The following is a 72,089-nucleotide window of genomic DNA, read 5'->3' as shown; positions in this document are numbered from 1 at the left end:
TGTGCTCCAATGAATTAAAAAAGGATTCAGGCCCAGATTCTATTCTAACTCTAAAAAATGATGGGCACCGTTAGGGTGACAATATTTGGATATTAGGAAGCACTGAATCTGCAGCTGAATACAAAGGCTTTGACCTATGGCTTAGCAGAGCTGTTGATCACAAGGCAGAATGATAGCTAATGCAACCATTTGCTTATGCTAAGTAACCACTTTAACTGTGTCAACCATTTTCTGAGGGAAAAGCAGCAAATAAATCTGTGTGAATCTGTGTGCTGTGAACCAGTGACAGCGAGGAGCGAGACAAGGTACAGGGGCCCAAAAAAGGTGGAAGATGATACAACATGAGACAAAAAAACAGACTGGAATGTGAAAAACAACATATAATTGGTAACAGAATCTGAGATGAACATATGCAAAAAGGAGAATGATGATTGGTGAAGAAGCCTCCAGAAGCTTCCAGGTTTTGGTCAAAGTCTGCCCATTGCCTGAGAAAAGGAGTCACGATATTAGACATGCACTCATAGCACAAAGACATGTAGATGAGTAAAATGCATAGGCAATTCCATGCTAATGAAGCAAACAGTAAACAGAGGTGGAGCTTGAGATGGGAGTAGAAATGGGTGGAACATAGCAGGGGAAAATAAATGTTAAAGAGTATAAACCAAAGTGTATAAATATGGGAGAAAACTATTGTTCATTGCAGCTCCCCATATCCTATCAGTGAGCGAGCTGGCCTGAAACTGTCTCCATTCTGAATAAAGTTGTTGCGAGCAATACGTGATGGTGTTTGCTCCCTGTTGTGCTCTGGCTAATGAGCAACAGGATTCATTGGTAAATGGAACCATTGTCTCCCTAGTTGTTGGGCACTGCATGGAGTCAGGGTCTAACAGGCACCTATACACATGCAACGAGGCTGCTCCAACATGTTGTAATTACAGGGCATCAGAGAAGAGATGTGCTCCAGAGCAGACTTGATTACCGCATTATAGCAGACTCCAGTGTCACATCTATCAACCTCCCTGCACTGAAAAACAGTGGTAGGGGCAATTTAATTAAAGCTTGTCAAACAAGCTTTAGTTAAAGTGCTCCCACCACCATTTTTCAGTGTGGGAAAGCTGATAGATGTGATGCTCCAGGCATTCTAAAAAGAGTGACTCTTAGACCCTCTCTAATTATAGTGCCCCCCAACTTCTAGAGCACATGGATATATGCCCTTAAGCGTTACTTTTGTGGCCTTTAGGTGTCAAGGGTGGCATTTTGACAGGCAGCCAGGACAGATAAAAATTAACTTTCTAAAATTTTTAAGGGAACTGGGGGCCAGATGGAATGGCCTGGCAGGCCAAATCCACCTAAAGGGCAATATTTTGCCTGACCCTGATTTAGTTTCCACAGGTCAGCCATTATACTGGCCATTCTCCAGCATTTCTTTTAAAGCTGGACAGCTATGTGTGAAAATGGACTATACGTCGCTATTGTAGTGTTCAGAAAACTTTCTAGTGTAAGTCCTCATTGTAATCTTTGCCATGCAGACCTGAAACATTTGAAGATATTACTCAGAATTCTTGACAGGTGATAGGGCAGGAGATGGTTTCTTCTCTGTCTAAAAAGAAAATAATTCCTAGTAGATTATTAGTAGAAAAATAGAAGATTTCTACCTTCCTGTCAGAAAAAAAAACAAGCCCACATGTGTACACTATTTAGCTTTACAGGACATTGACAGATCTCCACTGCCAAATCTCTCCTGAAATTGCACTTTACACTGAAATCACACTGTGACATTTCTCTCTGCATCCACCTGACAAAGCAGGATGAAGCTGGCATACTAATTGCTGGTGATAAGTTTGTTTTTCAAGCTCCCTGTGCAATCCAACACAGAATTTCTTCCTCCTCAGACTGACACAACTCCATTGGGCCAGAGCAAGCCCTTTGGAATTAAGGTGTAAGCCAGAATAAAACCATTACTTAAAATGGCATGAATCCAGATGCATGTGACACATTTGGCATAAAAGAGTCATTAGGTTGAATGGATAAGCAGCCATCAGAGCAGGTGACCTCTACCAGGGTAGATCTCACTTTATTGAGCCACAGAGATGTGCAGTAGGCCTGTGCGAGTAAGCACATATTCAATCCGGCTTCAGATCCAGCCACTTTGGATGCCAGGGATCTGATCCGGAGCTCTGGACCGGGTTCCTCCTTTGATCTGGCCAAAGCGGCTTTGAAGCTTCGGAGCCGCCTCGGAGATCCAGCCATAGGCTATAATAGGGAATCAATGAAATATCTATAGCTTTATTTAAAGTTAACTCCCACCCCCCACCCCGCACTTATCTCCTTGACAGCTGTCAGGCTTCATGGCTGCAGCAGGGGCCACCACTCCTACAGTTTTCAGCCTGCTGCGCCTTAACACATACAGAGTCATCTGTCACAAGTTTTGTCCATCAGCAGCTTGAGGTGCAGTTCCCCCCAACCCCTGCACCAATTTTCTTGAAACTTGGCAGACTTCATGCTCCCAGCAGAGACTACCACTCTTGCAAGTTTCATCCAAATCAGACGAAAAACAACAATTATAGATATTTCATTGATACCCCATTATACCCTATGGCCAGATCTCCAAGGCAGCTCCGAAGCTTTTCTGAAGGAGTTTGGAAGCTCCGAACAGCTTTGGAGAGCCTAATGAAGCCAGTGCTTTGATCCAGACATGCTGCTTTAGATGCCAAAGCATCCGAAGCTTCTCCAGATCTGATGCATGGTCCGAAGCCTTGCACAGACCTAATGTGCAGATGGTGTGGTGCATCAGTGCACATACATATTTTTTCTCCAGGTAAAAAGAAACTGGAAGCTTTGCTAATATGCTAGGTACCTAGGGCTATATTATTATAACTTTATTGGAATGTGTATTAATTTGCTATAGCATACATTTTGTATTAAAAATAGAACATAATAGGCAAAAATAATAGAATAATAGAACAAAATAGGCAAACTAGGCAAAAATTATGTTTATCGAGTGCTGTATTTCTTATAAATAAATATACATCTCTTTCAAAATCATAAAATAAACTTAAGCCTTCATGAGCCAATGACTGTGCATCCAATACTTCACCTAGTTATTTCCTGAGTTAATTTTCACCTGTGTTAATGTTTTCAGCTAGAGCTAAAAACAATCTGCAGAGCCAGGAAATAGGAGCTACATTACCAGGAGGAACTAAGACTCAGCAAAAATGCAGAAGAATAGCTTGTTTAGTGGAACATTAATACTGGTGAAAAGGAGAGAGGGCTATTAACACCTGTGGAGTGAAGATATGAGAAAGAAGCAAGTAGATTATAATGAGTCACAAAGCCAAGTGACTCCCTCACTGCTGCTTGAATAGAAATGCTGCTGCTACTGTCAGCTAGTTCATTTAAAATTTTAAGTGGCACAGGAATCAAAGGAACCCCACCCCGAATTCACCACTGGTTCCATCCCTTTTAGCAACCTGGCACAGAAGAGCTGGATTTCTGCCCTCAGAGGCTGAGTGGCCCCAAAAGCCTAATCTGATCATTCTCAGCTATCTGGCTTCCAGAGCAAGAGAGCTTAGTTTACATTCAAGTCAATGCTGTTGTTTCTTAAGTTGCAGACACTGGTGCAAGTAGACATCTTTGCACTGTGATCCCAAATCCCTAAACACTCTTCGTCTTACACTGTTAGGATCAAATTAAATTCTGACAGGGTGGAATGATCCTCAAATAGGTTAAGACTGCCCATGGAGAATGGAGAGATAAGTGTCTCTGAACTACTAGGGTATGTCTGTAGGGGCACCTAAATGCTGTTGAAAAGAATTGAAGAACATTGAGCAGAAAAAGATATGCCTCTGACTTTTCTTTAAAAAAATAAGACTTACTCATTTCTACAGGTGAAAGAGGTTCACCTCCATACTCCTCATCATAGTAGCTTGGAACAAGCAGAAGATAAATTAATGATAAATCAGTGAAAAAGGATCTGGCCTTATTGTATTCCTCCATGGCATAATAAGATCCATGACATAATATGATCAGCTTTTGAGAGTGATGGCATCAGAGAAAAGGAAAAAGTGGGACTACTCTTTCTGCAGTATTTGCAGTACTTAGAACTGTGAAAATAGAATGAGCAAATTACTCAGCTCGAAAGTGCCATAATTTCAAGCCAACACATTTGTAAATTGTTTCATTCCTTCTACCTGTGCATGCTATGCAAACATTCCTCATCTCTGTGAGATAACAGAAGGAAATATATTATTCAACAGGAGTGAAGACAATTTTTGAAGGTGCCTCTTTATAAATGTGCCTTAATTGCAAGCATTTCTCCAGAAAATTAACAAGTTTCCTTATGTACTTCTTATCATTGCATAAAGCTTAAAATCTATTCAAAATTCTTGCTTCTTAGATAGATTCTTCATTAAGATGATAATATTGAGTGACTGAGCATTCACACTTTTAAGTATTTTTTTATTGACTTATAGCCATGATCTTTTTTAAAGGAAGCATTTGTAGTATAGTGTTTTTTCTTACATACAATCATAGATAATTTCTATTTTCAATAACTGCAATATTTTTTTCAGTTTGGGCATAGTGATTCTAGGATCTACATTTCTCAGTCATTCTGTCAGCTTGGCTTCAGCACATAATCTCACTTTTAAAAATGAGTACAATAATCAGAAGCAGCTTTCAGGCATAGACAAACTAGCTGGCTGCCAAGAGTACCAGATTCTATAGGTTCTTATTATTGCCATTGACATCTATTATGTTTTGCATGTGTGCAATCACTCAGGCCCTAATTCAGCAAGGTACTTTGGCAGGTGCCTAATTTTAAACACATGAGCAGACCCATTGACTTCAATGAGCAACTCATGTACTTGAATTTAGGCCTTTGAAGAAGGATATACAGTACTGAATTGTAACACTGAAGTAGAACTTCTGCAGCAGAGCAAGTGGAAACAGTCAATAGAGAAAAATGGTACTATGATATGATTAATTCTCATATATATTGGTCCTGTAACGGTCAAATCCTAGTCCCATATATCAAACGCAGGAGCAGAGCGGTGAAATTAAGAAAGTAGGAACTTAATGTTTAATATCCCTGTTACCTATGAATGATATCCAAAATAGCTGTTTCATTTGATTTTTTTTTTCTGAGCTCCCTTGCTACCACGAGTTTCAGGTGCATACCACTGTCCTTAAGAATGATGAACTACTTTTCTGCTGGCTGATTCAAGAATACTCTCTTCTGTAATCTAATTCTCACACTCTTCCTGACATGAACTTAACTGTGTAGTGCTCCCCATTTTGAAAAAGAACAGCATATTGCCTGATAATGTGATGACCATTCCATTCTATCTGAAGGGAAGGGGTGATAAGGGATAATGACTGATAATGAGCATGTGGCACTTGATTTGATTATACTACTGTGGGTGATATGACAAATGAGATTGGTGCTGAATGTAGAATAAAATTTCACTTGTGATGTGTCTGTTTTATATACATTATTGGAAATGCATCCTAGATTCAGCAATATACTATACAAAAGATCTTTTATTTGAATAGCAGACACAGAGGGATGCTTTTCATTTGAGAGGAATTTGGTCTTTAACTATAGGTCATTAGTGTCATGTGGGTAATAACACATTTTCAGTGCTCTGTATTCTGCATTAGAAAAATGCTTCACTGTAATGCATATAAAGACAATATTGACTCACAGCTCATTGAACTTATTGGTGTTTGTCCATGGGTTATTACTAGTATTGCCATTTACTTATAATATGATTGTTAAGTGCAGACATATAGTATGTTTAACATAAATGTATTGCCACATTTTAAAAGAAATGCAGTGAGATCACAAATTTAAGCAGCTCTTACTCTTAGCCTGACCCACTGTATCTAGGTATTTCAGAAGTGTTTTTGATAAGCAAAGTTAGTGCCTGCCTTGTTCTCAAAGGAAATGATAGCTGATATACCATATAGCATGACTAAATGGTATGGATGTATGTATGAGTAGTAGGTTCTAGGGAAAAGTCTCAGGAAAGACAAAGACTGAAATTCCCAGACTGACATTCCTGGCATTGTTTTGAAATTTTTATTTAATCATTATAAATTTATATAAACTGTTAGTCTGCAATTTAACCACTATGTAAAATTAATTGACAAAAATAATTGTTCAAAGCAAGCTTTCTATTGAATATCACTGAGATTATTAAGGTGAGATGATAGTGCCTCTAAAGTGAGAAGGAAGTATTTTGAGAATCAGTTCCCAGACCTTCTGCAGTCTGCCTTTCGAAACTTGGGTTATATAACACATAGGGTGAGATTATGATGCTGCAATTATTTTTAATAAGGTAAACAGGTAAACAAATACAAATCTTTTGTAGTTTATGTTAGCATTGTATGTTAATGAAACACCATGGTAAGCTATTTATGTTAATAGTGTTACCATTCATGTATATCTAGGAATATTTAAAATAATAAAAAATAAAAGTCTGTATACATTTAGAACTATGGTAACAAGCAGCTACTGAAGTGTAGCTAAAAAGTTAAAATACCCAATCCCTTAAATATGTGCACACACGAAATTTCACATTTCATAGCCCCTCTTCCTAAAGAAAAAAAATCTCTACACATAGAAGCCATTGATATCATAGCCTCCATTTATATAACACTGACAGATGTATACATTACTGACTACAAATAGAAAACAAATAATTCTCTAGAAATAAAAGGTCTGACCAAACTAAGATCACAAAAGTCAAAAGAAAGTAACTGATTTTCAGTGCTCTTTGGATCATGTATGTGTTTACTCTCTGAGGAAACATATGATGCTATTTTAGATCTCTGGCCTATGTAAGTGAAGTGGATTGGATGAATGTGGTTAAAGTGCAGTCAACAGCATTTCTGAGGTCTGAAGGACACCCCACAGCATGTCGTTAGATTTTTTTTTTGAACTTGAGAGCTGAGAAGATCTGTAGGCTGAAGGAGATACTCATTTTCTCTAATGTAGGCAAATAACTTGTATTTTCTCATCTATACCATGAAGGATGCTACATTGGATATGTAATTGATATCTGTAATTGCTAGGGCTGTGCAAAGCTTTGGTAGTCAATTTAACTTGGAGGAGATTTGGCCTGATTCAGCGGATGAATCTCTGAATCGAAATCGAATCGGGAGACCAATTAAAAGGTCTGAATCAAATTGGAAGCCTCCAAATTGATTTGGAAAAGATTCAGCTCCACTTTGGAGATTTGGCCATAGATTAAACAGGCAGCAGTCCTCACGACGCTGGACACAGCTGCCTCCAGCTGGTAATTCTGTTGTGGTGGGTGGAGAGGGGAGGGAAGCAATACCCCCACAGTGAGAGAGGGATTGGGGCTGGGGCTGGGACAAGCTGCCCAGTTGGGGCTGGGGGGGCATGGACTCAGGGAGGGGGTGAAGGAGCATGGGATGCAGTTGTAGCAGTGCTGCTGCTTGCCCAGCTGGGGGCATGGGCATGATGCAGGCATGGAAGGGGGCAAGCAGCAGTAAGGCATAGCTCCCACTCCCAGTGCTGCTGCACCTGCATCCCAAACTCTCCCTACCCTATCTGGGCAAGCAGTAGTAGGGCATAGCCCACCACTTTCCCAGCCAGGATGTGGGGGGTCTGGGATACAGGCATGGCAGAGTTGGAAGTGGGGGCTCTGCCCGACTGCCACTTGCTGGGTCAGGGTGGGGGTGATGCAGGCACAGCTCACGCAGGGTGGAAGGGAGCAAGCAGCAGCAGGGCAGAGCCACCACTCTCAGAGCTGCTGCACCTGCATCCCATGCCCCTTTGCCCCAGCTGGCCAAGCAGCAGGCTATACCCTGCTGCTGCTTGCTCAGCCAGGGTGGTGAAGTGTGGGATGTGGGCATGGCAGCATGGGGAGCAGGGGCTATGTTCTGCTGGCACTTGCTCAGCTGGGGTAGGGGGGTATGGGATGCAGGCATGGTAGTGCTGGGAGAAGGGGCTATGCCCTTCAGCTGCTTGCCCCTTTCTGCCCAGAGTGAGCCGTGCCTGCATCACACCTTTCCCCACCCCTACTGGGCAAGTGCCAGCAGGGCATAGCCCCTACTCCCAGTGCTGCCACGCCTGCATTTCATGCCCCTCACCCCACTTCCTGAATCCCATGCCCCTCCACCCCGGCTGGGCAGCTTGTCCCAGTCCCAATCCCTCCCTCCCCCTTGCCCCTTCCCTTCTCCCTCTGCCCACCCCAACACACTTATCAGCCGGAAGCAGCTGTGTCCAGCATGGTGAGGTTTGCTGCCTGTTTACTCTATGGCCAAGGTTTTCTGGTTTATGATTTAATGCTGGATGGGTATATATGAACTAATATTACGATTTTCTTGTCCTTTCTCTCAATGCAGGAAATGAGATATACTTGCATACAATAGTGCATTTGTGTATGTATGAATCTTTTCTTAACTATTCAAGTTCATACAATTAAATGTATAGGTTTCTAAAACAGTAACACTTCTTGATGCATATACAACATAAATGATATAGCTCCACTCAGGCCTATTGAATAAACTGGCCCATACATTATAAGAATAAATGTAACGTCTTGCTTAGGTTGACAGGGATTTCCCTGAAATTTTTCACTTTAAATAGATTTAGGGTTTGTGCTCTTTTAAAATGGAACAGTTTATGAGAATTAAAGAACAAGCTAGTAGAGCAAAGTCAATTCTAAGCATTTGACTATACAATCAAAAATAATGAAGTCAATATCTTTTTTCCTCACTTTCACCTTGTGTTATTATTATAGGGAATTGTGAAGTCAAAATATTACTTCTATGAATATTTTAGCTCTTGGTAATTTATTGCAGGAAGAGTATGAAAGAAAATATTGCAAAGACAGTTTGTGAAAGGGTAGATTCTCAAGCAAATCAAGGTCTTTTCCATTAACACAATACTAGATAAAAAAAATGTTTTCTGATAAATATTTCACCTTAGTGAGTATGTTTCCATTTCCCTTTTATTTTTGTTGTCTTAAAATTCCTATTTCCAGGCACATATTTTCAGAAATACAGGCTGAAGTTCTTCATGTAAATAGGTAAACAGGCCCATTCCTGCCTATAGTAACATGCATAATTTCCATGATTATGTAGACAGGTCAGATATTTATGTGCATAAATAGCTACTAGGATAGCTATTAATGGCTATTTTCATGCAAAAACACCCAATCTGTGCAGACAGGAATGGTAATTTCATTCCCAGTTGGAGGTCTAGAACTCTACATTCCCTTCCTATAAAAATGAGCCCTAAGTAAAGGTATTCTTCTGTAAAATATTTCACCCAAAGTGCTTTTAATGTTATCAAAGTTCACTTGTTTTATCCATTCATTGCACTAGTATTATTCAATACACGGGGAAAAAAAGGAAAAAAAAAAGATCCGTACTGGGTACATCTACATGTGATATTAATGTACCTGAATGAACTGACTCCCCAAGCCCCTTTCTCCCAGATGCAGTATCTTCACTTGAGTCCTGGAGTAATTCAAGACAGGGCTGTCACGGGCATGCATGAAGACACTGTGCCCAGGAGCAGGGGGCCTGGGGAGTTAGCTCCAGGCTCCAAGTGGTGGCCCCAGGTGGCAGAGGGATTGGCTGGGGCACAAAGGTGTTAGTGTGGGGTTAGGCAACTAAATTAATCAATTCTGCAGTAAAGCAGATATGTAGATGTGCCCGCTGTGTCCTTACCATGTTAACAAATCAAAATAGACGTAAAAGTCAAATTACTTTAAAATGGGCAATGTGCCCTTTGATAAGCACCCAGAGAAAACCTATCAGATGGGGTTGGAAGAACCTTAAATGTCAGTAGCGAAGCCAACTACCCTACATTAGTGACACCATTAGTATATCCGTATTAATGTTTGGATGAAATGTCACTGGAATCCTTTGTCAATGATCTAGCGTTTGGATCTGAGTACTTACTCCTAATTATTTCTGTGCCACTGCCTCCATATTCTAAATGCACATTTGTTATGCTTTCTTTATCATACCTAATTGACAGTAATATAATGATTTGGCTCAGTACAAAAATGGGGATCTCTCAGGGCATATCTGTTACAATTTGATCTTCATATGCTAAAACAATATAATATAAGCCACTTCCCTGGTTAAATATACATCAGTATGTAAATGCTCAGAATAATTATTACAAAGGGAAAGCGAAAGACTTTGGATACAATAGTCTTGAGCCTTAAAATGTTTCTCAAGCCAAATCTGAACTAAAATGTTTTTAAACAGGACATTTCTTTAAACAAGAAGAAAACTGGAAAAAAATCCTGATGGTGCCTATTGCTACACACTCTTCTAATCCATATCAAGTTCCATATGGCTCTGGAGTATATTGAACTATTCGTCTTACATTTACTTGATTGTAATGTGGGCACAATGTTTTTAGAAATGTTTTTACTGTTTTCTGAAGTCAGCATACTAATGGTATTTAATCAGGGAAACCTTAGACCATCTGGAATTTGATTGCAGTGATAGTGGAACCAGAAAAGGGGATACTAAAGCAGCTTAGCCCAACATCCAGTAATTTGAAAGAAGTTAGCACCCTTGAACAAGAATTTTTTTTTTCAGGTGTATTAGATTAATGTTCTGAGGCTGACATTTGAAGCATAGCTCAGGAGGTTTCTCATGTGGCAGAAGCTGGAAATCAGGATATCAAGTGCATTGATACTGGTGCATATATATTTTTCCCCGAGAACCACTTTCCCCACATTCAACCTCTCCTCTAGCTTCTCTTATCACAGAAACTGAACCTTGAGATCTATTTTAATTGTGCGATAAGTGAAGGTTGAAATATCTGGTCTGAAAAATTTTGACATCATACCATTTTATCACACCAGTGATTATCTAGTGAATTTAATATATGGGGTAACTGATATGGGTAATAGTTTGATTCAATCCGTAGAGATTATTTGTGGGCTACCAGTATTTAGCATATTAATTTTAATTGCTCTGTCTTTTATAACTTTATACCATTACTGTTTTTATAACAATGACATGGAACAGCAATTAGGCAGAAGACCTTTGAGATCATTTTAATCTCATTGGTATTTATACATCTTGGGTTTTGTCAGACCTAAAACACTTAAATGTAACAACCCTTATGCTTAGTTTAAGAAAATAAATGTAGATTAACAACAAATTACTGGCAGGTTGTTCTTAAACTTGCCTGGAAAATATAAGAACAAAAAGGGAACAAAGAGTACCAGTCAAAATGTTTCATTTCAGTTTTACACCCATAAACTTTCTAAGAATTTTTTCCCCCGACTATTTAAGTTGGTCTAATAAAAGACATCAGATTCACCCAAAGAACCTTGTCTGCCTATGTCCTTAGACCAACATGGCTACAACCTATACCCCTCGTTCCAATTTTAGTTTTTATGGTTTGTTTTTGTTTTGGGGAGGGGGGGTTGACAAATTTTATACAAATTTACACTGATGCTGGTTAAAAATTGTCATTGCAAGTTAGAAATCTGGAATGTTTCATGGCAAACTGTTGAAATGACATAATAAAACAATACTGAATGTTGTACAAGTTTTTTTTGAGTAAAAATGTAATCTTTCTCTGAAAAAAAAGAGAAGATTTTGATAAATTAGCACTCTGACCAGTACAGGGCAAAGATTTGGGACTAGATGAAAATAAAAATGGGAGCACCTAAAACAGGATTTGAGAGAACTTGAGTTAATACCTAAATTCAAAAGTGTAATCCCAAAGCATGTTCTTAATGGTCAGACAACTCTGTAGGTGCCTAAATTTACTGTACATCTTTTCTATTTTTTTTTGTTAATGGTGAACATTCCCTAAGTGCTTTTAGGTCTGCCTTACATACTTGCCCAGAATTACCTTAGTCTGATCTAGTTAGCAGCTCTTTGTAATCCCTGATTTCTTTGAGGTAAAGTTTAAGTGTCCCTGTACCCATGTTGCTGGAGGGAATCAATGTGAAAGCAATGCTCAGAGTATTTTTTGCACTAACCTGAATGGCTAGAGCCCTTACCCAGGAAATGGGAGACCTAGATTATAGGATTTTTCACCATAAGGGGATTCCATTCTTTCTTTAAACTGTATGGAGTTGGGAAAACATCCCAAGTCACCTGCTGTTGAAGGTAGGCTACCATAGAAAGACACAATAAAAATATGGGATGAGGAAAACAGGCAATAGCGTATATTACTCTGTGATCTGCTAATGACAACACTCAACTGGAAGAGGTTGAGAGGTCCCCTCTCCCTGGTTTACTTATGATTTTTATCAGATGGGTATTTATGTAAACTATAGCATCATAGAATCATAGAAAATTTGAGTAGGAAGGGACATCAGGAGGTCATCTAGTCCAACCCCCTGCCCAACCCCTAACTAGATCATTCTAGTTAAGCTTTTGTCTAACTGGGTATTAAAACCCTCAAAGGATGGAGATTCCACAACATCTGTGGGTAACCTATTCCAGTGCTTTACTACTCTCCTAGTAAGAAATATTTTCCTCTCATCTAGCCTAAACTTCCCTTGCTGCAACTTGGCATATTGCTCCTTGTTCTGCTATCTACTACCACTGAAAACAGTCTAGCTCCATCCTCTTTTGAACCACCTTTCAGGTAGTTGAAAGCTGCTATTAAATTCCCCCTCAGTCTTCTCTTTTGCAGACTAAATAAGCCCAGCTCCTTCAGCTTCTCTCATAAGTCATGTTCCCCAGCCCTCTAACATTTTTTGTTATGCTTCACTGGTCTCTCTCCAATTTTTCACATCTTTTCTGTAGTGAGGAGTCCAAAACTGAACACAGTGTGCTAGATAGCCTCAACAGTGACAAATTACAGGGAACAATCACACCCCTCAATCTGCCTATAATGCTTCTATAGCACACTGTTAGTTCCAATTCAGCTTACTGTCTACTGTAACCCCAAGTCCTTTTCTGCAGAGCTGCTGCTTAGCCAGTTAGTCCCAAGCCTGTAGCAGTGCATGGGATTTTTCTATCCTAAATACAGGACTTTGAACTTCTCCTTATTGTACTTCATGAGATTTCATTTTGTTCAATCCTCCAATTATTCTAGGTTTCTCTGAATCCTAGCCTTACCATCCAGTGTATCTACTATTCCCCCCAGCATGGTGTCATCTGAAAACTTGCTGAGCGTGTACTCCACCCCATCTTCCAGGCTGTTGATCAAGATATTGAACAAGACCAGCCCTAGGACTGACTCCTGAGGCACTCTACTTGATACCAGCTGCCAACCAGACATCAGTCTATTAATTACTACCTTTGGAGCCTGAAAATCCGGCCAGTTTTCTATCCACTTCACAGTCCATTCACCCAACCTGTACTTCATTAGTTTACTTGAGAGAATGTTGTGGGAGACTCTTATCAAAAGCCTTGCTAAAGTCAGAGAATATCATGTCCAATGCTCTGCCTGCATCCACAGTGCCAGTGATCTGATCATAGAAAGTGATCAGGGTGTCATGCATGATTTGCCCTTGGTGAATCCATGCTGACTTCCTGACTTGTCCTCCAAGTGCTTGGACATGGATTCCTTGAGTATCTGCTCCATGATTTTTTCAGGGACTGAGGTTATATATAAAATGCATAAATGTATAAACAAACTCAGGAACAGGTATATGATTTGAGGTCTCTTCCCCAAATGAGTATCCTTGGCACAAGGGTATGGTTTTGACCTGTTTTAGGGAAGGTTGTAAATCCCTGGTTTCCCAGTTCCTGAGTGAGAACTCTAGGTGAGTATATAAAAGAAATGTACAATTATCTCTGCTTTGTTTTTAAAGAGCAAGCCTTACTTAATTGCATGTACTTATCCTCAGGCATGAACAGAAACAATTCCCTTGCAGCCCTGACTCTGGTACCTAAATCCAAGGGAGGGGATATAATTCATAGACATGCTCCAGACTTCTACTAGGGTGCTAACTCTTCAGTCCTTAAATGGCTTTTTTATTTCTAAGTCACCTTTCTGAGGTGCCTTTTTATCTCCATGCAATAAAAAGAGTTCATGGCTACCTAACTTCCAGTTTTAGATTCCACTTTGGTGCCAAGAAGAAACATTTCGGGTATTGTGGCACTTAACTGAAAGGCCTGTCTCTGGGTTTGACATCTTGTCAGATAATTCCAGACCAGCTATAACTGGTATTGCCAATTGTTGTTATTGTGGACATGGCTATTTGTAAGGAAGAGTGCTTCACTGCTTTTGTTTTGTTTTTCCATTGCCTGTAAACAACGAAACATGTTTAGTGGGGGAACCCTGCCACACACAAAGTTTAGAAAACAGATGAGTATAAACAAATTGAACCAAATTATTCTCACAATTTCTACAAATGGCTTTAGTGTATGAGGTAGCTGTCTGTCATCAATAACTTCAGTCAGTGTAATGAGTGCAAACTCTCTAGCAGGCAGCACTAGCACTAATAATGCTTAACAGATAAAGTAGTTTGTCTTTGTTTTAATCTTGTTTCTTTTTTCATGACAGACTTTGAAAACACCAACTTATTCAGTTGTTTCAACACAATAATCTAAAATCTTCTGTTCTTGCACGCATGGGAAAGAAACGACATAGAAGTCTGACATCAGGCAGAAGGCACCCTATAGACTAATTAAGATATATGTAGAGCAGAAGCTTTCATGAACTTTAGCTCACTTCATCACATGCTATAATTGCTATGAAGACAGATAGAAGGGAATCCTTCATTCTAGGCCTTAACAGATCATTGGAGTATTCTATTTCACTTTCAAGTTTTGGGTAGCATCTGTGCCCCAAGGGCCAAACTTTTTGAAACAACCTTTATATGGTAAGGGCTGTCAATTCTGTGACATCTGGGTTTTGATTGTTAAAAGTGCTGGACACTGATAACTCCAACTGAAGTTTGTATATTCGAACCAGATGCTGTTAACTTATACATAATGCTATATATCTGCACTATGAAAAAGCAGGTCCAAACTGGACACCAAAACTAATGTTTGGTTTTTTTTAACATTAATCTCTATGCCTCAGTTCCTCAGCTGTAAAGCAGAGATAAAAATACCCTCTAACATCACAGGGGTTTGTGAAAATAAATAGATCGGTGAAAAATGTGTGAATTATTATAGACGTGTGTACATTAAATTTAAACAGTCCTAAAAAAGCAAACATAAATTTTACTGTATCTGATCTAGATTTGGGGAGCTTAAAGCTATGAAGGAAAGAGTTTTGATATACTTTATTGTAAATCTAATCAAATAATTGGAGAAATTCAGTTGTGTTTTTTCACAGAGTAGGCAATTCTTTCCCACATGACTGTGTTGATTTCTCTAGTGCAGTCTCTCAGAAATTATTATGTGGGTAATTACAATACTATAATAAGTATGATTTAGGTCCCATCCACATGGTACACTTAAAGCATAATTAACCAGATAATCATGCCTTAAGTGGTCACGGAGCCACACAGTCAATCAATTAATGTTGTGATGTAAAGGGGAATAAACTACAAAATTATTCCACAAAATATGTGTAATAACTTTGTAGCTGCTTCCTATCATGCCATTAACTGAATGTGTGGCCAGATGGTGGAGGGGAGCTTATGCACTCTCTGAGCTTGGGAGCTTCCTGCTGATAGGACTTCCAGCAATGGGGGCAGTCCAGAAACTCCCATGGCTGGGAGACCACAGTGGCTGCAATCTCCGAGCCACTCCAGTGCAATTGGGTGGGGAGTGGCACTGCATGCATTGTCCAGCTGGGAGACTGCAGCTGCTACAGTCTGTCAGCTGTGGGGAGCTCCATACACCCTGCAGCTGGAAGATCGCAGTAGTTGCAGTCTCCTAGCTTTTCAGGGTGTGTGGCGCTCCCTATGGCTGGAAGAATGCATCAGCTGTGGTCTCCCAGCTGTAGGGGTGTGTGAGGCCCCCCTGGGTGCTGGGATATTTTGGCAACTGTGGTCTTCTTGCCACAGGGATCCCTGGGGAACCTCCACAGCTGGGATGCCCATCAGCTAACCCAAGCGTCCAGATGAAGAAGCTTGCTTTAGGAGTGCAGGTGGGAGCCTGAGATTATCCCCTTCCCCACACGGGCAATAAGGAGTGATAGGATATAATGCATGCTCCACATAATCCCTCCTTCTGCCAGGCATATATGGCATGGCAGGAGGCATAATTGTGTGGATCATGCATTAAATCAAACCTGGCCTTTACCTGCACATGTACCGGGGCCCTGAGAAACATAAGACCCTACAGCATCGATTTAATAGATTTTTTTTTTAAGGTCAGAAGGGACCTTAGTACATAATCAAGTCCGACCCCCTGCCCTGGGCAGGAAAGAGTGCTGGGGTCAGAGCGCACCCCAGCTAGGTGCTTGTCTAGTCTCCTCCTAAAGACCTCTAAGGTAGGGGAGAGCACCACATCCCTTGGAAGCCCATTTTAGATTTTGGCAACCCTTACCATAAAGAAATTGTTCCTAACGTCTATTCAAAATCTGCTCTCTGTCAATTTATGACCATTGTATCTAGTAACCCAAGGGATACCCTGGTAAACAGAGTGCCCCCTATTCCTGATTGTGCATTAGTCTGTTCTATGTAACATGATCCATTTACTATAAAGCTGATATACCTATTATTTTATCAGGTTCTACACTGATGGCAGATGCTCGTTAATTTTTCAGCCTGTGAATGAACTCCTTGTATTAGAGTCTCTTACATACAAAATTATTTATGGACATTTAATTTTTAAAACATGGAAAATATTCAGTAAAGGTAATGTATTGGAGTAAGATCCGTGACTTGAGCTAAATTTAAATGGGCATGCAAAATACTCTGAGAAAATAGGTAATTCATTTGGGAGTATACTATCAGTTTGTCATCTCACTTCACGGACCTCAACTGATTTTGACTAACGACAAGCTGGTATCAAATAAAATCAATGTAGATTCCATGGAAATATAAATGACTTTAAAAGCAGGATGATAAACCCATTAAGTGGGGAAATATGTCGATTCTTAAAATAATGAAAAGGTGCATCCTGCTATTAGATGTTACTTTTCTGTGTTATATTAACATTTATGAACATAAATGTATAGTTACATCTGCTTTTCTGTAACCTAATAGAAATAAGAAAAAACCAACAATACTCAACCAATCACAACATACCACAACCAAAACAACAACTAAAAAAAACTAAACCCTAAATAAATAAAAACAAGCAAACAAAAAACAAGACTCCAGAGGTTGGAAAAATGTCTGCATACCAAACAAGCTTTCCATTGTACCAAAACTCTTCCAATGTTTGAAGAACTTATAAACTAGGGAAATTTAATTTAGCATTGTTTTAAAGTAAGGTGAATGGAAAACACAGATGAATGGAAAAATATGACCACATAATTCAAGAATAAACCTAAAAGACAACATTTTCTACTCCAGAAAAATTAATATAGTTCAAATCCCTATTGGCCATCCAAATGTACAAAGACAAACCTTTAAAATATTTTCTGGTTATCAATGAAATGTAGTAGCAATTTCTTTCCTAATATGTGCATGTGATCTTTTCTTTTTTAATCCTAGTGAATAGCTAAGTTCACCTCCACTACAAATATTGCACATTTTAAATGGATATGCTCAGAAGGTAAGCTGTTCTCTCCATTCTATCTGGCTTTTTGCTGTGTAAATTTGTACTTTGCCTGTGAGGCAGGGGAAGCTTCAATGGTAATCATATTACACTAGATAGGTTATTTTATTAATTCAGGATGGAGAGAGGTAGAAAGTTCTGCATTGCTCATATAGCTGAGAAAAAATATATTTCCTGTGCTGGTTTTTTAGACTGCTTTGGACTATAAACTATTTTTTATACTGCTTTAGAAAAAAATCTTGTTCTCCCATCCCTTCTCCCCTCCCCACTCCCCATAATGTATGAGACTATCCTAAGCCTTCTCAACTACAGAACAACCAGTTCCCTGGAGCTTATTCTACAACTATCCAAGACACCAGTGCAAACCAGAAGATGTGTCTACATGAGGAATTAACTGCACAGTAGCCTAATAACACTGTGCAGTAGTGTGCCGGGCAGAAAGCATGGTAATATGCTATCGCACAGTAATATTAAGCTATTATGTAGTAAGCATCACTAAAAACCCATGAACCACTGCAGCTGTGCAGTAGCACGAGTTACTGAGCATTGATTCAGTACCTGGTTATCCAAGCACTAACCGTAACGTGCAGTAACTAGAGCGCATTAATGGAAGTGTAGACGTGCCTTATATAGTCCGAATCAGGCTGGGCACATGTAGAGATGTGTGCTTTCAGTGGCATAAGTAGCAGTGGCATAAATTTATACTGCTGCTTTGTGCTTCATCACATGTCCCTGCATGTGTGCTTTGGTGTGTAGCAAAAGACTTCTGGGGCCAACCCAGTGCTGGCCCCATCCTCCCCTTTCCCACCGAGGGTAGTCTGCCATGTGCCAGAGGGTGCATGGCACAAGCATTCCCAGGGGACAGCTAGTAGTGGCACAAGATGTGCCACTGCTTCTTGTCCCTGGGGAAACAAACACTGCAAATTTGTAGTGCAGGGAAAGTTTTAATGTTTGAGGTATGTGATTTGTAGTACCACAGAGAGGTTTGCTGCACCACAAACTGCATATGCCTGGACATCTGGATGCATCCAGTGAGTTATCATTTCACAATGAAAAACTGTTGTCCGATAAGTCTTGACCAACTCTAATGGCAAAGGTATGAAGAAAATGTAATTCAGGTCAGACATCACTTAAGAAAGTGGCAATACTGCCTTGTAAATATTCCATTAGATAACTTAATATAATTTAGCTCAGGGGTTCCCAAAGTTTTATGCTGCAGCCCAGCAAACCATGGCCTGGAAGTAGCCACAACCCAGCAAATCACCACACTGTGGCTGAACTTTCTGGCTGGAAGACAGGTAAGAATACCCTAACCCAGGCGGAGGGGTGAGTCAAATCCTGCGCTGCTGTGGGCCCTGCAGAAGGAGCCATGGCCTCTCTGTCTGGCTCTGGTCTCTCTGCCATGGCCTCTCTGCCTGGTTTGCCAGTCCGCAGCCATTTCTATTCCGGCAGCCAAATGTGCTGTGGACTGGCAGCCAACCCACCATAGCCTGGCACTGGGCCATGGCTTGGAGATTGAGAACCCCTGATGTAGCTGATCCCCATGGGTGAATTCTGATATCTATTGATTTCAGTTACAGAAACAGTATAGAGTAGCTATACCTCCAGAAAAATATATTTCGCTGATCCCCATGAGATAAGGAGCAGGGCAGAAAGGGAAGCTGGAGCTATAGAACTGAGAAGAAATCCAACCTCTAACTTCCTACAGCCAGCCAATCAGATTTTCCATAGTATGAGAGGACATTACTCCAGAGCAGAGACATGGAATTGGCATCCGGGTCTATTGGTTGGTAATGGGGTAGGCTGTAAAGAATGTACACAACTGAGGCCCAAGTACATTTTGTCTGCTGGTGCCAAAAAAAGATAGAACCAAGTAGGCATTTCTACACATGCAATTAATATGACTGAATATAGTTATTCCTACATCACCATCTACATGTGCATTTAAGTACAGTAATTGACTTCACTGTCACATACCACTTGTATCTGATGGGACTATCTATCTGGCAGCACAGTAAATTAGTCTACTGTGCCCTAATTGCTGTGCATGTGTAGACAGTGATGCATTACTGAACATCAAATTAGTCTTCTGTGCAGTAAAGTGTCTTGTGGTGATGTGCCTACAGTGACCACAGAAACAGATGCCACTCAGCAGAGCAGAGACTTTGAATTTGTGCTTTGAGTTTGCACAGTACTCATTTACCAGAATATCTCAGTGAAGACTGAAGGCTAAGGCTGAGGTATTGCTTAAATGCTTAATTGTTTTAGATAGTATAATTAATTGTATATATAAGGATTGGAAATTGGGTATATTTTAAAGTATGGCTTGGGTGAGAATGTGACAAATTGGAGGCATGTGAGTATGTAAGGTCTGTTCAGAATTGTCCCTTACACTACCTGAAATAAAACTGAGAAGGTGTCATTGTTGAGTGCATAAGAATTCTGAGAGATTTGACATTAAGCTAAATAAATAATTTAAGAGCATCAGCCTAATAATATGGGATCTCCCTCACTGTCTGTGTTACATTATTTGGAGGGAAATGGCAATTATTTATTTCTAGTCATCTCTTTCTTATTCTAGATTTGGGTTACACTGGGGTGCACTCCTCCAGCACTAGCAGCAGCAGCAACGGGATTTTATCCCACCTGGAGGCAAGTGTGGCTTGGGATTGGATAGCTTCTTTGAATCAACCTGCATAGTGTGAACCTGCATCAGCAGGCTTCCTGTTCTGTTCCCAAACCTAGTTGCTATCCATAGCCAGTAGAAAGAAGTTAAAAATTTCAATTGGAATTTCTACTGGATAATAAAATTGCAACAGTCAGTTAGGATATGCATTCAGGGTGTCATTGAAGCCAGTGAAAAAAACATAACAATACATCACATTTTCATTAGGGATGTTTTGGTAACTATTCTTCTCTTAATGTGCCAATAAGGGCTACATGCACACTTAAGGGAAGAACAGAATTGAAGATTAACAGCTGAGTTTTCCAGTCAATTTAACTGGTGCTATTTTCCTCCAAATAAAATAATGTAACAGAGACATCATGGATGATCCTATATGAGGAGATTGATGCTCTTAAATGTTCATTTGTTTATGCAAAGTATTATTGTCAAAGTCACAGTCTGTCTCACTGCTGTGCCCGCATCCCTCCTTCCTTGAATCCACACAGTTGATTGTTCATCCTAGCATCATCAGTTTTAAGTTTATTGTCTTCAGCTTTTATGCCTCTGTTAGTCTTACCACCATTTACATCTCTTCTCAATTGTCTTTTCCCACTCACACTCCCTCTGATTATCATAATCTAGGTATAACCCTCTTTCTTATCTTTTTCCAACATTTGCTTTTATGTCCTCTACACTATCGTAATAATTCTTATGTCTCTTTGTAATGTGTCTTCCTATCTTCACTCTCTTTTCTTTCTTAAAAATCCTAATATAGGGTGCCTTCAGAGAATGTCGTCTTTTTGTTTTCATCATTAGTAATGTCAAAACCAATCCTTCCTGATTCCTTATATTTCACTTATTTTTTGTGTATTTTGCTTAGACTAAAGGATAGGCATGTTATATCTTTCCTGCACCATTGATCCTGCAGAAACTTACCTGTGTGCTTTGCCTATGACTTCAGTAAGAATATGGATATTTGTTCATTGGAGCCCAGGACTCTGCATGTGTTGTTTTTAATCAACATGAATAACAGTAATAAAATTATATTTCAGAATAAATTTGGCAAATTTCATAATTTAGGGGCAAAATGTGTAATTTCTAACTGTAGTAAGCAGTGAGGGTAAAAATAATTGTTTCTATTAGATGTCTTATGCAGCTTTTAGGTGCTTATGTTTCATAAAATGAAATTCTACCTCACACCACATAGTGGGCTGGATCATACTAAGATTCCAAAATTTCTTCTGCTTTTTCATTTTCACCTTCTGTGGTTCCTTTGTCCTAATTCATATACTCAGAAACAATTAAATAAGAACATGGAGGCATCTAATTGTTTATAGGCTGTTCATTTTCATTGTGAATGCACACAATCACTCACATTGCAGATGCCAAAATAAATAAACCACTACTGACAGTTTGACAGTGCATCATGGTGGCCACTTTTTCCCCACAGTACTGTCTTGGTTAAGGTACTTGAGAATATGGGAGACCCTGGGTTTAGGTAGAAAGGGGTTTGAACCTTGGACCTCCTACATCACAGAAATGTATCTTAATCACCAGGATAAGGGGAAAAGAGGGTTAAAGCTGTTAAAATCAGGCAGCAAAGAGGGAAATAATCCTTGAAGCAGAAAGTAAGGAAACAAGCAATATTTCTTCCCTGTGATTGAGGGAGGTGGATGTTTCCTCAGCAGGGAAGGAAGGAGCCCTTATTTCCAATACTTTTATTTAGTGCAAAAACTTCAGAAACATAGAGTAGGCTTCATCACATGACGTGGACAAGAAAGATGGCTGGGGAATTTCTACCAGATTCGGGGACTTAAAAAGTCCCTTGTTGCTGCTTCGTGGCATTTTATGAAAGGTGGTGCAACCATAACACTGCCATCTAGATTGACCCTATGTACTGTAGCCAGTGTTTCATGTCATTAGCACTGAGACAATTTCCTTGGGAGGTGAATTCTTCCCTAGCAGGGAAGGGGTTTTATATTCTGAGAACTTGCTCTCAAAGCTGTTTGCACATTTATCTCATAGACCTGATGCATTACCAAATATATCACTGACACTGATATAAATCTGGACTAATACCATGGTAAGTGGTCAAGAAACAGCCCATAAAGTGAACTAGTAAGAAACTGAATACTTCAGAAATGTGCATGTTCAAAAACTGGCAGAAGGTAGGACAAAGTGGCATCTTATAAGTAATCGGCTCAAAGAGGCATGAGTTTTCACAAGCAACTGTGAGGGAGAGAAGGAGCTGGCGGGCTCCGAGACTCCCCACGCTGGTGCAATTGCGCTAATCCCATGCACACAGGCCCGGAACGCTGGGCAGGAACTCACCTGTTCCAGGTACAAGGAGGAGGAAGGAGCCGGGACGGCAAGGGCCGGCATAAAGGGGATGCCAGCGTCGGACAGGGGGTGGCAGAACCGGAAGAAGACAGCGGAGGAGCTGACACTGGTGGGAGCACCCTCGTGCGGATGGAAGCCATCCAGAGATGCAGCTGGACCTTCTGGGGTAAGGGTAAGCCCCAGCGGGGCTTGTAATCCCGGGCAGCTGGCCCCAGGAAGCTGTGGACTGTTTGACGCTGCTGGGAGTGGTTGGAGCCCAGCCAGGCCGGATACCGTATAGTCTATAATAGAGGAGCATTTACCAACTAGGAGACTGCCACTCCAGTAGTGAGGGGCTGAGCGGTCTCGGGACAGCCCTAGAGAGGGCTGAAACACTCTTTGAGAGTTGGGGAAGGGGTCCCAACCCTGTGGCATACAGGAGATGGGAGGAGAACGTCTGCTGAAGAGTGAAGCAGTCTCCAAGCTCTGGGGAATCCCTGGATGTATCCTTTGGTGTTGATCTTTGCCTTTCTTTTATGAACAAATGGGGGTGAGATCCGGACACACAGCCTGCCCAGATAGGCGGCCATGTCCTGGGGGAACAGGCGAGGGTGTAGGGGTGGCAGAGCCCTCATCAACGGGGGACCCGCGAGAAACTAAGGAGTTTCATTTTTGGAACGACACATGCTGGAACATCTGAACCGAATAATACCGACAGTATTATCCTCAAAGTCATGGCAGGCGAGGCAAGCGTGTGCAAAGAACGCCTACTCATAGGTGAGCCACTCCTTGGCGTCCGGTAAGCGGTCCCAATGTAGGGAGGCGGTAGCAACTTGGACAGAACAGCCCCGCCCCCGACAGCAACAATCTATTTTTTCAGATGCTATGGGCTGATTAGTTTTTATAGTATTATTCATTTCTAGGGGGACAAAAGAGGCTTGTTTTTTTAAAGATATACATTTATTATTTGGAAACGTTAGTGAATTTGATTGTTTCTAGCATTAATCTGAAAATGGTTAGTTATATTTAAAATATTTTAAAATAACAATATGCTTCATTGGTCCAAAACACAAATCAGCTGAATGTACTTTGCTTACACTTTTAGGAAAAGTCAGATGTGACCATATGACAATGGGAAATACAGCTAGTCACCTTCTTCTCCAGAGCTGTTAAAAAAATAACGTTTAGACTGAACCTCTAAAACCAGGGATGCCTGGATCCAAGGTCTTTGCTCTATATAGCAAATACAACTTGAATTCAATGCTTCAATTCAGCCTATAAACCATTTCCATTTAATTTTTTAAAAAATCCATATTTACTCATACATCACACTCACTTTCCCCCAAAAAATTAGCCTTCCAAAAATTGAATATAGGTGTTATGTAGGGAGGCTGATTTTATGCCCCAAATTGAAACATGGAAATGCTGTAAGCTGGTTGCTGCTTCTTTTCCTTGTCTTCCCTCCAGCAGCTGTATGGAGGGAGAGGCAAAGTCCATCAAGTAAATGCAAAAGAGTGCATTGGTGGAGTCGCATCCCATGTTGGTTTCAGTTGTACCCAGAATTTAAAATCAACTGCCTGATAGCAGCAGTGGCATTTCTATTCAGGCAGTATTTAGGGAGTCAGTTGACTTCACGGCTCATTATAACCTACTTGATTCTTGTTACTTGTTCTCACCATCCTATCACCTTATTGGTCATAATGTTCTATTAATAAAGCTATCCTTTCTTGACCAATTTTGTTGGCTGTTAACTGCTCCTGATCCATGTATTTCACAAAACTATATATATCACATTCCTGCACAGTTTTTTAGCTATTTTCAAAATCCTGGGTCTGCCCATGGAGTCCAATGTTAAGCAGCAGCTTCAATTTCAGCTCTTGGCTAAGCAGCCAAGCACTGCTGACAATTCAGCTGTGAAAGGGTGAAACCATTAGTGTTTTACCTGAGCAAGAAAGGGAGTGAGATAGCTGAAGATTAGACTTCCTCTTCTCTATATAATTAGAACTCTGAAAAAAAAACTTTCTTTGTTTTCTCTGACCACAAACAAGGGTCAGACAAAATGGAGCCAAGTGGTATTCATGAAAATGTAATTATTTGTTTTGATATACATTTTAGACTTGGAATAAAATCATGAACCTTGGTAAAAAATATCCTTAATACTTGAAGATTTTCAAGATTTTAATGTCAGCATTTTTAGTGCAGTTAATTCTTTGGGTCCTATACTTGGGTATTTTATTTTCCTGGTGGACTTTTAGAGGCAATAGCAGTTCAAGGACTTTATCTGTAGCAGTAGTAGTAGTAGTAGCAGTAGTAGTAATAAGCACCTGTCTGTAGTAATAGGCAAGACAATAAAATTATTCTGAGTGAGGCCTCTGTTAGGCTCCGGAGCAGTGAGAGATGCACGGGTGAAGCCCGCTGCACCCCTGCTTCCCTGAAGCCCCACAGACACCCCCTCAGCAGCCGCAGAGCCCCCTGCTGATCCCCAGCACAGCCGGAGGTAAGTGGGCTCGTGGTGGGAAGGGGTTAACTCCTCGCTCCCTGGGACGAGGGGGCTGCATGGAGCCCGGCCGGGTCAAGCCCCCGCCCAGGCCCCTACTTGGCCCAGAACCCCAGGGGGAGAGAAGAGAAGGAGTGGGGTACTCACCAGTCCCCCTCCTGTAGGGCAAGGCCTCCAAATCCTGGGCAGGGCCCCCCTGGCCTGAGAAACCAGCGTTCCCCGACGGCAGGCCCACTATGCATGTGCGCAGTTTAAAAGAGCCCGACAAACAGGGGAAAAAAAAAAAAAGCTCAGTTCGGCTCCGGAGCGGGGAGAGACACGTGGGTGAAGCCCGCTGGGCTCCTGCTCCCCCGAAGCCCCCCAGACACCCCCTCAGCAGCCGCAGAGCCCCCTGCTGACCCCCAGTACAGCCAGAGGTAAGCGGGCTCGTGGTAGGAAGGGGTTAACTCCTCACTCCCTGGTCAAGCACTTGCCCAGGCCCCTACTTGGCCCAGCTCCCCCAGGGAGCCACGCGAACAGGCTGTGTAAACAGGTGCTTGAGTTAGCACGAAGTTCACGCAGGGGAGGGTGTGGAAGGGCATGAGACCCTGCCTGCGACCACCCCAGAGTAGTCAGCCCCAGCTGTAGCCTACCAGAAGCATGACACAGATGGGCATGCGCCGCATCCCGAGGGTCCCCTCGGGCTCTGCGGCCCCTGCATTGGGCACCTCAGAGACGGCCACCCAGATGGAGCCCATGGTTACGGGCTCTACACAGACGAAGCCCCTGGCTCTTGGCTGCAGGGGCTGCCTGTCCCTTTTTCAGGCTCTGGGGCCCGGGAGCATGGCCACTTCCCCTTGCGGGGTCTGCTCCCTACTGGGGTCTCTGGCGCGCCAGCTGGAGGAGCTCCAGGCCACAGTCCAGAGACTGCGTGCCATCAGGGACTGCGAGCAGGAGATAGACTCCTACTGCCAGGCCCTTCTCCCCCAGGAGCCGCGGGGTAGAGCACCGTCTCCCTCCAGGACTAAGGAGGACTCTGGGACCTCCCGCTCTGCCCAGTCAGGGGCATGGACCAAGGTGGTCAAGGGCCCTATGGCCCGCCTCACCAAGGCCCCTCCCTCGCCGGAGTTTAGCAACAGGTTCGCACCTCTTTCAGCCCCAGCAGAGCCTGCTCAGTTGCCAGCTCCCGCAGGCAACCCAGGCTCAACCACAGCTACTGCCCCCGCTCTCCCCAAGACAAAGCGAAAGGTGTTTGTTGTGGGAGACTCCATCCTGCGGGGCACTGAGGGGGCAATCTCCCGCCGCGACCCCTTAGCCCGGGAAGTCTGCTGCTGCCCCGGGGCCCACGTCTGAGACATTGCGGAGTGGATCCCACAGCTCCTCTGGCCCCATGCTCCTTATTCACGTGGGCACCAATGACACCGCTTGGAGCACCCCCAGCCAGGTCATGAGGCACTACAGGGATTTGGGAGAGGGGCTTAGGGGTCTGGGAGCTCAGGTGGTGTTTTCATCGATCCTCCCAGTCTCGGGCTATAGGCTGAGGAGGGAAAGGAGGATCCACGTAGTGAACTTAAGACTGCGGAGCTGGTGTCATCGGGAAGGCTTTGGCTTCCATGAAAGCAGCCCGCTCTTTGGTGAGAGAGGCAGCGAGCTGCTGGGAAGAGATGGCCTCCACCTCTCTCCCCTGGGGAGGAGGATCTTCTCAGCCAGGCTGGCTGACCTGCTCCACCGGGCTTTAAACTAAGCCCCCTGGGGGATAGGGAGACTACTGCCACTGCTGGCCCGCTGAGCAACCCTTCCAAAGCCAGCAGACCAAGGCGCTTAAGGGAGCCCACCCCTGCCCCAGCCCTGGCACAATCTGTGCGCAAGGCAAGAGCCTCCAAGGACACACTTACCTGCCTGTACACTAATGCCAGGAGCCTGGGCAACAAGCAGGAGGAGATCGTCCTCCTGCTCAGTGCAAAGAATTATGATGTCATTGGGATAACGGAGACCTGGTGGGACTCCACCCATGACTGGACCATGGGTATAGAGGGGTATACCCTGTACAGGAGGGATCGTGTTGACAAAAGGGGCAGGGGTGTAGCTCTCTATGTGAAGGAAAGCTACATGTCCCTGCAAGCTGATGTTGGTGACCGGCATGTACAGCTAGAGACCCTCTGGGTAAAAGTTCATGGGGAATACGGCACAGGGCACCCAACGGTGGGAGTCTACTACAGACCTCCCACTCAAAGTCCTGAGCTTGACCAGGAGTTTGCCCGGGAACTGACTGAGGCCGCTTGCTCCAGGACCTTGGTTGTCATGGGTGACTTCAATTACCCGGACATCTCCTGGGAAGATGACTCAGCAAAATCCGAGTGGTCGCAAAGCTTTCTCTCGTGCGTGGATGACCTCTACGTGACTCAAGAAGTCTATGGGCCAACGAGAGGCAAAGCGCTGGTCAACCTGGTACTGGCTACAGAGGACGGCCAAATTGGCGACCTAGTGATTGATGGATAGCTGGGGGACAGCAACCACGAGCTGATCACCTTCACCATCCACCGTAAAGCTGGCAAGTCAGTCAGCAACACAGAAGTCCTTGACTTTAGAAAAGCCGACTTTGACAAGCTCAAGAGGCTTGTCGGTCAGGCCCTTAGGGACCATGACCCCAGGGAGATGGGAGTTCGAGAAGAGTGGTTGCTCCTCAAGGAAGCAATCCTCAATGCACAAGCTAAATCTATTCCAACATGGAGGAAAGGCACCAAGAAGGCACAGCAGCCCTCCTGGCTCTCTAGGGACCTAGCGGACCTCCTGCGGCTCAAAAGGAAAGCCTACAAAGGATGGAGGACGGGATTCACCTCCAAGGAGGATTATTCTGTGCTGGTCTGGTCCAGCAGGGAGCAAACCAGGAAAGCCAAGGCTGCAACTGAACTCCAACTAGCTTCAAGCACCAAGGACAACAAAAAGTCCTTTTTTAGATATGTGGGGAGCCAGAGGAAAAGCAAGGGCAACATTGGACCCCTGCTAAACCAGTTGGGGCAACTGACAACTGATGCCCAGGAAAAAGCCAACCTATTAAATAGGTACTTTGCATCAGTCTTTCATAAATCCCATGGGACACCCATGCCTGCTATGGGACAGGGAAATCTGGGTGAGGGGGATCCCCTACCCTCCATCAATGCTGACCTCGTGAAGGAACACCTTGAGAAGCTGGATACCTTCAAGTCAGCCGGCCCTGACAATCTGCACCCCAGGGCACTCAAGGAGCTGGCAAGCGTCATAGCCCAGCCCCTGGCACGGATCTTTGAAAACTCCTGGCGCTCTGGTGTAGTGCCCGAAGACTGGAAGAAGGCCAATGTGGTGCCAATCTTCAAGAAAGGGAGGAGAGTGGATCTGGTTAACTACAGGCTCATTAGCCTGACTTCTGTCCTGGGGAAGATCTTAGAAAAGTTTATTAAGGAGGCCATCCTTGAGGGACTGGCCCAGGCTAACATCCTAAGGGATAGCCAGCACGGGTTTGTTGTGGGTAACTCTGGTTTGACCAATCTCATTTCGTTCTATGACCAGGTGACCTATCACCTGGACAGGGGAGAAGAGATTGATGTCATATATCTTCACTTCAAAAAAGCTTTTGATTTGGTATCCCATGATCACCTCTTAGCCAAACTGGCCAGTTGTGGCCTTGGCTCCACCACGATCCGCTGGCTGGGAAATTGGCTTCGTGGTTGGACCCAGAGGGTTGTGATTGATGGCAGCCAATCATCATGGTGCCCTGTGACCAGTGGGGTCCCTCAAGGCTCTGTTCTGGGACCCGTACTGTTCAACATCTTCATTAATGATGTGGACATTGGAGTCAGGAGTGGACTGGCCAAGTTCGCCGATGACACCAAACTTTGGGGCAAAGCATCCACACCAGAAGATAGGCGGGTGATCCAGGCTGATCTGGACCAGCTCAGCAAATGGGCGGACGAGAACCTGATGGTGTTTAACACCGAAAAATGCAAGGTTCTCCACCTTGGCAGGAAAAACCTGCAGCATCCTTATAGGCTCGGCAGTGCTACGTTGGATAGCACTACAGAAGAAAGAGACTTGGGAGTCATCATTGACCACAAGATGAACATGAGCCTGCAATGTGATGCTGCAGCTAATAAAGCGACCAAAACGCTGGCTTGCATCCATAGATACTTGTCGAGCAAATCCCGGGACGTCATTCTCCCCTTGTACTCGGCCTTGGTGAGGCCGCAGCTGGAGTACTGCGTCCAGTTTTGGGCTCCACAATTCAAAAAGGATGTGGAGAAGCTTGAGAGAGTCCAGAGGAGAGCCACGCACATGATCAGAGGTCAGGAAAACAGATCTTACGATGACAGGCTGAGAGCCATGGGTCTCTTCAGCCTGGAAAAGCGTAGGCTCAGGGGTGATCTGATGGCCACATATAAGTTTATCAGGGGTGACCACCAGGATCTGGGGGAACGTTTGTTCACCAGAGTGCCCCAAGGGATGACGAGGTCGAACGGTCACAAACTCCTGCAAGACCGTTTCAGGCTGGACATAAGGAAGAATTTCTTTACTGTCCGAGCTCCCAAGGTCTGGAACAGTCTGCCAGCGGAGGTGGTTCAAGCACCTACATTGAACACCTTCAAGAGTAAACTGGATGCTTATCTTGCTGGGATCCTATGACCCCAGATGACTTCCTGCCCTTTGGGCAGGGGGCTGGACTCGATGATCTCCCGAGGCCCCTTCCAGCCCTGATGTGTATGAAATCTATGAAATCTCATCTCACTGAACACCTAAGAGTGTGGCTGTATATTCTACCATCAGAGCATTCCACCATCACCGTTAAAGCAAGTAATTAAGGCTTGCATATGATTCCTTTTTTTCTTGTCCTGGACCTATTTGACTGCACCTACAAAAGTATTCCAAGCACTGTCTGTTTCACTTCTGTGAAATTTTACAAATAAACTGTTGCCTAGTGAGTCCCTCACACTCTTCCCTTCCAAGGGTTACTCACAAATTACACATAAAAAACTAATGAAGAACATCTTCAGCTACTTCTTTGGATAACTCAGTTGATTCATCAGTGACTTTAGTATCAGTCTTTTTCCCACAATTTAACAAATTAACAGATTGTGTCTCTTGTGCATGCTTCAGGTTAATGCCTACAACATTTAACTTACAGTTTTTATGCACTTTATTTGGCTTACCATCACCCTGTATTCAGTCATAAAGAGCATCAAAACTTGTGCCTAAGTCCTTCCACTCTTGAGCTTCCATGTACCCTGGGAAAATTGCTGTAAGGGGTGTTTCTTTGGATATTGAAGCTTTTTCACATATGACACACACATCATTATAAAATGGTTTAAGTTTTTTCTTGATTGATTCTGGCAGTGCTGTAACTAAAAGTGCTGGCTTATAGTTTCATAGTTTCATAGTAGCTAGAGTCGGAAGGGACCTAGGAAGATCTTCTAGTCCAACCCCCTGCCTTGGCAGGAAAGAGCACCGGGGTCAGATGACCCCGGCAAGGTGCTCATCTAACTTCCTTTTAAAAATCCCCAGGCTAGGAGCCTGCACCACTTCCCCTGGAAGCTGGTTCCAGGCCCTAGCCGCCCTGACTGTGAAGTAGCGCCTCCTAATATCTAATCTAAACTTACCCTCCGCCAGCTTGTGACCGTTATTCCTGGTCACTCCCGGCAGCGCACGGGGGAACAGGGACTCCCCCAATACCTGCTGATCCCCCCTGACCAGTTTGTAACAGGCCACAAGGTCCCCCCTTAACCTTCTCTTGTGGAGGCTAAACAGGTTCAGGTCCCGTAGCCTCTCCTCATAAGGCTTGCCCTGCTGACCCCTGATCATACGAGTGGCTCTCCTCTGGACTCTGTCCATATCGTCCACGTCCCTCTTGAAGTGTGGCGCCCAGAACTGGACGCAGTACTCCAGCTGCGGCCTGACCAGTGCCGCATAGAGGGGAAGGATCACCTCCCTGGACCTGCTCGAGATGCATCTGTGGATGCATGACAGGGTACGGTTGGCCTTCTTGACTGCCTCCCCACACTGCCGGCCCATGTTCATCGTGGAGTCAATGACGACTCCAAGATCCTTTTCCGTCTCCGTGCTGGCAAGAGGGGAGTTCCCCAACCTGTAAGTGTGGTGCCGGTTCTTCCTCCCCATGTGCAACACCTTGCACTTATCAGTGTTAAACCCCATCCTATTCTCATCCGCCCACCGTTACAACCTGTCAAGGTCAGCTTGTAGCCTATTGCACCCTTCTAGTGCACCCACATCCCCCCACATCTTAGTGTCATCAGCAAACTTGAACAGGGTGCTTTCTACCCCCTCATCCAAGTCACTGATGAAGACGTTGAACAGTGTGGGCCCGAGGACCGAGCCCTGCGGAACCCCACTGCCCACGTCCTTCCAGGTCGAGAAGAACCCATCCACTACCACCCTCTGGGTGCGGCCCTCCAACCAGTTGGCGACCCATTTGACCGTGTGGGCATCGACACCACAGTCTCCCAGCTTTTTGATGAGGACAGGGTGAGAGACAGTGTCGAAAGCCTTCCGGAAGTCCAGAAAGACTACATCCACAGCAACCCCTGCGTCTAATGATTTGGTGACCTGATCGTAAAAGGCCACCAGGTTGGTCTGACAAGACCTGCCACTGATGAACCCATGTTGGTTGCCCCTGAGCATGCATTCCCCCGCAAGGCCCTCCTGGATGTGTGCCAGGATAATTTTTTCAAAGAGCTTACCCGGGATTGAGGTCAGACTAACTGGCCTGTAATTTCCCGGGTCCTCTTTTTTTCCCTTTTTGAAGATAGGGACCACATTGGCCCTCTTCCAGTCCTCCGGCACCTCGCCAGAGCACCACGAGTGCTCATAGAGCCGCGCCAGGGGTCCCGCAATGACCTCGGCCAGTTCCTGTAGAACCCTAGGGTGAAGATCGTCCGGACCAGCGGACTTGAACACGTCCAGCCTCTCCAGAAGTACCCTAACTAACTCCTCGCTAACCCCTGGCCCAGGCGTGTCTCTCCCGGGGCCCGAGGGGGGCCCAGCAGGGAGGTGGCTGAACTGGTCCCTACTTAGGAAGACAGAGGCAAAGAAATCATTAAATATGTTAGCTTTGTCATCTGGCATGACGACTAAGTTGCCCATCGTGTCCTGCAGGGGCCCCACATTACCCGGGACCCTCTTTTTACCCCCTATGTATTTGAAGAAGGACTTCTTATTGTCCTTAATCCGGGAAGCTAGTCCTATCTCCATCTCTGCCTTGGCCTTCCTGACTGCCCCCCTACATCCTTGGGTGACTGTAACATAGTCCTTCTTGGTTATGACCCCATCCCTCCATTGGGTGTATGCCTCCCTTTTAGCAAGGAGACATTCCCGGATTCTCCTAGTGAGCCATGGGGGTTTATGTGCCCTCCTGCTCCCTTTGACCCTTGTTGGGATTACCTCCCTTTGGGCATGGAGGATCGTCTCCTTAAGGAGCAACCACTCACCTTGGACATCTGGCTCCCTTCCCCTCTGGGTCCTCAGCGCTTCCCCAACGATCCTCCTTAGCTTGTTGAAGTCAGCCCTCCTAAAGTCTAGGGCTGTTGCCTTGCTGCAGCCCTTTGCCACCTTACGCTGGATGTGAATTCCAGCAAGCGATGATCACTGTCTCCCAGGTGGCCCATCACCCGCAGCCCCCTCACCAGGTCGTCACCCGTGGCCAGCACCAGGTCCAACAAGGCGTCTCCCCTGGTGGGACTGTGCACCTCCTGGGTTAGATGGAGGTCCTGCACTCTGGCTAAGAACCGACGTGAGCGATCAGACTTGGCTGACTGCTCTTCGCAGCAGATGTCTGGGAAGTTCAGGTCCCCCATGATGACCACATCCTTAGCCCTCACTGCCTCTGTGAGCTGACCTAAGAATTCCTGGTCGAGCTCTTCTCCCTGGTTGGGAGGTCTATAGTAGACTCCCACCGTTAAGTCTCTCTCCCCTGGACTGCCTTTTACTCTAACCCAGAGCACCTCAGAGTGCCCCCCCTCTACCCCCTTGCTAATTGACGAGGAAGTATATTCCTCCTTGATGTAGAGTGCTACTCCTCCACCTTTCCTTCCTATCCTGTCCCTCCTGTATAGCCTATAGCCCTTGACACTCACCGCCCAGTCATGCGATGAGTCCCACCACGTTTCGGTGATCCCCACTATGTCAGGGCTGGCGACAGCTAGGAGGAGGGCAAGTTCCTCCTGCTTCTTCCCCATACTTCGAGCATTCGTGTAGAGGCATTTGAGGCCTCCAACAGTTGTGCCCACTGACCCCCTAGTCTCAGCAATGCCCCGTTCCCCATCACTTACCTGTTTCTCCCTTTTGACCATTGGTCTGGGCTCGCTGGCTGTTGCTGGGCCTGGTAGTTCATCGTCTCCTCCACACTCATCTTCCCCCTTCCCTGACGAGCCTAGTTTAAAGCCCGCCGAAGGAGGTTCACCAACCTGGAAGAGAACACACGCTTACCTTTAGGGGAAAGGTGGAGCCCATCCCATCCCAGCATGTCTCTCATCATGATGTGCCGGTCATGGCTGAGGAAGCCAAAGCCCGCCTCGAAGCACCATTCCTGAAGCCTCCAGTTGGTCTCCACTATGCACATCTCGTGGCATCTGCCTCGACCGCTCACTGGCAGGATGGAAGAGAAGACCGCCTGTGCGCCCATCTCCCTCAGCACGCCTCCCAGAGCATGGTAGTCCTCCATCAGGCGATCAGGGGCTCTCCTGGCCGCATCGTTAGTACCCACATGGACAAGGACCATGGGGTAATAGTCGGTGGGCTGGATGATGGACTGGAGCATCCCCTTCACATCCTGAATCTTCGCTCTGGGCAGGCAGTAGACCTCACGTGCTGAGGGATCCTGGCAACAGATGGGGCCCTCCATACCTCTCAGGATGGAGTCACCAATCACGATGATGCGATGCTTCCTCCTCTTAGGCCTCTTGACTCCCGCTGCCCGCACAGGACATTGGTTCTTGGTTTGTTGGGAAGTTCCAGCCCCTGTTCTAACACCCATTGTTCTTAACTATTCATCTTCTCTTCATTTGCTAAAAAAGAACAAATAAATAATTAATGTAGATAAAAAGTAACAAAAAATAATAGGATTACCAAAACATGAAGTTATATGCTATATGTTGTGGCTTTAAAAAGTGGTTACAATATTGTTATTTTGCATTTAAAGGCTTAGAGCTGCCAAACAATGGGCCATTACTCATGAAAAGAAAAAGGACATTTGTAGGTTATTGAAATACCTATTTAAAGTCATATAGAAAATCAAAATCAACTTCATAGATACTGAGATACAGAAATGTATTAATCTCCTTAGTTATGGCCAACATTTTTAAAGATAGTGGCCAGATGCCAAGATTAAAAAAGAGACCTCCCCAAGCTAAACTTCTTCCTTAGCACTTCAGTTATGAATTTCAAAAATAGAAAAGGTCCTTCCCAAAAAAACACACGGGGCACATCCAGACAATTGTGCTTATACATTTTGTAGCATCTCAAAGCCCCTGGAAGTGGGTGGAGCTGAAGGAGGGGGGAAGGGACCATGGGGTGGGACCCCAGCAGGCCCCTTCCACTCCCCCAGGCTCCAAAATTGCTTCCCCACCTGGCCCCATCCCCCACCTGCCACTCAGATGCCTATACTGGCTTTACAGTCCCCATCTGGGTCTGACAGCAGGTCACAGCCAGGCAGCAGTCCCCACTGCCAGACTGCTGCAGTGGGTAAGGGGTGCAGGGAACTCTCAGGGCTGCTTCAGCAGTCCAGCTGGCACAAGAGGTAGTGTCCCCAGAAACCAACTGGCTGGGCCCCAGAAGCTTCTGAGAGTGAGTAGCCCTGAGCTACTTGACAGGGCAGCTTTTTAAATTGCTGGATACAGCTCAGTTGCTGGCCCTGGGGTCTAGCTTTCTCTGGCTGCAGATCCAGGAGGAATCCGGCAGGGTTATTTTGCCCTAAGTGGAACAATTTGCCCCACACCAAAGTATGTATGGGCATGTGCACTGTGGCAAAAAGCCTCGGCTCAAATTTGCACTGCTTCGATTTTATTGCTGCAAGTGCACGTGCCTGCACGTGCACATGTGCCTATGGGCTATATATATATATGACTTCAAAGCACTTCAGTACTCAGCAATGTTCTCCCAGTTTTTGGGCTTAATGTTCATTGCCTTTCTATCTGTCTTACAAACATATTTGAATCAGAGATAAGGATCCTAGAAGGAATTATCCTACAATAGATACCTAGGTATATAGCCATCGTACATTCTTCACCTATGACCAAGCCATTTAAGTAAACACTGACTAAGAAGATGCTAAGTATGATGTCACATTCCAAGACCTCATCATGGGCAACTTTGTCCTACCAGGACTTTTCTAGAATGCAATGAAAGCAATGTAAATGAAACTTTATTTGTAGTTACCAATTAAATAGATTAAATGTACAGCATTTATTTATTTTTTGGTTCCAACATTAAATGTTAAGAATAGCCATATAAGTTTAAAATCTGTTTTCAGTGGTGCATAGCTATGGATTTATGTGCCTTTCATGCTCTTATTTTCTTTTTTTTTTAAGTTTTAATTTTTGTTTGGAAAACAATTGGGAAAATAGTCCATGGATATATTTGGAGGGGTATAGAAAAAAAACCTGTTTTTCTTATTCAAAAACAAGTAAACAAATATGCTTCTTTATCATTTTGCTTATGCAACTAAAAAAAAGGCAACTTAAAATATTTTTTTCAAAGAAAAAAACAAGTGACACCAGCATCTTTATGCATGAATAGTTTGATTGTTTAAGTCTTACCTGGGCAGAACAAAAGAAATTAATTCTTATATAAACCAGTTTTTTTTAAACCTGTGTGCAAGGAAACTGAGATTTAAAGAAACAGAATTTTCTGACAAGCAGGAAAAATAAACTAGGTTTCTGTTTAAGAATGTGAAACCTGAACAATAGAAAGAGGAACAAAAGGAAGAGCAGGAAACAGGAAAGAAGGCACATATATAGTTTTGTCTGAGGGCATGGACACACATAATGCTTAGGGCCTCTCTTCAGACAGACTTTATGCCAGGAGAAGGCAATTATTTGAGCTTGTGGGCCACATAAGGAGTTTTGTACAGCTGTCACGGGCTGGGTCAGCACCCTCACCCTGTGCAACAACTTAGCAAAACTTCCTATATGGGATGGGGTCATGGGCAGGTGGGGAGCAGTGTCCAGGAGTGGGACAGGTAGGAAAGTCTGGGATCATGAATTGGGGTTGTGGGGTGGTGACAGCATGGGGCCAGGGCCTGGACAGAGCTATGATCTGCTACTCACATGCCCCTGCAGTAGGCATGGGTTCCACAGGCAGGGGTGTGAGGGGAGCATATCATGGCTCTGTCCTGGCCCCATGCTGTCACCTCCCTGAGATCCCAGCCCTGGCCCCAGAAGCAGCTCCACATCCACCTATGCCTGCATGGCTCCCAGCTGGTCACCATGCAGACCCCAATATTGCTGGCTGGTGAGAGTGTGAGGCCAGGGCAAAGCCACAATGTGATTCCTGTATGATCCTGCCTGCAAAATTGGGGATCTGCCCTGGTCCTGGCTCCCTGTGCTGTCATCACGTCACTATTGCAGTGTTTCCATGGGAGCTGCACAGGCAGGGCATGCTGGTGAATGGGGAACTGTGTCCAGAGCCAAGGTTAGAAGCTGGGGGAAGTGACAGTATGGGCCTGGAGCAGAGCCATGATCTTCTCCTTTCATGTCACTGCCTACAGAACCCATGCCCACCACAGAGGCATGAGAGCGGTGAATGACAGCTCTGGCCCAGGCCTCAACATTGTGCTATCACCACCCCAACATCCCAGGGTCTCCCACCCATTTCATTCCCAGCCCCCATCCCAGCAATGAGTGTGGGACAAATGGCTTGTGTTGATTGGGTTGGTGGAGCAGTCGCACCTTAAAGTGAAAAACCTTCTCTGATTGTTCTCCACCTGGACAGCTGTGGCTTGCTACTAATGGTTTGGTAAGCAGAAGCAGGATTAGGAGCCAGGACCTGCACATAGCCCCAGGCAAAGACAGTACCACTGGAGATTGGGATGCCAGTTGGAAGCATCCCCAGTCCCCCAGGTGATGCCAAGACACGATGAAGCTAGGGATTGGGATACCTGTTGCTAGGGGATGTTGCTGAACATGGGTAGCATCATGTACTTAGGGAAAGAGGGGAGTTGGGAAACCCCCATCCTAATGCAGCTCCATCCTGAACCACCCCGCATGGCTGCTGCAACATCCCCTGGATTGGGAGCTATCTGCTGACCAAGTCCTTGGAAGTTAGCTACTGCAATGCGGAAACTCCTGCCTCTCCAGCCAGAAGCTCCCTCCCAGGTGCATCTGAGCTGCCTGCCTTGGGGAGAATGGGGTACCTAGGCAGGCACATGGTGCCTATGTACTTTCCCTGGGGGAATGGGGTTCCTGGTGTGGGGAACAGCAGAGCCCAGGTATAGCAGGAGGGGATGGAGAGAAGGAGCCTCTGAGCAGGGGTCTGGGACAGGGCACATGGTGGAAGGCTGGATCCTGGATATCACGCGATTCCCTGAGACCCAGATGTTAAAGCAGGAGCTGACAATTAAGCACTGATTATAGACTCAATCACTAGTCATCCATCAATCATTTCAAGAACCAATCACCCATCAGTGTGCACAAAAAATCTATACTTTACCCCCATATTCCCAGGCCCTGAGGACCCCCCCAAATCCCCCAGTAAATCCCTGGGGACACCCAGATACCTGAGACCGCAAGATCGACAAAACATATCCCTTGGAGGTCCTCAGATTCCCGAGACCACACCATATCCCCAGGCACTGGAGACCCAGATTTTTCTGAAACTCCCAGGTCCCTGGGAGATCCCCAAAGGCCCCCCAGATCCTTCCCAGGCCCCAGCCAAGACCATCCATGCAGTTCATGTAGGAGGTGGATAAAATGTGGAAACTGAGCTACTGAGACAGGGGCAGTCATGGTCAGGCTTGACCAGCTTGGATGTTCCCCCACGGGTTTATCAGCAAATGCTTGGGAAGAGGAGATACAGCCATGCTTCAAGACACACCAGATTCCAAGGGGTGCCCAGCACCAGTTAAAGCCAATGGCAGGACCCCCACCCTCTATCTAAAGCCTCCTAATGCCTAGTCCGGGGACTCTGAGACTGCTGCTGCTGTTCATCTGATAGTTTCATTGTTTCATAATTGACAGGGTCAGAAAGGACCTAAGCAGATCATCAATTTGGACCCCCTGCCATGGGCAGGAAAGAATGCTGGGGTCAAACGATCCCAGCTAGGTGATTACCTAGCCTCCTTTTGAAGACACCCAGGGCAGAAGCAAGGACCACTTCCCTTCATAGATTTTATAGGTATTAGGCCTGGAAGGGACCTCAGAAGATCAAATCCAGTCCCCTTCCTGAGGGGCAGGAAGTCAGCTGGGGTCATAGGATCCCAGAAAGATAAGCATCCAAATTTATCTTGAAGATGTTCAATGTAGGTGCTTGAACCACCTCTGATGGCAGGCTATTCCAGACCTTGGGGGCTTGGACAGTAAAGAAATTCTTCCTTATGTCCAGCCTGAAACGGTCCTGCAGGTGTTTATAACCATTCAACCTCATCATCCCTTGGGGCGCTCTGGTGAACAAACATTCCCCCAGGTACTGATGGTCACCCCTGATAAACTTATAGGTGACCATCATATCACCCCTCAACCTGTGCTTTTGCAGGCTAAAGAGCCCCATAGCTCTCAGGCTGTCATCATAAGGTCTGTTTTCCTGACCTCTGATCATGTGCATGGCTCTCCTCTGCACATTCTCAAGCTTCTCCACATCCTTTTTGAATTGTGGGGCCCAAAACTGGATGCAGTACCCCAGCTGCAGCCTCACCAAGGCCAAGTACAAGGGGAGAATGATGACCAGGGATTTGCTTGAGAAGGATCTATGGATGCAAGCCAGTGTTTTGGTCACTTTACTAGCTGCAGCTTCGCATTGAAGGCTCATGTTCATCTTGTGGTCAATGATGACCCCCAAGTCTCTTTGTTCAATAGTGCTAGCCAGTGTAGCACTGCTGAACCTATGCTGATACTGCAGGTTTTTCCTCCCAAGATGGAGAACCTTGCATTTTTCAGTGTTAAACACCATCAGGTTCTTAGCTGCCTACTTGCTAAGCCTGTCTAGGTCAGCTTGGATCACCCTCCTGTCTTCAGGTGTGGATGCTTTGCCCCAAGGTTTGGTGTCAGTGGTGTCCACTTCTGACTCCAATGTCCACATCATTAATAAAGATGTTGAACAATATGGTCCAAGGACAGAGCCTTGGGGGACCCCACTGATCACAGGGGACCATGGCGATTGACTTCCATTTATTACCATCTTCTGGGTCTGACCATGGAGCCAATTTCCCAGCCAATGTAACATGGTGGACACAAGGCCACAGTTGGCTAGTTTCACCAAGAGGTGATCATGGGATACCAGATCAAAGGTTTTTTTGAAGTCAAGATATATGACATCAATCTCTTCTCCCTTGTCCAGGTGATAGGTCACCTAGTCATAAAAGGAAATGTGATTGGTCAGGCAAGATCTACCTGCAACAGACCCATGCTGGCTATCCCCCAGGATGTTGGTGTTGGCCATCCCATTAAGGATGGCCTCTTTAATAAACTTTTATAAGAACTTCCCCAGGATAGAGGTCAGGCTACTGAGCTGGATCCACTTTCCTCCCTTTCTTGAAAATAGGCACCACATTGGCCTTCCTCCAGTCTTCAGGAACTATACCAGAGAGCCAGAAGTTTTCAAAGATCCATGCCAGGGGCTTGGGTATGATGCTCCCCAGCTCCTTGAGTACCCTGGGGTGTAGATTTTCTGGGCCTGATGACTTGATAGTATCCAGCCTCTCAAGGTGTTTCTTCACGAGGTCAGCATTGATGGAAGGCAAGGAATCTCCCTCACCCAGACCTCCCTGTCCTGTAGTGGGCATGGGCATCCCATAGGACCGATGAATAACCGATGCAAAGTACCAATTTAATAGGTTGGCTTTTTCCTGGGCATCTGTTGTTCAGTTGTACCATCTGGTCTAGCAGGGCTCTAATGTTGTCCTTGCTTTTCCTCCAGCTCCCCACATATCTGAAAAAGGGCTTTTTATTGTCCTTGACACTTGAAGCTAGTTGTAGTTCAGTTGCAGCCTTGGCTTTCCTGGTTTGCTTCCTGCAGGACTGGACCAGTGCAGAATATTCCCCCTTGGAGGTAAATCTAATCCTCCATCCTTTGTAGGCCTTTCTTTTTATCCTCAGGAGGTCTGCTAGATTCCTGGAGATGGAGGGTGGGGATGCTGTAACCTCTTGCTGCCTTTCCCCTGAGATGGAGTAGAATTAGCTTGTGCACTGAGGATCGCTCCCTTGAGAAGCAACCACTCTTCCTGAACTCCCCTCCCCCTGAGGTCGTGGTCCCTTAGGTCCTCACTGACAAGCCTCCTGAGCTTGTCAAAGTCAGATTTCCTGAAGTCAAGGACTTCAGTGTTGCTGATTGACTTGCCAGCTTTATGACAGATGGTAAAGGTGCTCAGCTCATGGTCACTGTCACTGAGCTTGCCATCAATCATTAGGTCACTGATTAGGTCATCCCCAGTTGCCAGTACCAGGTAGAGAACAGCTTTGCATTTTGTTGGCCCTTAGACTTCTTGAGTCAGGTAGAGGTCATCCACGCATGATAGGGAGCTTTGCAACTGCTCTGATTTTGCTGAGTCATCCTCCCATGAGATGTCTGCATAGATGGCTTGATGTCCTAGCCACCCTGGCTGTGAAGTATTGCCTCCTGATATCTAGCTTGAATCTACTCTCTTTCAACTTATGGCCATTATTCCTTGTTACTCCCGGTAGTGCTTTGGGGAACAGGGACTCTCCTGTTGCCTGCTGGTCCCCCTTGCTCAGTTTATAGATGGCCACTAGATCCTCTCTTAGCTTTCTCCGGTTCAGGTCCCATAGCTTCTCCTCATAGGGCCAGCACTGCTTTCCCCGATCATGCAAGTGGCCCTCCTCTGGACCCTCTTGATGCTGTCCACTTCCATCCTGAAGTGTGGCATCCAGAACTGGACATAGTACTCCAGCTGTGGCCTGACCAATGTCGTATAGAGGGGGAGGATCACCTCCTCAGATCTGCTTATGATGTATCTGTGGACGTGTGACAAGGTGCGGTTAGCCTTCCTGACTGCATCCCCACATTAACAGCCCATGTTCATCTTGGGGTGTATAATGACTCCAAGATCCTTTTCTGCCTGTGTGCTAATGAGAAGGGAGTTCCCCCGCCTGTAGGTATGCTGCTGGTTGTTCCTTCCCAGGTGCAGTACTTTGCACTTTTCAGTACTGAAACCCATCTGGTTCTCATCTGCTCACCCCGTAATCTGTCCAGATCTAGTTGCAGCCTGTTCCTCTCCTATAGCATGCCCACTACTCCCTACTTCTTAGTGTCATCCATGAATTTGAACAAAGTGCTTTTCACCCCCTCGTCCAAGTTGCTGATGAAGATGTTGAACAGTGCAGGCCCAAAGACTGAGCCCTAGGAAACCCCACATTCCTTCAGGTCAAAAATGACCCATCCACCACCACTCTCTGGGTGTGGTTCTTCAGCCAATTTGCAACCCATATGACCGTGTAGGCATCGTCATCATAGTCACCTAATTTTTTAATGAGAACGGGGTGAGAGACATTGTTGAAGGCCTTCCTAAATCCAGAAAGACTACGTCCACCGTGACACCTGCATCCAAGAATTTTGTGACCTGGTCATAGAAGGCAACTAGATTCGTCTGATGTTCTCTGCTGAAAAGAGCCCAGTGAAGGGAAAGGGTAGGAGCCAGGGCTGCAGCCCAGCACTGCAACTACCTCATGCTAGTTGCCACTGCCCTACGGGACTTCATATTCCATGCAGTCTCCATTGCTGCTGCTGGGTAGGGGGAGTTAAAGCACATTTCCCCCACCCCACCTCTGTCCCAGCATGTTGGGAGCAATAAGTCAGTTTGTTTGGCAGTGGGGAGGCACCACTGCTACTGGTCACTCCAGAGCTGTGGTGCTTGCTCTGTCTGACATGCCCAGGGAACAAGGAGCTGTGCCTGACCCTGGTGCACCCCAGCATCCATGCTCACCCTGACTCACAGGGTGAGGGAGAAGCCACTGCATCCTGGGATACTGGAAGATTTCAACTTGGGTGGAACAGCTGTGGGGAATCACAACACTTTAATGGAAGAGAAGCAAGTGTATGTGGGTTAAAGATAATCCTGTTCTGGAATGCTATAACTTTAAGATGAATAATGAGTGCTTTAAAACACTTAAAGGTGTTAATGTGCAGTCAGTTCAGAGGTTAAGAGCTCCAGAAGACACCTAAAATTACCATGTAACAAGGCCCTTAGAATGGTTTAAATGTAGTTTAAACATGGAGCAAACAGATATGCAAGCCTGCCAAATGGATTTAAAGAAATCCAGAACAATTAAAAAATGTACCTGGAAAATGTACCTGCTATTTTGAACCTGTTCACAGTGAACCCATTCAACATTATGTTGGACACCAAGAGTAAAAACAGATATGGGGTTCATCCCAGGTCAGATTATTCTGAGTATGACTGTCCCAGCCATTGACTCAAATCAAAACACAGGTGGGATAGTCATGGTAGTCATTTAGACATTGTGACAGGGTGGCTGAAACACCCTGACACATGGACATGAGTGTTAGAATATGGAAAAGAAATTTACCAAGGGATGCCAAGACAACCACGGTCAGCTGGTGTGGGAAAGATGCCATAATCCAACTAATTAAAGAAACCAGCTGGGACTGTGGCCATTCAAAGGCTGCCACATCAAACCTAGCTTCTGTGGTTCTAGCTTGGGAGAGAGAGAATGGCATGGCCAAAAAAAAAAGAAAAGATCCAGGCTGTAAAATTAAAAGAGAGACAGCTGGGTTGGGGAGGCAGTGAATTGCAGGCTGGCATGATGAACCAAGACCAAGAAGGTGGTAAGCCAAGGAGAGGAGGAACCAACCCCAAGGCTCAGAGGAAAACCCCAGCCCTTGACTTACCTGGTGAGAGCCAGTGAAGAGACAAAGGAGATTGCTTCGTTGGTGAGTTCAGTTCCAAGTTGTGAAGATAACCTCTTTGGTATCCTATAGGAAAAAGGAGACATGCACGAGATTACACTCCTGGGAGGGAAAAGTCTGTCCCAGAAGGTTAAGGGCAGGATTAAAAATAAGGAGTGACTGACTTGGGACTCATGCAGGGAAGAATGGGACAAGCAGCCAATTTAAGGGAGAGAACAAGAGGAGTCCACAAGACTGAGACCAGAGCTTTCAGAATCAGAGGTGGGTAATCACATGCCCGGAACATTTGCTGTGGTTAGGGCAGGGTACAGAGATGGTGGAGCCTTGTGAAAATAAGCTGACTTCTTGAGCCAATAACTGATTTTCTGTCTCCCAAAAGTTTTTTGGCACCTCTCTCTCTAACATCAAGGCATGGCAGGAGAATTCCTAGGGAAAGAACATAACCAATACCAACTAAGAGACATCTCGGCTCCAGGCAGCTTGACACTGACCTCTCACACACATGAATCCTGAATGGCAATTAACTTGAATTAACACTGACTGAACTGAGGGGGAGGGGTTATCTTGGTATTTTACAGGTACTTGAGTGGACCCATGGGTTTCTACATTTTAGGATGCCAGAATAAAAGGCTTTGTCTTGGGAGAAATCCAACATCTGGTTTTAGCCTATGTCATGGATCTGGTTTATTCTCAAGGCATCATACTTCATCTCTCTTCACTTCTTCCCCACTTTCTCTCCAGCTGCAGCTGAGTATTCTGGTAAACTGTGATAGCTTTAATGCCCCTCCCCTTTTTATGCATTTTATTAGAACTTTTTATAAATGAGATGCCTTGCATTGACTGTTCAATAGCAATTATCTTTCTAATGACCTTGTCCCATTCCCAATAGCAATTACTATCATGCCCCACAACCTCTGGGACCTCTGAAGCATGAATGCAAGCACTTCTATCCCCAACTCACCCACTGTAAGGTATGCTGGTCTGGGTGCTCTCTCCCACTCCATGGTTTAGGAATTATAGTACTTCACATAATTGTGAACTGGTTCCCAATCAGATCAACACAGCTGCCAAATACATCTGAAACATCAGTGACATTTTGGAACAGTTGAATTGGTATGTGTAACTACACACTTTAAGTGATCAATATTGGCTTTGCCATCAATTGAGGAAGGAGGCAAGCTACATAGATATGATTGGAAGAAAGCATGAGAGAAATCATGTAGAAGAGAAGCAAAAGGTATTCTAGACTCCTTAGAGGATTTTGACCTAAACCCAGAGAATACTCTTACATTGTATTAGCCATAACTAAAGTTTCAGGGATGTATTCAGCCTCCATGTTGCTTTGAGAGAAAAAGAAAGAATAAGAAGCAAAAACCAAGAGTTCTAGATTTTTGCATTTTTTTTGTCTCAGATCAACGCAGCTGCCAAATACATCCCTGAAACATGGAAGATGCCAAATTTTAGCTGATTTTGAATTATAAACTTCATTGCTGAACAACAAGAAAATTCTCCACCTCCCTGCTTGCCATCTGACACCAACAAGAAAGGAATCCTGCTTGATCTGCACAACAAAGAGCAACCCCACAAAGACACCCTCATGGACCCAAAGGAATAAATTTCCAGCTTCTGCTCTGTGCAAAGGTGAAGTTAATTTCCTACTTATGGGGACTTTTACCATCTTTAACTTTCCCTGAGCCTGATGAAGGGTGTTTGAACCCAAAAACATGCAGAAAAAAATATTTTTGTAATTTATCAGTCTATCTAATAAAAGGTATCATCGCTGAACCAAGAGTTCTAGATTTTTGCATTTCATAACTAAAGCAGCACTTGTAACCAAATAGTCACATAATACTAACCTATTTTATTGCTATGTCTAGATCAGGACAAATTGTATGATAGGTAAAAAATGGTTGGTTTTGGAATTTTGTGAAGCTATTTGTTTTTAGTATGAAGGGTCCCTAAAAAGAAGTTAAGTGGAAGTCAGTTTACTTATCAGGAAGAATATATGAATAAGATGAGCTAAAGAGTAACTTTAAGCAAATGGAGAGCTTACAATGGTCAGTGGTGGTATTGAGGCTCAGAACAGATGGTTCACTAACTCCCTTTTTTTGACTGGATAATAGAGAATCTGTACATAGGAAATTCATCAAGGATGACAAGGAAAGTGCTTAACAAAAGGAAGGGAAGTGTCAGAATCTATGATCCCAGTATGGAATGAGCCAGCAACAGCACATGAAAGGGGTCCAGCATAGAGAGCCATACCCAACTTATGCCATAAACAACCTGGGAAAATAATAATTCTTAGATATCTATTTATCTAAATAGCATTATACTGAGTTAAGAAAGTTTAGTCTTACAGTTGTGTTTGGTTATCCTTGTCATTATATCTTAGGGGTATGGATGTACCTAATTCTGGGAGCTGCACACCCAATTTCATGGTCTGGTTTCTATGACTCTATGATTCTATTACTGCAGCACGTTGAGCCAAATCTGAGCAGCTCGGTCTGGCAGGGGCCCCAAGGGTCAGCCTGTCAGCCCATAGCTGCTCCAACCTGGCTCAACATGCAGTGGAGAGCCTGGCTGGGGTGTAAGGGTGTTCCAGTGTGGGGCTAGCCAGCAGACTGTCCCTACATGGAAGCATTCTTGTGCCCTGGCCAGCCCTGTTAGCATCTAAACATGCATTGCAGCATACTAAATTATGCTTCCATAGAATAGTAGAATAGTATTTGTGTTTACAAGATCTATCATACAGCAGAGTGCATTAGTTTACTGAAGTCTAATAGGGCTCCACATGTATCTAGCAAGTCTGTGAGACTTTACTGAAGAGCTAATAAGTCAGCTCTGCAGTAAACATCATGTGTGTATATGTACTGTGTTAATAACTTGGCTAAAATACTATTATTCAGTTAAAGGCCAGTAGCAGTAGTATACAATAACTTTATGGAAGCATTTTAAAATACTGTAGGAAATATATTCATAAATTACATGAAAATTACTATATATGAATTACTATATATTCATAAATTACATGAAAAATCCTAGCTGTTCCATGATAGCTGGCTCCAGAAGATTCAGCTCAAGCTACCAAAAAAAAATATCTCTCGTGTTCTGCTCCATCCCGTTAGATTTGTCTTTACATTACGGCTAGAAAAAGATGTTACATTTGTCCCTGGATGAGTTGTGCCTGTGTTTGTCCCAGAAAAAAAAATCTCAGGGTTCTCATGTAGACACAATACCCTTCTTAACAGAACTTAGAAAGCATCTGAAAGAAGTGTTACTTTTCTGCCATCTTTACCTGGGAAACTTTTTTAGGTTTTATGCTGGGACCACATTTTAATCTTAGGATAAAGGCTGTCTCTTAATCTTATCAGATCTAGCCTGAAACATCCATTAAGTTCTATCTTAGTTTCCACAAACACAAAATTTCCCCTGCTTGTTTTGTTACATTTGATCTGATCTTGGTACATAAACAATTTTAAAATCTCTTGTTTACTATCAGACTGATGTCTTGAATTCAGGACCGTACCCAGATGAGCTACTCACCCCAGTCTGTCACTTTCTTAACTGACCACATAGGCTGGATACAGATGGCCTAAACTGGTAGCCAGAACTTGGCTACAGATGGCCATCAGGGCCTAGCTAACGTACTCCCTCCCACCTGCCTGAGTGGTCCGCTTCCTAAACTGGTCTCTTCCATAACCTGACTCCTGGCTTGATCCCCTGGCTACCTAACTCTACTTGCCTCCTGACTCCATGCTCTGCACTACTCTCCGGCTCTCTGAATAGCTCCTCAAACAGACCTCCTGGCTTGTGGCTTCCCATCTTTCCAACACTTGACTCTCACTATGAGAGCCAGTCATCCATGACCCAGCATGATCTCTACTACTTTCCTTGTATGTTAAGAGTAAGTTCAGAGTAACTTTCTTCTTTTTTCTGAAGCTAAGCATCTTTCATAACATAACATTGTTAGCATGACAATATTTAGATCTTGCAGAGCACTGGATTTGCACCTGTGGCTTAGCACAGCTCCTAACCACAAGGCAAAATGATAGCTAAGACAGTTATTTGCTTATGCTAAGTAACCATCTTAACTGTGTCAACCATTTTCTGAGAAAAAGCAGCAAGCAAGTCTGTGTGAGTCTGTGTGCTATGAATGAGGTGATGTTTTAGGAATGTGGAAGGTGGTACAACTTGAGACACAAAAACAAATTGGAATTTGAAAAAAACAACATATAATTGGTAACAGAATCTGAGATAAACATATGCAAAAAGTTTAATGGTGATTGGTGAAGAAGCCTCCAGAAGCTTCCAGTTTTTGGTCAAAGTCCGCCCATTGACTGAAGAAAAGGAGTCAAGATTTTAGACGTGCTCATAGCAAAAAGATCTGTAAATGAATGAAATGCATAGGCAATTTCATGCTAATGAAGCAAACAGTAAACAGAGGCAGATCTTGAGATAGGAGGAGAAATGGGTGGAACAAAGGAGGATTGAGGGTAGAATGAATAGTAATGAGTGTCAGCAGGTCCATGCTGAGTACTGCCTCCCAAGCCTCTTGATTCTTTCGTGCCATGACTTGGATCTTAATAAGGGGTGTTATTCGAGGAAGTAACCACGGGAAATACCACACTGGATCAGATATAATGCAGGTCCTTTTATTCAGCTCTTTTCTTTCTATTATTTACAGGAACCCCTTTGGAGGAGGAAGCAATTCGACAGACCGATCTCGGGGATCCCTTAGGCCTCCTGGTTGATCCTCGTCCACTAATACAATAGGTAAGTACTGCACAAAGTCCTGGTATCCACCACTAATGATCTCATCAGCGGCTAATTATCCCAATCAGCGGCTTGTTAGTGGCGCCTTTAATGTTCTCCTGCCACGTCTTTTGCCAGAATGGGTCTTGCCATGTGCTAGGGGTCTCTTGTCCCAACCCCCTTCTCTTCAGGTGCAAGGTGCCGGATCCCTGCCTCCTCAGGGCCAGGTCGAGGTAGCCAGTCCTGGGACTTCTTTGTCATCCTCATAGAGACTCCTGTGTTTAGGATCCACCCTCGGGATCCTTCGTAGCCACGTCCTCCATATCATCTCCATAGATTGCAGTGCCCGAAGGCAATTTCTCCTTTGCCTTCTCTCCCTCTTATCCTTTGGGTCCGGGCCTCATTGGTTCTCTGTGGACGGGGCCCACCTCCTCCCCCAAGTTGTAATTGTCTTCAGCTGTCCACGGCCCTCTACTAAGAGAGTCTCAGTCAGAGCCCTGTTACAATGAGCATAAACCAAAATGTAAAAATGTGGGAAAAAACTATTCACTGCAGTGCTCCGGTTGGTTATTTGGGAGCTAGTTTGAAGCAGTCTCCATTCTAAATAAAGCTGTTGTGAGCAATGTTTGCTGGTGTTTGCTCCCTGCCTGCTCTGCCTAATGAGTAATACAATCCATGAGCAATTGGATCGTCGTCTCCCTAGTCGTTGGGCATTGCATGGAGTTAGGGTCTAACAAACATTTAAGCTCTCTCTCTGTCTCTCTTTCTTTCTCTCTCTCTCTGTCTTTCTCCTCCACCTGCCCCCATGCTCAAATTGGTACAGATGGCGGGGGATTTTGCCTTCCCCTTTAGGTGGGGGCATGCCCTTCTTCTCTGGAACTTTTGAGCATATTTTAATAATCCTTGAAGCATCAACAGGACATTGGCTGCCATCATCCTCCTGCTTTACCTGTGGCAGGTTGGGGTTTTGTGCTTTATAGTTGTGTCAGGCTTGAATGGGTTGTTTTACTAACAGGTTGAATTAGTATAGTATTTGGATGGGGATCATCCTGCCTTCAATGGGGTAGTTGGACTAGATGACCTCTGAAGGTCTGTTCAAACCCTACCTGTCTATGGCTCTGTGAATATATTGCATATTACTTTTTCAACATACTACAACATGATCTGCCATGATTTAGATACCAGTTACTGTAAGATAGAGTGGACACAGAAAATATATCCTGTGCATTTGCTGATACCTAATATGTCAGTACATTCTTCTTTTTAACTCTGTTTAGTTTGTTCATCTTTCCACTTATTGCACTGATAAAAAGTATGCCTCCATCTACCCCATTCTGCAATTCATGCAGCAAATTTGGAAATTAATCAATCAGTGTAACTGTCTTATGAACAGTGGGGGGAGAGGGTGGACAAATGGGGTACACATTCTGGGCACATCCTAGGGCATCAAAATCAATCTTGTTGCACCCTGCAAGCTTTTGCTATGGCAGGCACAGCTATAAAAACAAGCCAGCTTTCCCCCCAGTAGAATATGCCTTCTGTGGGGCATTGTTCTTCTCAGCTCCTCCTCCCAATATACAACTGGGTGTAGGGTTGCTCATCTTCTGTGGCTGGGCTGAGCACATTGCAGCAAAAACTCCTGAAAGAGGGTGTGGTGTGGGGGTTTCAGGTGCCCCCTGCTGCAACTAGTGTGCAGCTAGCTTGCTCCTCAGCTGCAGGACCAGCAGGCACCAGAGTATGGAGAGAGCTTGGGCAGGTAAGACACCATTGCCTCCCTCACATTCTTGGGGTGAAAACTCTGCCCCAGGCACAGCAGGAACTCACAATGCTTCTGCTAGGAACCTTCTCCTCTGCAACTGTCAAGCCCATTGGAAACAGAAAGCATAAGACCGGTGGCCACATAATACCCCCCCCCTTCTCATTTAGAGGTTTTGTATGTGGAGAATAGGTGTATGGAGCCACCATTTTTGCCAGAGCATTAATTGATTTAATAGATTTCATAGACATCAGGTCTGGAAGGGACCTCACAAGATCATTGGGTCCATCCCCCTACCCAGGGGGCAGGAAGTCAGCTGGGGTCAGATCGCCCCAGCAAAATAAGCATCCAAGCATTTTTTTATGTTATCCAGAGTAGGTACTTGCACTACTCCCGGGGGGAGTCTATTTCAGACTCTGGAGACTCAGGTGGTAAAGAAGTTTTTCTTTATGTCCCGTCTAAAATGGTCTTCCAGCAGTTTATGACTGTAAAACCTTGTCTTCCCTTGGGGTGCCCTGGTGAACAGACATTTTCCCAGATTCTGATGCACACCCCTAGTATACTTATAGGCTGCCAGCAAGTCCCCCCTGACTCTTTGCTTCTCCAGGCTGAAGAGTCCCATGCCTCTCAGCCTCTCCTGTTCTCGTCACCTTTCATCATTCATGTGGCTCTCTTTTAGATTCTGTCAAGCTTGTCCATATCATTTCTAAAGTGTGGAGCCCAGAATTGGATGCAGTACTCCAACTGCGGTCTCACCAAGGCTGAGTAGGTAGGGAAGATGACTTCTTGGGGCTTGCTTGAGATGCATCAATAGATGCAAGCCAGAGCTTTATTTGTTTTGCAGCATCACATTGGTAGCTTATGTCCATCTTGTGGTCAGTCATGAACCCCAAGTCTCTTTTGATTATGGTGCTGGTGAGTGTAGTACTGCCAAACCTATAAGTATGATGTGGGGTTTTTCTCCCAATATGGAGCACCTTGCATTTCTCCATGTTGAGTGTCATCAGGTTTTGATCTGCCCACCTTGTGAGTCTGTCCAAGCCAGCTGGAACTGTCAGCCAATCCTCTAGATTGACCACACTTCCCCTTAATTTGATGTCATCTGTGAACTTGTCCAGTCCAGTTCTGACACCCAAATCCAGATAATTTATGAATATATTAAAGAATACTGGTCTGAGTACTGAGCCCTGGGGGATGTCACTAGTTACCATGTGCGATGTTGATTCAGTTCCATCGACTATCACTCTTTGGGTCTGACCATGGAGCAAGTTTCCCAGCCATTAGACCATACGGTTGTTGAGGCCACAGTTCACCAGTTTTACCATGAACACATCATGGGACACCAAGTTAAAGACTTTTTAAAAATATAAATATATGGCATCAACCTCTTCTCCTTTGTCTAGGTGATGCATAACCTTGTCATAGAAGGAAATGTTGTTCGTCAGGAAAGACCTACCTGCAATGAAGCCATGTTGACTCTCTCTCAGAATGTTGCCTTCAGTTAGCTTGTTGGTGGTTTCTTTGACTATTTTTTTAAAGAACTTTCCAGGGATTGAGCCTGTAGTTCCCTAGATCTTCATTCCTTTCTTGAAGATATACACAGCATTGACCCTCTTCCAATCTTCAGGAACCACTCCTGAGACATTCAGGAGTGTCTCAAAAACAGTATAGATGCTCTGTAGGGGCATATCCACACAAACACACATGTGGGCTTTGCAGGTCCTCAAAGGCTTTTGAGGCACCACAAAATGCACCCTATACATGTGATTTGGTTCTCTATGCTGCATATTTGCAGTGTGGAGGCACAGTTAGATACCAGAACATCCCAGAATTAAAAAAACAACACATACTGTAAAAAGGTGGGGTGGCACATGTGGTGGCAGCATGCACTGCCTGAAACCAAAGATGGTCAGCCAAAGCTATACTCTGGTTGCTGGCCAGGTTCCACACACCAGGGACCAGATAATCATGGACCTGGGCAAAGTACATGAGCACTCCATTGCCTTCTATTGTGACCTGTTTGCAGCTGAGCCATCCTGCTCAGAGATGCACATAGGAATTCCATGAGGGCCTTCCATGTTTTTGTGCCCTGGAGGACAGTGAGCTTGAGTGGGAATTGTCTCTGAAGGACCTGACAGCTGCTGTGGCTAGCCTCACCTCTGGCAAAGCCCCAGGCCTTGATGGGTTACCTGCTGAGGTCTACAAGACCTTCTGGCCTTTCCTTGGCCCCTGCCTCCTGCATGTTTTCCAGAAGAGCCTTGCCAAAAAAGTCCTGATGATCAGCTGCTGCTGAGCGGTGCTCATGCAGCTGCCCAAGAAGGGAGACTTTAGCTGCATTAGGAATTGGTGGCCGGTCTCCCTGCTGTGTGTGGACTACAAGATTCTGTCCAAAGCACTGGCCACCCGCCTCCATGCTGTCATGGCCTCCATCACTGGGCCTGAGCAGAGCTACTGCATGCCGGGCAGAACCATCCAAGACAACCTGTTTCTGCTGCACAACATACTCACAGCCACTGAACTCTTCAGTCTAGACATCATCCTCTCTGGATCAAGAGAAGGCCTACAACTGGGTGGGCCATGCCTACCACTTCCAGACCCTGGAGGCCTTTGGCTTCAGGCCTCTCTTCACCAGGGCCCTCCGGGTCTTATCCCAAGTTACCTCCAGCCTACTTAAGGTGAATGGTGTGCTCTGCGTCCCATTCCCCATGCATAGGGCTGTCCCCTGTTGGGTATGCTTTATTTCCTGGCCATTGAGTCACTATTGCACGTGCTGTGGCACTGACTGAGTGGTGTGGCCTTGCCATTGGCCATGGGCCCATTCACTGACCCTCTTCTCCAGCTGTCAGTGTATGCGGACAATGTGACCATCTTCCGTAACAGCCAGGAAGATGTGTGGGCCCTGACAGATTGTTGGCAAGCCTATGGACATGCCTCCTCAGCCTGCATCAACTGGGACAAGAGTGATACCTTGCTGCTGGGCATGTGCATCAGCACGACCCCATCAGATTTGCCAGGGGGCCTTAACTGGTGCCAAGAGGGCCTCAAGGTCCTTGGCATGTTTCTAAGGCCACTGATCTTCATGGCATACAACTGGGACAGCCTTGAGGAAGGGGTGGAGGCCCACCTGCAATGGTGTCACTGATACCTACCTAGCCTCTCCTATTGTGGATGTGTCCTCATTACCAGCACCCTGCTGGTGGTGACCCTGTAGCACCTGTGTGCCATACTCGACCCACCACAGGACCTACTTAAGAGACTTGAACACCTCCTGGTAGATTTTTTCTGGGATAAGTGCCACTGGTTCCCACAAGCCATCTTTTACCTACCTATCACCAAGGGGGGGGGGGGGCAGAGCCAGGTCGACCTGGTAAGCAAGGTGGCTGCCTTCCTTGTGCAAGCCCTTCAGTGACTTCTGTACAGTGAGAAGCACCTACCCTGGCAATAACTGCAGTGCGTGGGAGCCCTCGGCTTTGACTGGGAGCTCTTCCTGATGAACCTCACGCTCCTGAACTGGGTGGGGCTTTTGGCCATTTACTGCAGCATGGTACGAGCCTGGCAGGCCACCTTCCACCTCCAGCTCCAGGCCCAGCACCTGCAGTTCCTGCAGCTGCTGAGGGAGCCCCTGCTGTAAAACCCAACCGTGAGATGCCCCATGCTGAGCCTGGCCTCTGCCAGCCTCATGGGCACCCTCATCCAGGTTTGTGTTCTCTGCCTGAACCATCTCCTTAACCCCTCTCAGTCAGCCTGGTTCACACTTGAGGCCCTGACCATGCAGCTAGGTATACACTTCATCCACTGTGTGGGCCATCTCCTGCATGACATCCAAGCTGCCCTCCCACCAGAGGCAGAAGCCACACTGGGTAACCATCTCCAGACATGCCAGGTCCCCTGCACTGTGGATGCCCTGAGCAAGGCTCTTTTCCCACACTGCCAGTCACCCTGGCTATGGGCAGGAAGCTAGCCAGTGAGCCTGGCACCCTGCTGATGCTCCCTGTGCCTCCTGACAGTGACACGCATTGCCCCTTTGCTTTTCTTTCATGTAAAAGCCTTTATGCCTGGGTGGTTCATGTCCACCATGCCCAGGTACAGGCAGGCCACCCTGATACACCATGGAAACAGTGCCTGGGGCTGCCAGCTTCCCCACTGACCCACCCAGCTTGGTGCACATTGTATAAGCCACCAACTACCAAACGACTGGCAACCTACAGTAGCAGTTTCTGCATGGTATCCTGGCCACTGGAATGTTTGCATCTCACTTTGACCCAGCAGCCTCGAGGCCTTCCCTTTCTGCCCCAGGGGCATTGAGAAGAACCACTTTCATGCCTTCTTCAACTGTCCCTGCCTATAGCTACTCTTTGTTGCCCTTGAGCCACCACCATGGGTACTGGGCAGAAGCCTTTCGGAGACCACATACACGTGCTTCTACCCCTACTGGGCTTCTGGGCAGGGCACCATCTTTCTAGTGGGTCAGGCCAATCTGGCTCTCCTCAAGAGCTGCTGCAACCAGTTTGCCGGGACCAGCTCAGATGATGCCCTGCAGATTTTCAGCCTCGTCAAGTTTGTGCACACTGTGCTGTGGTGGGTGGTGCCCACCTTTGAGGCATGCTGGACCCTTGATGGAGCACTGTGCCATGTGGAGGATGTCCATCTTCAATACGTGCTCTGGGAGACTGGGCAGGCTCAGTGTCGGACTGCGACTCCCAGCTCGCGCCACACCCTGGTCCTTCACCAGGCTACTTTTTGCTTTTTGCTTTTTGTGGGAAGTTGAAGGTGTTGTCATGTGTATAATTAGATAGAGCAGGGTAGGAATTGTTTGCTTATAGAGAGCTTTGGTCTATATGCCTGTGTGGCCAATGTCCCAATCGCACAATGGCATGTTAGGCACGATGTGTAATATAGTGAAGAAGTCTGCTATGGTGTGATGTTATGAATGTAATGACACAGTGCTCTTGGTTTGATGGTAATTTTTTGTCTTTGCTTTTTATATTGGACCTGGACCCCGGAGGGGCCAACTTTTTGTACCCCAAGCTCCTGAATGAACTAGTTAAAAAGTCAAAGTCCTTCCTTCTTCTTCCTCTCTCTCTCTCTCTGCTTTGGAGAAACAGAAAACAAACAAACAAAACCCAATATACAAAGCCCTCACAACATGAATGTTTATATTTAGTTAGGGTCAAGTTCATAACATATCACAGAGCTTCATGAAGGTGACAATTGCATCTGTTAAAAAATAACTGCATTCATTTTTTCCTGCAATATGCTCTGGAATAAAATCTGACTACTTCGTATTAAATTACATATTTATGTTGATGATTACTTTTGAACTGTTGTATGCATATTGCAACATGGCACTAGAATTTTCCCTTGATTTACAGCAATACTAATGAATGTGTTATCTACTTATACAGTTCTATCTTCCTCATTCTTTTGGTAAATGTTGTGCTCTTTATCATTATGAAATTCCTTCCCTTACATTTTACTTCTAATTGCTATGTATAATATAACAAATGCATCTTTCCTCCTTGTAATATTAAACTTAAACATAAGGAAGAGAAGGAATTGTGGTTCAGTATGAAGTGCCATTATGAACAGAAATTTTATATATTCAGTGCTACTAATATATTACATACAAAAATATATCTGGGTTCTATATAGTGAACCTGAAAATACATGCAAGAAATTCTGGCAACGAATGAAGCAAAACTCATACAAATTCTTATAGTACACAATGGAACATATATTTTGTAAAACATAGGATTAGAGTTTGCTTTTGCTTTACTGGGAGGATACAGAATAAAGGAAGAATTATCCTAACACAGGAATACAGATTCTCTGTTGTGTTAAGGGAATTCTATAAGTGGCTTAAACTCCTAAAGGAGTAGTATGCCATGTACTGGGTACATCTATATGAAACTTTTACTGCAGTTGCCTAATTAACTTCACAGTAAACATCTCAGTGTCTATATGTGTGTCACTATTAGGGTGCAGGAAACTAATAAACTCAGCAGCAGGGAAGGACCTGTAACTACAAGTCCTATCCAACCTCACAGTTTGTTTTTTATGTGCAGCACTGCACACATAGATGCAGAGCCATCTGACTAGGCCGTGAGGGTGCTTCTGTGTGGGGGCTGCCTGCCAGCTAGTCTCTCACTAAAGCACTCTCATGCTCAAACCAGCCCCTCTGCAGCACAATGAGTCCAACTGGAGCAGCCCCAGGCTGGCAGGCTGACCCCTCCTGGGCCTCCTGCCAGCCAAGACTGCTGTGACTCAGCCAATGTGGTGCTCTTCTGGCACATGTGCCTGGGACCTTCCTGGGATTGATAAACCATGTGCTCGGGACCTTCCTGGGATTGATAAACTCTGGATCAATAAGCTCCACAGTTTATTGCTGCCCCAAGCCATTAATGCCATTCAGGAGTAATCCTAATTTCTGACTACTGACTGAGCTGAACTTTAAAATCACAGAATGCCCCTCCCCCCCCAAGCTGGTCTAAACTTGTCCCAGGAATTTCTTCCCGGCCCTGAGAATTCCCCAAGGGTAAAGATCACAGTGAAGCTGAGATTTTGAATCTTTGACCAGGAAAACATGGTCCCTGAGAGCTGGGGTTTACAGAAAATCCATAGAACCATCAACAGGGAAGCACACGTACTGGGGGATTGGAAACGGGCGAAGTGGTCCCAATTTTCAAGGAAGGGAGGAAGGAGGACCCAAGTAACTATAGGCCTGTAAGCCTTACTTCAGCGCTCGGGAAGATCTTGGAAAGAATCATCAAGGAGCACATCTGTGGGGGGCCAGCAGGGGAGATCATGCTCAGGGGCAATTAGCATGGGTTCATCAAAGGCAGGTCCTGCCTGACCAACCTGATTGCCTTTTATGACCAAGAAACTAAATCCTTGGATGATGGTGTCACCATGGATGTAGTCTTTCTACACTTTAAGAAGGCCTTTGACATTGTCTCTCGCCCCATCCTCATCAATAAATTAAGCGACTGTGGCACTGATGCCTACACAGTTGGATGGGTAAAAAATTGGCTGATGGGGCACACCCAGAGTGTAGTGGTGGACAGGTTGTACTCAAACTGGTGAGATGTGAGCAGTGGGGTACCCCAGGCTCAGTCCTCAGGCCTGCACTGTTTAACATCTTCATCAGCGACTTGGACAAGGGGGTGGAAAGCACGCTGTCCAAGTTTGCTGATGACACTAAGATGTGGGGCGAGGTGGACAGGGAGAGAGAGGCTGCAAATTGATTTAGACAGACTACAAAAGTGGGCAGATGAGAATAGGATGGGGTTCAACATAGATAAATGCAGGGTGCTGGACCTTGGGAGAAGGAATCCACAGCATACATACAGGCTGGGTAGTTCCCCTCTTGAAAGCACGGATGCAGAACAGGATCTTGGAGTCATTATTGACTCCAAGATGAACATGAAATGCCAATGCCAGACCGCAGCCAGCAAGACCAGAAATACCTTGTTATGCATCCAAAGCTACATCTCAAGCCAGTCCAGAGAGGTGATACTCCTTCTCTATGCGACTTTGGTCAGGCTGCAATTGGAGTACTGTGTTCAGTACTGGGTGCCTCACTTTAAAAAGGATGTGGCCAGCTTGGAGAGGCTTCAGAGGAGGGCACCCACTTGGTGAGAGAGCAACAGGACAGGCCCTATGAGGAGAGACTAAGGGACCTGAACCTCTTCAGCCTCAGCAAGAGGAGGCTGAGGGGGGACCTGGTGGCTGGCTACAAATTCATCAGGGGAGATCAACAGAAAATAGGTAGAGCCCTTTTCTCCCCAGCACCACCTGGGGTCATGAGGAATAATGGTAATAAGCTGATAGAGAATAGGTTTAGGTTAGAGATCAGAAGGCAATATTTTACAGTTAGGGTGGCCAGAATCTGGAACCAACTTCCCAGGGAAGTAGTCCTTGCCCCTACCTTGGGCAAATTCAAGAGGAGGTTGGATGATCACCTGTTTGGGGTCTTGTGAACCCCACATTAATTCCTGCCTGTGGTAGGGGGTCAGGCTAGATGATCTGTTCAGGTACCTCCTGACCCTAGCTACTATGAAACTATGAAACACATTAAGGGTCTAATGCATCACCCTGGCCTGGCAAGCCACCTCCTTACTGAGACCCCAGGGTAGGTGCCTGAAATTTCCAGAGCTACTGCAGGAAACCCTGGTCCTTAGCCTGGATTTGCAGCAGAGGGCACTGAACCTCTGTTGCAGAAAGCCACCTCTGTTTCTCCCCAAAAACTCTGCTCTGTGATAATTTTGTTAGGGTGGTCCCTGAAGAGGGTACACACCTTACCCTATCTCTTTAGGTAATCTGAGCTGAGCTGGATACATTCCTGAGGGAGCAGGGAAACCTGCTGCCTCTGCTTACATCACATACCTGGGTAAGGGGCTTAGGCTCCCTGGTGGGCTAGAGACTGCCAGTCTGCCCAGCAACCAGTGATGTATTTCAAATTGGCTGGCTGACAGCCAACAGCACTGGCCTCCATTGGACCAGGTAAATAAGGTCATAGGGACCAGATAAATAAGGTCATAAGGGCTATATAAGTTAAGGACTGTGCAGGAGGAGGGGCAGCAGCCATGAGAAAAACTCAGAGAGAGAGAGGGCCTGAACCACCTGAAACTTGCTCTCTCTCTCAAAACTTATGATCAAGGAACTGCCTGCCTTCAGAGGGAATCTCCACCTGCCTCTGGATGATACTTGTAAGTAAGCTACCTGAGATCTAACTATATAGCTTGCTGTAACTCAGATGCATGATCAAAAGCTACTCCAGCCACCCTGTTTGCTCTATGGGATTTCTTTGATACTACTCAACTCTGAACCCTATTCCAACCCTACTCTATGTAACCAATACAGTTCTCCTTCGTACCTAGTGTGGGAGTGGGTCTAGATTATGCCTTGGGGTCTCTTGGTTTGGCTGACTAAGGGAGACAACTACTTGTGCTTCCGACTGAAGGAAACATCCCAAGTTCTTGAAGTGAGTCAAGTACCCTCAAGGGCTACTAGGCCTGTGTTTCCCAGGGGGTGCAGAGTCAGAATCAAGCCTAGGTGGAGCACACCTGGAGTGGGTCAGCCAGGAAAGGGGTCAGCCAGATGTAAGGAGTCTCCAGGGAGGCACTCGGAGCCTGGAAGATGGTCGGGCACAGTGAGGTGGGTGGCTCAATGCAGGAGTACCCCCTACTGGCCCGCCACAGCCTCATCCCTTCTTTGGTCCAGTTGCACACCATCAAGCTGATCCACCTGTTTGATTCACTCCCATCCATTTGTATCTTATCAAGATCCCCGGCTGATCATCTGGGCCCTTACTCTGTCCTTTTTGCTTCCATAGATTTCATAGGCATTAGAGCTGGTAGGGACCCCAAAGGATTGAGTCCAGCCCCCTGCCCCAGGGGCAGGAAGTCAGCAGGGATCATAGGATCCCATCCAGATGTGTCTTGAAGGCATTCAAAGTGGGTGCTTGAATGACCTCCGGTGGCAGTCTATTGCAAACTTTGGGGGCTCGGATAGTAAAGAAGTTATTCCTTATGTCCAGCCTGAATTGGTCATGGCGGAGTTTGTTACCATTTGATTTTGTCATCCCTTGGGGTGCTCTGGTGAACAGACATTCCCCCAGATCCTAGTGAGCAACTCTGATAAACTTATAGGTAGCCACCAGATTGCCCCTGGGTCTGCACTTTTCTAGGTTGAAGAGTCCCATGGCTCTCAGCCTCTCATCATAAGGCCTATTTTCCTGACCTCTGATCATGCATGTGGCTCTCCTCTGTACTCTCCCAAACTTCTTCACATCCTTTTTTAATTGTGGAGCCCAAAACTGGATACAGTACTCCAGCTGTGGCCTCACCAAGGCCAAGTAGAATAGGAGAATGACATCCTGGCATTTGCTTGAGAAGCATCTATGGATGCAAGCCAGCATTTTGCTTGCTCTACTAGCTGCAGCATCACATTGAAGGCTCATGTTAATTTTGAGGTCAATCATGACCCCCAAATCCCTTTCATTTGTAGTGCTAACCATTGTAGCACTGCCAAGCCTATAAGCATGCTGCGGGTTTTTTCCTTTCAAGGTGGAGAATCTTTAATTTTTTGGTGTTAAACACCATCAGGTTCTCATCTGCCCATTTCATAACTGTCAAGATCTGCCTGGATCACCCTCCTGTCCTCAGGTTTGGATGGTTTACCCCAGAGTTAGGTGTCATTGGTGAACTTGGCCAGCCCACTTCTGACACTAATCTTTACATCACTGATGAAGATGTTAAAAAGTATAAGCCCTAGGAGAGAGCCTTGAGGGACCCCACTTGTCACAGCACACCATGACGATTGACTTTCATTAAGCACCACCCTCTGAATCCTACCATGAAGCCAATTCCCCAGCCATCAGATCGTGGTAAGGTCAAGGCCTCAGTTAGCCAGTTTTGCCAACAGATGAACATGGGATACCAGATCAAAGGCTTTTTTAAAGTCAAGTTATATGACATCAATCTCTTTCCCCTTGTCTAGGTGATAGGTCACCTGGTTGTAAAAGGAAATGAGATTGGTCAAGCAAGACCTAGCTACAACAAACCCATGCTGGGTATCCCTCACGATATTGCCATCGGCTAGTCTTTTAAGGATGGCCTCTTTGATAATTTTTTCCTAGACCTTCCCCAGGATAGAGGTCAGGCTGATGGGCCTATAGTTAGCTGGATCTACTTTCCTCCCTTTCTTGAAGATAGGTACCACATTGGCCTTCTTCCAATCTTTGAGCACTTCATCAGAGTAGCAGGAGTTCTCAAAGATTCATTCCAGGGGCTGAACTATGATGCTTGCCAGCTCCTTGAGTACCCTCAGGTGTAGACCATCAGGGGCAGCTGACTTGAAGTTATCCACCCTGTCCAGATGTTCCTTCATGAGATCAGCTTCAATGGACAGTAAGGAATCTCCCACACGCAGGCAGGAGCATCCCAAGGGACTGGTGAAAAACCACCCATTAAGCAAGTTTGCTTTTTCATGGGCAACGGTTGTCAGTTGTCCCATCTGGTTTAGCAGGGGTGCAATAGTTTCATAGTTTCATAGTAGCTAGAGTCGGAAGGGACCTAGGTAGATCATCTAGTCCGACCCCCTGACTTGGCAGGAAAGAGCACCGGGGTGAGATGACCCCGGCAAGGTGCTCATCTAACTTCCTTTTAAAAATCCCCAGGCTAGGAGCCTGCACCATTTCCCCTGGAAGCCAGTTCCAGGCCCTAACCGCCCTGACTGTGAAGTAGTGCCTCCTAATATCTAATCTAAACCTACCCTCCGCCAGCTTGTGACCGTTATTCCTGGTCACTCCCGGCAGCGCACGGGGGAACAGGGACTCCCCCAATACCTGCTGATCCCCCCTGACCAGTTTGTAGCAGGCCACAAGGTCCCCCCTTAACCTTCTCTTGTGGAGACTAAACAGGTTCAGGTCCCGTAGCCTCTCCTCATAAGGCCTGCCCTGCTGACCCCTGATCATACGAGTGGCCCTCCTCTGGACTCTTTCCATATCGTCCACGTCCCTCTTGAAGTGTGGCACCCAGAACTGGACGTAGTACTCCAGCTGCGGCCTGACCAGTGCCACATAGAGGGGGAGGATCACCTCCCTGGACCTGCTCGAGATGCATCTGTGGATGCATGACAGGGTACGGTTGGCCTTCTTGACTGCCTCCCCACACTGCTGGCCCATGTTCATCGTGGAGCCAATGACGACTCCAAGATCCTTTTCCGTCTCCGTGCTGGCAAGAGGGGAGTTCCCCAACCTGTAAGTGTGGTGCCGGTTCTTCCTCCCCATGTGCAACACCTTGCACTTGTCAGTGTTAAACCCCATCCTATTCTCATCCGCCCACCGCTGCAACCTGTCAAGGTCAGCTTGTAGCCTATTGCACCCTTCTAGTGCACCCAAATCCCCCCACATCTTAGTGTCATCAGCAAACTTGAACAGGGTGCTTTCTACCCCCTCATCCAAGTCACTGATGAAGATGTTGAACAGTGCGGGCCCGAGGACCGAGCCCTGCGGAACCCCACTGCCCACGTCCTTCCAGGTCGAGAAGAACCCATCCACTACCACCCTCTGGGTGCGGCCCTCCAACCAGTTAGCGACCCATTTGACTGTGTGGTCATCGACACCACAGTCTCCCAGCGTTTTGATGAGGACAGGGTGAGAGACAGTGTCGAAAGCCTTCTGGAAGTCCAGAAAGACTACATCCACAGCAACCCCTGCGTCTAATGATTTGGTGACCTGATCGTAAAAGGCCACCAGGTTGGTCTGACAAGACCTGCCACTGATGAACCCATGTTGGTTGCCCCTGAGCATGCATTCCCCCGCAAGGCCCTCCTGGATGTGTGCCAGGATAATTTTTTCAAAGAGCTTACCCGGGATTGAGGTAAGACTAACTGGCCTGTAATTTCCCGGGTCCTCTTTTTTTCCCTTTTTGAAGATGGGGACCACGTTGGCCCTCTTCCAGTCCTCCGGTACCTCACCAGAGCACCACGAGTGCTCATAGAGCCGCGCCAGGGGTCCCGCAATGACCTCGGCCAGTTCCTGTAGAACCCTAGGGTGAAGATCGTCCGGACCAGCGGACTTGAACACGTCCAGCCTCTCCAGAAGTACCCTAACTAACTCCTTGCACTTGCTTTTCCTCCAGCTCCCCACATATCTAAAAAATGACTTTTTATTGTCCTTGATATTTGTAGTTAGCTGGAATTCCATCACAGCCTTGGCTTTCCTGGTTTGCTTCCTGCAGGAGTGGACCAGTGCAGAGTATTCCTCCTTGGTAGTGGTTCCAGTCCTCCATCCTTTGTAGGTCCTCCTTTTAAAATGCAGGTGGTCTGCTAGTTCTCTGGAGAGCCAAGGGTGCTGTTGTGCCCTTTTGCTGCCTTTCCCCCGAGATGGGATAGGCTTTGCTTGCACATCCAAGATTGCTCCCTTGAAGAACAACCACTCATCTTGAACTCCCCTCCGCATTGGATTGTGGACCTTTAGGACCTCCTGATGAGCCTCCTGAGCTTGTCAAAGTCATCTTTCCTGAAGTTGAGGACTTCTGTATTACTGACTGACTTGCCAGCTTTATGGCAGATGGTGAAGGTAATCAGCTCGTGGTCACTGTCACCCAGCTTCTCTTTGATCATTAAGTCACTAATTAGGTTGCCTTGGTTGCCAGGACCAGGTCGAGCAGCACTTTACCTCTTGTCGGCTCATAGATTTCCTGCGTCAGATAGAGGTCATCCATGCATGAGAGAAAGCTTTGTGACAGCTCGAATTTGGCTGAGCGCTCCTCCCATGGGTGGAGTAGTAAAAGTCTACCATGACAACCATACACCAGGAGCAGGTGGCCTTAGCCAATTCCCTGGCAAATTCCTGGTCAAGGTCTTGACCCTGGGTAGGGGGTGTGTAGAAGACTCCCATCATAGTATCCCCTGTGCCGTGTTCCCCACGGATTTTAACCCAGAGAGTCTCAAGTCATCTACCATTAGTGTTAATGCCAGGTTGCAGGGATGCATAGCTTTCCTTGACATAGAGAGCTATACCCCAGGTCCTTTTGTTCACTCGATCCCCCCTGTACAGGGTATAGCCATTTATGCCTGTGGCCCAGTCATGGGTGGAGTCCCACCAGGTCTCCGTTATCTCTATGACATCATAGTTATTTGCATTTAGCAGGAGAACAAGTTCCTCCTGGCATTTGTGTATAGGCAAGCAAGTGTCCCCTTAGGGGCCCTAGCTTTGCCTACAGTTCATCCAGGGCTGGGGCAGGGGTGGGTTCCCTTAAGTGCCTTGGGCTGTTGGCTTTGCTTTGCAAGGGTTGTTCAGTGGTCCAGCAGTGGCAGTAGCCCCCCTGTCCCCTGGCAGGCTTAGCTTAGCTTTGCACCCTCCCTGCAAATGCACTTCCTGCCCTGAAGCATCAGCTGTACACACAATGGGCTTTCCATGATGGAAACTCAACAATCTCTGACTCCCTCCATTGCTGCCCTTCTTCCATTGTTGCCTATGAGAGTGATAGGCTGCTATTCCCTCCTTGTGCCCAGTGAGAACAGTAGTGATATCTGCTTTGAGTTCCTGCCTGGGAATGCACTATACACATGGATAGTCAAAGTGTGCTATGCCCATGTCCTTGTTGCCCACCCTGATATGACTTTGAGGTGGCTCCTAGTGGCAGCAACACCAGAGCAGACTGACTCAGCCTGGCACAACCTGTACCAGCTGCCCATCAACAGAGAATCAGTGGCCTCCAGTAGTGGCTGATGTATGGGGCCTTGGTCAGAGGCATCTTTGCTCCCCATTAGACCCAGCAGTGCCAAAGGACTGCCCTTTCTACCAGAAAAAGGTGAGAGAGACTTTCTGTCATATTTTTCTAGGCTGTCCCTGCCTGTGGCTGCTCTTTGCTTCCTTCAGCACCCTCTTTGGTGCACTGGACTCGGAGCTCTCTGAAACCATACATCTACTTTATCCTGTTCCAAGTGGCCAAAAGGAATGTGATCTGTCTAATTTCCTCCTGGACCAAACGAAGATGATGTGACACTGAAAAGCTGCAGAAAACAGTTCACAAGGGGCTCTAAAAGTGCCATCCTACTCTTCTGCTTCATGGTCTGGATGCAGGTAACATTTGAATATGACATGTTACATTGCAACCTATGTGGACCAGTTTGTATCATGCTGGGGAATGGAGGAGCACTCTGCAAAGTAGAAGACAGGTCCTGCATGTATAATCCCATGGAGGGTTTTGTGGGGGATAGGGATTTGATTACTGATTTTATGGGAAGGGGGTTGTTTGTTTGGTTGTTTGTTTTTTGCTGACAAGTGTTTCATGCTCAGCCCCTGGAGTGCTATACATTTTTGCACTTTTATCTTTTGTATTTAATGTTTTTATAATAAAGGCTTAAAAAGTAAAAACAAAAACAAAACAAACCCCACCCCCCTCCCCCCCAAAAAACCCCAAGCCTTTTTTTATCTCTTTCTCTCTCTTGAGTTGAAGCCCTCCCTTCCTTATGAAAAGTTTTGGTAAATTTGCTTTTTTGCATTAAAAAATATTTTTTTGTCAAAACAATTCTAGCTAGCACTGGAAACTGCATGTAGAAATATCTTCCTTCTATATCTGGTATAATCACTGAGTTCATGTGTACAACAACAGAACTGAAATCAAGAAAACAAAATTCAGTTGTAATTTTTGCCATACCATTTCCCCAGATGGGGAGAAAATGCAACTCATTTCATTGTAGAGATAAATAGATACAGCAGCAGAATTTAGAATTGTATAGATATTTATTATTTAAGGAAAATACTTAAAGGGAAGGGAAAAAAAACTACTAGTATATATACATATACACACATACTCATATATACAGATATATCAATCTCCCATGTTGGCATTGTAGGCTGGGTGATGCACTGGTTTTTGGGTCCTCAGGGTGCCAATAGCCATGGGAGCCCCCTCTGGCATGTCTGCTGACTGAGGTGTCCCATGAAGAGGTGTGTGCCTCACCCTCAGTGGCCAGGGATTTACTCTGAACCCAATGAACAGGCTCTGTCCCTCTCACCAGGCTGGTGTTTGGTTCTCCTTTGATTTTACTGTTCTTCTTTTCCCTCCCCAAGATTTTTTATAGTCACAGTTCAAATGTTTCAATAAAAAGCGCACACTGTACACAGCATACCCTCCTGCCTGGAAAAGCTGTTGCACCCTTTGCAAACATTTTTTGCCACCCTTGCAAAGATCTTAGCAAGATCCCAGTGAGCCTTTGCAGCTGTTACATAGATATATGCGTGTGTGTGAATATTTGTGTGTATTTTAAAAATATAAAATTTGTAAGTATTTTATAAAGAGATAGGGAGGGAAAAAGGAGAGGGTCCAGAGGAGGGCCACTTGCATGATCAGGGGACAGCAGGGCAGGCCCTATTAGGAGAGGCTACGGGACCTGAACCTGTTCAGCCTCCAAAAGACAAGGCTGAGGGGGGGATCTATTGGCCTGTTATAAACTAGTCAGGGGTGATCAGCAGGCATTGGACAAGTCCCTGTTCCCCCGAGCACCGCCAAGAGTGACCAGGAATAACAGTCACAAGCTGGCAGAGGGTAGATTTAGGCTAGATATCAGGAGGCGCTACTTCACGGTCAGGGCAGCTAGGATCTGGAACCAACTTCCAAGAGAAGTAGTGCAGGCTCCTACCCTGAAGGTTTTTTAAGAGGAGGCTAGATGAACACCTTGCTGGGGTCGTTTGACCCCAGTACTCTTTCCTGCCATGGCAAGGGGTCGGACTAGATGATCTACTCAGATCCCTTCTGACCCTAGAAACTATGAAACTATGAAAAAGAGAGCATGTGTGTGTTTGTGCACACACATATACATATGAACTCTCTATATGTTCCTGTGCTCTCTTCTGTACCTTTAGGTATTTCTCATTCCAATAAATAGACCTATGTCTTGAATTTAGATAATGTCTTGAATCTAGTTTTATTGGCGCATTAGTCTACTATCATTACTTAGTCTACTTTCAAGTTACTTGTATAGTAACCTATTTATGCTGATCAAGTGATCTGAAGGAACAATTTGTTTTAGAGTATGATTCTAGTGCTGCTAATACAAATAGATGTTTACTTACATCTTGCATCAGATGCTTCATTTTCATAGCTTCTTAAAATGATGATACTTAAAAACCATCTTAATTATTACTTTAGAGTCCCATAGTTTATTGCATAAAAACCTCATTGAACACCTATCTGATGTGTTTAACAGAAGAGGATTCATCTCCTGAAATAAAACCTATTATAAACCATGCCAAAAGAAGCCCAAATTTGTAAAATAATAACTAAATGAGAAAATAGATTCCTTTCTTGTGTAATAATAATCACTCAGAGGTCAGTATTCTATGTCTCATCCATCACTGAAGAAGTGAAGGTGTTCATATTACTTCATAACAACCAGAAATACATTTGATTAATAGCCCACATGGTATTTGAAACTAAAGAAGCTACCTACTCTTTACTCAAGTTGTGAAAGGATTTCTATTTGAGGAGTGTCACATTCTGAAAACAAAGGCAGACTGGATTACAAAATGCCAAAGGGTAACAAAATCAGCTTTATATTTAAATCTATCCACTCTCTTCTCTTTTCTTGTCTTTATATTCTGCCTGTAGGATTGTTCTGAAAACTCCTACAGGACGGATTCCCAAATCAAAGGTTCAAGTTGAATTAGGATCTGTCTAAGCTGCTTCTTGGCCAAAAACATTCAGTAGTTAAACTGGTCTCTGAAAGTTTTCACTTAAGGTCCAAGCTGTGTTTTTATTACTCTTTCAGTAGCACTCCTAAACTCTGAAATCAAATCTCCCCTTTCCTCAAGGCACAGCAAGCACTAAAGGATTATCTTTTGATTTTGTTTGGGAGAGAATGAAAAAAGAAAAAAAAAGTCATGTATACAATACTGGTTTGATGCTAAAATAATTTTAAGTTTTAGATGCTTCTTGTTATTTGGAAAAGAGATAAAAGTCCTTTCTTCTGGTTATGGGAAACCTGCTGGAGTGTCTTGATTTAAAAGCAAAAAGAGGAAGGAGAGGCAGGAGCAGGGAGATAACATTTGAAAAAGAAAAGTACATAGCACTAAATGTGACTGAAGGACTTCACAAAAAGAGTTGTAAATTATGTAAAGTAAATAAGATTATGGCCTTAGATTAGATAGCTTGTCTTCTGAAAAGACGAATAAAACATCCCTGTGCTGTTTACACATAAGCTCTCTACTGCTACTTTTACTCATACTGCTACCATCTCTCCCAGCCACCTTGTCTTTATCCTTTCAGTGACAAAGGATGGAGTTACACATTAAACTTAAACCATACTATAAGCACTTAAAATATGAGCATCCACGTGTTAACTTGTCTTAAGTGCCCTCTGAGAGGTCAAAATTGGGGTCTTGCAAGGATCAGTACTATCAAACATGTCCACCAAATTCCATATTGTATGGCTCTGGAGCCTTACAATATCCTTTAAGAAAACTATAGGTTGGGAAGCAGAAAATAAAGGGTTCTGAACTAGATGTTATGGCTTTGGAAAGAGACCATGGAGTCCTTGTAGACAGTTCTTTAAAAATGTCATCTCAATGGGCAGTTGCAACCAAAAAAGCCGTAAAATATTGGGAATCATTAAGAAAGAAATTATAAGCAAAGCAGAAAACATCATTAAACAATTACAATTAAGATGTCATACTACAAATCCATGGTATGACCACATCTTGAATTGTATACTATTCTGATCTTTGCATCTCAAAAAGGATTTTTAGAATTGAAAGAGGTACAGAGAAGGGCAACCAAGGTGATAGAATGGATTAGTTGCTATAACAGGAGAGAATAAAAAGGCTAGCACTCTTTAGTTTGGAAAAGAGAAGGCTAAAGGAGGACTTGATAGAACTGTACAAAATCATGAAAGTTGTTGACAAAGTGAACGGGGGGGAGGAAAGAAAAAAAGGGAGCAAATGGAGGTGTTGTATGGGGAAGAGGGAAGAGGGTGGAAAGCAGAAGGGAGGGGAGAGAAGAGGGGAGTGGGTTAGCAAGGAAATATGAGACAGCTGTGGGAAGGGTAGGGAGTGGGCCTTGCAACTTCCCACACACCAAACAAAATATCAGCATTTGGTAATAGAGAGAAGTTCAAACAAAAGGGGAAAGAAATGCAGCTCTCATTTATAAGGCTATCAATAATTTCACCAATCTCTGTGCCTTCCCTCTCCCATCAGTCAGGCTTCCCTGGAGCAGGACCTTTTCCAAAAATGTAAACTGTATCAGAAACCATAAACAGCTGAGCAAGCAGACTCTGGAGCCTTACAATAAGAAACCTCCAAGTGGGCAGTAGGAAATATAGAATTGAATCTCTTAAGGCAGAACCCATGCCCTCCTCACTTTGACTGAGTGTTCCAATTACTAACGTAATTCTTCTGCCAGGCATCAATTGGCAGCAAAAAAGGACAGGTTCACATTTTGCAGTACGTCATAAATTATACCAATGGCTCAAGCCCCTCCCCAGAAATCTGGGAACACTATATTTGGCTAGAGTGTCTGTATAAACAAACAAACAACAACAAGAAAAAACCCTCCTCACCAGCAATATAAATACAAACACCCGAATTTATCGCAGAGAATTAAATAAAAGAAAAGAAAACATTGAATATAATTTTAAAACACTACAACAAATCAAACTCTATTGGTTGCACTCTGTTGGGGATGTTTCACCCGTACCAAGGAAATCTGGAACTTGGGGCTCCCCGACAGGTAGTTCTGGAGGCCCGCACCTCTATACCTGCCCTTCAGCAATGGGCTAGAGAGGAGGCCCCAGTTTGCCATGTGCTTATGTGCTACACCACAACGTCCTGACCTGGGGTTGGTTCGCTATACCACAGAGCGCTGCTCAAGAGCATGGGTACTTCTGCATTGCAAAGGACTTCATTGCTCCTAGAGATGTGGTAGAGTGCTCCACTTCCACTTGGTGGCTTTGAGGGGTTAACTGTGGCTTTTGTCAGCATACCGCACCCCAAAATTCTTAGCCCCAATCCCAATTCTGCTGGGCAGAAAACTGCAAAAGAACTTGAAGGAAAGGTCAGGCTTATCTTGCCTTGGGCCTGAACTACAGCTAGCACCCAACCACACTACTTGGTTAGGACATAAAATACAGAAGGGTCAAAAGAAGGGCCAATCCTATCTCACTGGGCCTGAACTGGGCAGCCAAAGTTATTCTGGTCTATACTGTGCTGAGGCCTGTATAAGTAGCACCAGGTCTCACCCTGGCTCAAACCATGCCAAGTTTCACCCTGGCCCCAATCTACCAGCCAAACATATGGCTGAGGTTCAGCCACACAACTAGACTGAAACAAAATAGCTGTAAACCAGCAAAAAGGGCCCAGGCCTATGCCTGCAGCCTGGTTGTCCAGTCTGAGATATACCACTATGTTGAGACATTACAAGTACAGAACAGAGGGGCCAGGCCCTTGTGGCCAGTAATTGCCAGGACTCATTCCTCGTTAGTCTGCTCCAGGAATTAACACCTCCAAGGTATTATCCCACTCAAGGCCTGTGACACCAAAACTGCCAGCACTCTGTTCCTGATCAGTTTGTTCCAGGGATCAATCCCACATAGTATTGTCCCACTCAAGAAAGAAAAAGTAGAAGGAAAACGGAGGAAATAGGAGCCTCAAACTCCAAGACAGACTTTCTCTCCCTATACCTGAGGTTTTCATGTCATATAGCTTTTGCTTGCCACTCCAGTGAGGAGGTGGGGAACCTGGCCCTCCCCCCCCCACACACAATGAAGAGTGCATTTTCTGACTCCCAATCAAATGTGCATCTCTCAGCAGCCCCAAGAGAAAGAGAGAAAAACCTTAGTTGAGTTGTTCTTATATACTTGGCATGACCAAAGCCTTGTCCAGCCAGGGAGTGTCAGTATTCATTCTCCCAACCAATCTGTCTGAAGGATCTTTTGCTTCCTTTGGCCAATGAGGCCAGCGGGGTTTACATATTTTGCCCAGATACAGGCCCCAGTTTGCCATGTGCTCGTGTGCCCAGAACAATAGGGGCCATCTTGCCCACCTGTCCCCCCCACTCCCCGATCATACAACAACTAAAACCACACACTTTACCATATACAACCCCAAATGTGTGTGGGTGCTACACTAAGATACTGGAAAAAAGGTGTAGGGCAGAGAGGACCACCCTTTTGGACATGTTCTGAAATAAAGGAAAAAATGCTTTGTTGTTCTTTTTAAAGAAAAGTTTTAAGCATCTTCCTTTAGAAAAGGATTTGAAACTGGATTCCAAGTAGCCTTCCATTGTATCTCCCACTACCACTGAGTAGGAATGTAAACCATTAGCGAGAGGCAGGATTGAAATTATATTCTGTCCTGAATGTTTCCTATTGGCTAGCTTAAGTGGTCACCTGCTACATTTGCTGCCTTCTGGGCTTGTCTACATATGCATATTAATGTGACACAATAATCATGCTTATCATGTTGGAGTTAATTGCTCCCAGGTACCACATTTATATATGCACCCAGGACTGTAGCATGGTGAACCAGGTTGGAACAGACCTGTCTGGTCAGGAGCCTGGGGGGTCAGCCTGCCAGCCTGGGACAGCTCAGTGTGTTGTGGAGGGGATGGTTGAGTCATGAGGGTGCTCCAGTGCAGGTTTAGCAAGTAGTCAGCCCCTGCACTGAAGCATGCTTATGCCCCAGTCAGCCCTATCAGCATCACACATGCACTGCTGCAGAGTAAAAAACTCCACAGCAGAATAGTACTTGTATTTACAAGTATTACCTTGATGCAGAGCTTATTAGTTTACTCCAGCCTAATAGCCCTGCACAGTAGATGCTGAGATGTTTACTGTGGAGCTAATTCATCTACTCCACAGTAAACATCTTGTGTAGATATGCCCCCTGTGATTCTCATGGGAAACACCTAACTCTCTCCAGGGCTTATGTAGGGAACCTGGGACCCTAGCTCTGAATTCTAGCTCTATAGAAGGGAATTACTAAAGGATGAAAGGTGGGGCACTGAATTAAGTTACAAAGCTTCCATTGATTTCAATAAGGCCTTAATTGAATTTTGTATCAATAAGGATTGAGGATTGTTGTTTTATATTCCAGGTACAGATGTTGCACTTTTATTAGTATAACTGATTGAAAACCTGTCTATACCCATAAGAAAGCATAAATTCAGCACACACAGGTTTAGAAATGGAGAAAACCCATCTACGATTTCCCACCCCCCCATACACACACACCAATGGGTGAATGTGTATTTTGTTTGCTACTAATCTAAACTATGCCTCTTACATAAAACTACTCAACTTAGATTGATTCTGCCTCTGGCTTTTTTTGAATGTCTGTACCTAGCCATATTGTTCTTTTAACATTCAGACTATTTACTATTTCAGAGGATTCTTACTTTCCATTATATAGGTATAAAATCAATGCTGTCACCACCTAAATCTAAATCTACAAGTATAGATCCCAACAGCGTGACTGTTGAGTTATACTTTCTGTAATGAATCAAGAAGAGTTTAATTAAGTGGTAAACAATGGACATTTTAAATAACATGCAACCAGTCTTTGCTAGGAAGAGAAAGAAAATAATATCCAGAGCAACCACAGATGGATCTCTCCCTGTTTAAATGTTCATTATAATGCTTGATGTAGAGCAAATCGAGGCAAAGTTTTATTACATCATTATGACATATAAACAGCACTGATTTTTCCCTATCAAAAGACATTTTTAACAGTGAACTCAATGTGACGTAAAGAACAAATTCTTTATTTGTATTTTTTGGAAAGGCCATCTTATATCTTAATAATTAATTAGAGCTGAGAATCTAAAATTCAGGGTATGAATCTTTAAAAAGTTACAAATAATTGAAAAAGCTAGAGGCCCTTTAGGACTTCAGTTACTTTAAAGGCTTGTTTCTCATTTGATTTTTGGAAAGCTGAA

The sequence above is a fragment of the Crocodylus siamensis genome, chromosome 1 (genome assembly GCF_052110815.1).
Source record: "Crocodylus siamensis isolate JL-2025a chromosome 1, ASM5211081v1, whole genome shotgun sequence".
Lineage (NCBI taxonomy): Eukaryota > Metazoa > Chordata > Crocodylia > Crocodylidae > Crocodylus > Crocodylus siamensis.
Note: the sequence above shows the minus strand (reverse complement) of the source record.